General features: G+C 42.2%; 5 protein-coding genes across 6 annotated transcripts in view; 1 reads left to right on the top strand and 4 right to left on the bottom strand.

The window, feature by feature from the left end:
* The window catches only part of si:ch211-149e23.4 (uncharacterized), a 17,882-nt gene extending 2,177 nt beyond the window's left edge, over positions 1–15,705 (top strand). Inside the window, exons 2-15 of one of the 2 annotated variants that reach the window (XM_062553034.1) lie at positions 1,742–2,050; positions 2,213–2,521; positions 5,029–5,322; positions 5,576–5,711; positions 6,005–6,174; positions 6,684–6,971; positions 7,297–7,484; positions 7,908–8,052; positions 8,456–8,746; positions 9,892–10,045; positions 11,051–11,229; positions 11,697–11,772; positions 13,789–13,816; positions 13,920–15,705. In XM_062553034.1, coding sequence (XP_062409018.1) covers positions 1,742–2,050; positions 2,213–2,521; positions 5,029–5,322; positions 5,576–5,711; positions 6,005–6,174; positions 6,684–6,971; positions 7,297–7,484; positions 7,908–8,052; positions 8,456–8,746; positions 9,892–10,045; positions 11,051–11,229; positions 11,697–11,772; positions 13,789–13,816; positions 13,920–14,075 — 2,723 coding nt within the window. In that variant the 3' untranslated portion in view covers positions 14,076–15,705. Of the gene's footprint in view, positions 1–1,741; positions 2,051–2,212; positions 2,522–5,028; positions 5,323–5,575; positions 5,712–6,004; positions 6,175–6,683; positions 6,972–7,296; positions 7,497–7,907; positions 8,053–8,455; positions 8,747–9,891; positions 10,046–11,050; positions 11,230–11,696; positions 11,773–13,788; positions 13,817–13,919 lie in introns of both variants that reach the window. The other variant, XM_062553033.1, reaches the window with a different exon arrangement.
* Positions 15,706–30,850: 15,145 nt separating this feature from the next.
* On the bottom strand, positions 30,851–31,750 carry LOC134099192 (olfactory receptor 52L1-like). Its single transcript, XM_062551983.1, has one exon. The coding sequence runs from the start codon at positions 31,748–31,750 to the stop codon at positions 30,851–30,853; it is 900 nt and encodes a 299-aa protein (XP_062407967.1).
* Positions 31,751–32,014: 264 nt separating this feature from the next.
* On the bottom strand, positions 32,015–45,792 carry LOC134099191 (olfactory receptor 1D2-like). Its single transcript, XM_062551982.1, has 2 exons — positions 44,886–45,792; positions 32,015–32,097 (listed from the first exon to the last, which is right to left on the bottom strand). Exons 1-2 carry the CDS (start codon positions 45,790–45,792, stop codon positions 32,015–32,017), a joined length of 990 nt encoding a protein of 329 aa, XP_062407966.1.
* Positions 45,793–47,600: 1,808 nt separating this feature from the next.
* LOC134099189 (olfactory receptor 1D2-like) lies at positions 47,601–49,670 on the bottom strand. The gene is made up of 3 exons (XM_062551981.1): positions 49,249–49,670; positions 48,783–48,903; positions 47,601–47,627 (listed from the first exon to the last, which is right to left on the bottom strand). Exons 1-3 carry the CDS (start codon positions 49,668–49,670, stop codon positions 47,601–47,603), a joined length of 570 nt encoding a protein of 189 aa, XP_062407965.1.
* Positions 49,671–67,861: 18,191 nt separating this feature from the next.
* LOC134099188 (uncharacterized) lies at positions 67,862–69,762 on the bottom strand. The gene is made up of 2 exons (XM_062551980.1): positions 69,629–69,762; positions 67,862–69,137 (listed from the first exon to the last, which is right to left on the bottom strand). The coding sequence occupies exons 1-2, from the start codon at positions 69,760–69,762 to the stop codon at positions 67,862–67,864; spliced, it is 1,410 nt and encodes a 469-aa protein (XP_062407964.1).
* Between the last annotated feature and the right edge of the window lie 1,992 nt (positions 69,763–71,754).

Genomic DNA, 71,754 nt, shown 5'->3' with positions numbered 1-71,754 from the left:
TAAAATCCATATGACAAAGTGTGACACAACCCTTGCCCATTGTTTTTCTTTCTTTCTCTCTCTCTCTCTCTCTCTCTCTCTCTTTCTTGGTCTCCTGGTTTGATTGTTTATTGTCAGTCACATTTTATCTTTAGAATAATTTTTTCATTAACAATGTAAACAAGTGGCACCTTTCCTCAGGACTCTGCTGGTGATACTTAGAATTAGATTAATTGGGTCAAAAAATGAGTTAGCACAAACAAGGAATTTGGTTCTGGTCAGTGTTCAGTCTTTCTTGCAGTAAGACAGTATACAGCACACAGACCAAAGCTGGCAGGAAAGGTGGTACCATACTGAATTTGACAGGATATTCACACTAAATAGGCTCAGAGTCATCAAAACTGTTACCCACAATGTGACTTAAATGCAATTCTGGGGAATGGGGTTGGGGTTTGTGTGTTTTATGTGTTATTACACGTCAGCAAAAAGTCACAGACCTCATTAGTGTGAGGATATAAAGTCAGGATGTTTGCATGTCAACAAACATCAGCAGGAAGGAGGTAGCCATTTTGAGTCACCTTCATTTCATCACTGTCATTAGGCTAATGGAGGCATTCACTAAATCTTCGTGGGCCGGAGCGGGCCAGTGTTTGTCAGGTGTCATGGAGAGAGCAGACATTTTTCAACAGCTATTCTTAGCTCTGCATTTCACTCAGCTGCCCTGCAGTTCAAAGCTAGCTGCTCACTTAGCACAAGCATCAGTTGGCACGGACCTGAGGTCAGATTTAACATGGACATGGCATTGATCTCTGCACAGGTGTAACACTGCATATCTGCGTATGGCATGGTGTGATGCGTCTCTGCATTTTACGTTAGGGTGGAACCTCACTAACCAGCCCCGATGTGTAGCACTCACCTGGGTGAAGCACATCATGCATCAGAATAATGCTCACCACACACCAGCTTCAAGTAGAGAGTGAGGGATACACCCGCTTCACTGTCGGCAGGTGTCAGGGGTAAGCCTACGCAGCAATAACACGCTAATCGGGTTTCCAAGGCAATACATAGGTAAATAAAAGGTTGTAGCCAAAGCACTCTGCTGCACAAAGTTTGAAATTCAATAAAGACCGGAGGATTAAGGCAATGCTATCCTGCGTACAAAGGCTTAATGCAGCCATAGAGGCCTGTTGATCAGCCCTCCTCTGACCTTAAATGGTTCCAAATGGAAGGGTTTTGTTGTCTGGCCAAACAGCTTGCTAGTAATTGCTTAGAGGGCTTATGGTCAGCGCAAGTGATCCAGGGGAAGTTTTGGGGGGGCCTCCAAAGACCATTGGATGGACAGCCGAACGGGACCATTCTCGTCTGAAATATGACAATGCAACAGTTCAAAGGCAGACTGAATAGTTTCACTCAACTTGCGCTTACACATGGTTGGAATAGACGCCAAAAATGCTTTTTGTTCAAAATTGTACCAATGCTGGTCCACAATAAAGTCAAATTTTATCTTGCACCAATAAACTACAATCATTCGTTGCTATAATTGCTTAATATACGCAGTGGCCATATGTATTTGATACAGAAATAGCATGTATTCTCATAACCTGGTAAAGTGATGTTTTCTCTCCTTCCAACTGTTGAAGAAAGCTCAAGCAGTTACATTTGGGTTGGCTACAGTACACATGGCCTTTTGTAATAGGCTATGAAGCATCAATAATTCACATGAAATATCTAAAACAAAATCTTTCTTTATGGTCAAATGCAGATGGAGACCGCATAATCTTCGAGAGTAGCGTGACTGGCATCTTGGGCGAGGATGTGTACCTGCGTTGCCTCTACACAGGCAATGAATCTCTGCTGAACTCATTCTGGAAACGCCTCGGCGGCTCTAAGAAGCTGGCAGGTTACAACGGCGTGAGGTCGATGAATAGAGAAGGCTTTTCTGCACCAGCATCGGCTTCTAATCTGACGGTGAAGTTGCACGTGGACAGTCTGAATGCAGAGGGCGTGTACACCTGTGAGTTTAGCACTTATGAAGATCAACTGGAAAGCCACGTCTCTCTCACTGTCTTGGGTAAGTGGGAACATATGCATGATGACACATGATCAGTTAAGCCTATTCTTGTCTTTACAGGACAACAACATTTCAGTAGTCAATCCCATGCATACTCTATAATCTTAATAACAAATCTCTGAATGGAATGAATGAATCACAGTCAGCACATGTGTCTTGTAGTCAGGCCAGATGTCAATGTTGAAACGAAGGAGGAGACTGTGGATGGCACTCAGTACCAGTCTGTGAGTTGCACTGCCACCAACGCCAAGCCAGCGCCACACATCAGCTGGGAGATCAACGGCAATGCCCCCAGCGCCGATGTCTTCTCTGTCCAGACGGAGAGTGCCAATCATGCCAACGGTACCCTCTCTCTTGCCAGCGTCCTGCGCTTCCCCACCCAGCTGAACGACGAGAGCAGCGTAGACTGTCTGGTGCAGCACCCAGCCCTATCTGAGCCACAGAGGACGACCGCTCAGGTGCAAACCTTCGGTGAGCTGCAAGCTGCTTCCTGTGTTTGAGTGTGTGTCTGTCTGTCTGTCTGTCTGTCTGTGTGCGTGTTTGTGTGTGTGTGTGTGTGTGTGTGTGTGTGTGTGTGTGTGTGTGTGTGTGTGTGTGTGTGTGTGTGTGTCTGTGTGTCTGTGTGTCTGTGTGTCTGTGTGTCTCTCTCTCTGTGTGGGTGTGGGTGTGTGTCAATGTGTTTAGCATTGTTTTGTTTTGTTTTCCTTTGAGGTTTGATTTGTATGTGTTTGTTTTTTCCGTTCCTGTCTCTGTTGCGGTGTTCCCGTGTCTCTTCGGTCTTTCTTTCCCACCACTTCATTCTCATCAGGTTCTCCAAATCTGACACGCATGCAGACTCATTAAAATATGCTCTGAGGCATTAGTTCTCTCTCTCTCTCTCACTCTCTTTCTCTCTCTCCCTCCCTCGCTTTCCCTCTCTCTCTCTCTCTCTCTCTCTCTCTCTCTCACACACACACACACACACACACACACACACACACACACACACACACACAGACACACACACTGTTAGTTTCTCTCTCTCTCTTTCTCTCTCTTGCTCCTGTATCTCCCCTCCTCTCTGTCTTTCACTCTCTCTTCCTCTCACACTATCTCTCTCTCTCTCTCTCTCTCTCTCTCTCTCTCTCTGCTGTGTGTGCATAGTTGTACAGATGACTGCCTTTGTGGAAGCGAACCAGGTGTTCGCTGAGTTTGAGCTGCTTGGTTTTCCTGTGGGTATATTAGCTCCTGCAGTCGTCTGTCTGGCCATAGAGAAACCTCATTCATCACTTCTCTCTCTCTCTCCCTCTCTCTCTCTCCCTCTCTCTCTCTCTCTCTCTTTCTCCCTCTCCCTCTCTCTGTGGCCATGATGAGATCAGACCGACTCCCTTCCCATCACCACACTGGTGCCTAAACAGCCGGCTCTCATTCTGTATCTGCGCTTCTGCCCAAAATAATAACAGCAAATAAATAAATAAATGTGATCTTGGATGTATTGCTTGCTTAATCTGTTCTATTGCGTACGCCCAAGGGGATCTTTGCGGTGACCTTTCTCTTGTAATGAGATTTGGCAGAAAAAAAGGTGCCTTAACTCTCCCTTCATACTCACATTGACAGTCATTACCAGAGCATCTGCTAAAGCCCAGCACACATACGTGTTATCAGTATGAGAATGGTGTGAATTATGGAGGGGTAAAGACTTCGACCCTCTCAAGGAAGGTAAAAAGTTATAGTTTCGGGGAAGGGTTGAAGCTTGTGCATATTTAGCATTTTTTCCATTTTGTCTTAAATGTGGAGCACACCCTGAAGACAACAATTGTCCTCCCACACACACACACACACACACACACACACACATTATTATAACATACCGGTAATTCACATTCAGAGTTATCACTGTGTGTGTGTGTGTGTGTGTGTGTGTGTGTGTGTGTGTGTGTGTGTGTGTGTGTGTGTGTGTGTGTGTGTGTGTGTGTGATCCTCGGGTCTTGAACCCATGACTTTGGCTCTGTTAGCACCTTGCTCTCCGCGTTGGAGCTGAAAGCAGCTGTTATTGCCATCTGGTCTCAGCTGCACCTCCGTCCAGCTGCTGGAGCAGGTGAAGGATTGGAGCTGTGCCTCCACAACCCCGGAGGTCCAGCTCTGTCTAGACTCAAGAAGGGTCTCACTCTAAAAGAACCGGCACAGGTTTGTCTGGACTCAGGAAGGGTCTCTCTCACCCTCAGTCCAGCCGAACCGGCGTGGTGCTGATGTTAATGTCCTCTCTTACACACCTATTTTAAAGATGCTCTGCAGTGGATACTCAGGTTGTCACATTTAGTGATACTAATTGCATGCAGCATTAGAGCAGGCATTTCCATGTAAACCAATTCAGGAATTAGAATGTGTGTTATAATGTCAAACCTTTCTGTAGTAGTTCAAAGGAAGTAATGAGATTTCCTGTGTTTGTGGGTCCTTAGCAGTACTGAAAAAAGTCTGACACAGAATTCAGCGCTCTCTCTCTCTCTCTCTCTCTCTCTCTCTCTCTCTCCCCCCCTCTGTCTATCTACATTATCTGTCTATTTTAGGCTAGTCCGTATGTGTGAGTGGTTGAGTGGTATGGTGTTTGTGTGAGTAGTACTGATGACAAGCACATGGTGGTAAGGCATGCTGGGTTGCCAGAGGTGTGTCAGACAGGCTGTGGCTTTATACCGTCATCGCAATACAACATGGCGAGACCATTTTCTATTCGGAGGAGAAGTTCAAAAACATTTTTTCGAGAGGGAAAAAGTGATCCCAGGGCAGCTGATTCAACGTTTTAACAGCTCTCTGAGGTCACCAGCGAACTAGGTGTGTGCCCGTAAAAATGTTTCTGTGTGTGGTCAAAGTCCGGGGGAATGTGGAAACCATTCGATATCCAGACTTCTTTGCACAGTCGTTGCAAATTGAGTGAGTAATGTGACCACCCAAAACATCAATAAGATCAAAAATACAAACATACTGTCTTTGTTGACGCACAGTTGCTCCGAAAGTAACCATGGAGACGGGCCTGGATCCTGGGACTGGAGGAGGGAGAGCATTGCGGGTTGTCAACTGCACCGCGCTGGGAGGGAGACCTCAACCCAAAATTGCATGGATACTGTCTGGGGGAGAAAACACACTCTCGGCCCGGGAGCGGAGCGATGATGATCACACACTCATCAGTTCGGTCTCGTTCCCCGTTGGGAGTCACGAGGGGGAAGATGTCACCTGTGTCGTCACCCACCCAAAGCTCACCAGCCCTATCGAGATTACCCAGACGCTGCCCACCTACAGTGAGTGCCTGTGCTTCGAGTGTTACAGTTTTTGTTTTGGTCATTATTCATCGGGAGATGAGAACAGCTGTTTGTGGTAAAGGATTGAATGGGGAATTGTCCTGTAGTGCTGAATCGAGTAAATGACTGCACGTGCGATGCATGTGTCTGTGTGGATACAATTTGCAGGGCATGTTTCTGTGCGTGTGCTCAAATTGCATCCACACACACTCACACACGCACAGTGACACAGCCATCTCTTGTTTGTCCACAGTTCTCTCATCTGTTCAGCTGGTTTACCCCAATGGCACTGCCCTGGATGAACTTCCCCTGGACGAGGGAGAGCCTGGCATGACCTTGGCACTGAAGGTGCAGGGAGATGTGCCAAGCTATCAGACTGAGTGCACCAAGTAAGTGATGGCATTCTCCTCATCTTTAATATCACTCTCAGAACTTTGCTTCCTATTACTTTACTTTAAGCTTCTGTCAAGGCTTCTCCACTTGAATGCCTTTTGTTTTGAAGCTGGTTTAAGGTAACAGATTTCTCTTCTGGTTGAAGACACAACAACACCCGGGGTATTAGGCTGTTTGCAGGTATAGGTTTTTGATCACTGTCAATGAGTATATATTCACTCTATTCCCTTTCTCTCTCTCTCTCTCTCTCTCTCTCTCTCTCTCTCTCTCTCTCTCTCTCTCTCTTTAGAGATGACTCTTCTCTTCCAGATGGTGTGGAGTTGGAAGGTGATGAGCTCACCTTCAGAGGCCCAATAGCTCAGCGCTATGCTGGGCAATACCAGTGCCAGGCCTCCTTCTCCAAACACAAAGCATCTACTCAGCTGGACGTCAGTGTTAAACCAGGGGTTCAGGCACCCAGTAAGTCCATCTTTATAGATTATTGCAGAGGTGGATAACGTTGGCTCAGAAAGTCCTCCAAGGTATTTGTTTCATCCATTCACTAAACCAGATGATTCTTATTAGTGCCGCTCACTGTGCGTTCACTGTGTGTTCACCATCACATTGGTGCCGATATGAGTGAGGCGAACTACGTTTTCAGCGTTCGTTTAACCTTAGATTTACATTGTTTTCAGTGCAACTCCCCACGCCATCAGATTCTGCCGCTGCTGCTGTGTAGGCCTAGATTACGATTCAGTTATATTCCACCAGCGCCAATACTTGCCAGTCAAAAATTTTGCCGTGGATTGCGGCGGCTTTCAGTCAGGATCAGTTGACTAGTGACTCTCCACCTCTGGATTATTCCCATCACACATATTGAATATTACAGATGGTTCCACAGTTATTAAACACAGTGAATTCTCTGGCCTAAAGTTGTGGTCTTGTTATTGTTTTGTTGTCATGCTCTGAATCACAACTCTTCTCTTCAGCTCCTGTAGCTCCAATCATAAGTGTGAAAACCTGGAGAGAGCTGGACAGCGTCACCGTCGAGTGCTCGGCCTCGGACGCAGTCCCTGCCCCGAACGTCTCCTGGTCCCTGCCCCCAGGGTTGACTGCGGCGGAGGCACTAAACACGACTTCTTTAAACGGATCAGACAGCGCCACGGCCACCTTAACCCTGCCTCCCTGTATGCCTGAAGAGTACAGGGTGCAGTGCCTGGTAGAGCATCAGCTGTTTAAAGACCCAGAGAGGAGGGAGATAGAGCTGTCTGCATGTGGTACGTCCAAGAACGACATCAGAGAGATGTTTGCTAATGCTGTTACTGTACTAGCTATACAATGTTAAATACGACATGAACACACTTTTAAAACATTATAACAACATGCATTGATCCAAGCAAGCAATGGGTTTGTCTCACGCCACAAAATTTAAGAAATGAAGCTTTATTTTTCCCAACTTGGACCCAACATAGCTGAATGTTACCAGTTATAAGATCTTTGCCAAGACGACAGTCTTTCATACTTGTAGAATCACATACGCATGGTATCTCCAGATATGAACATTACATCTTTACCATGCTTCCCATGCTTACCTGTTTCCAGCTCATCCTAACATAACGGTGCAGCTCAGCGTTGTGTGGAGGCAGGGCTCGGCCTACTCAGAGGCAGAGTGCAGAGTGGAGAGCGTGAGACCCAGAGCCAACATCTCCTGGCATCTCCTTGGGGACAACACCAAACTTGGCCATGGGGCAGATGGTGGTGTGGAGCTGCTGGGAAGCGAGGAACAAGATGTGGGTGTGGAGGTGGGGCTGCTCGATTATGCCGAAAATCATAACTGATTATGTACATCAAGATCAGAGGTGTAAAAGTCCAGCTTCAGAGAGTATAACTCCTGCTATATTGTTGGTTCCAACCATTCACTTAATCAGCTGATTCTAATAACTGTGATTCACAGTTGTTATTTTTTTTTTTAATTAAATAGAATTCAACAAACACATATTAAAATGCATGCAAAATAAAGAAAATGCATGATACAACAGTTACAACTGTAAAACAAAGGGGTACACTGGATTCATAACTCAACAAAAAAACAAGAGCATTGTTGTACAACAGAATGCAGCCTAGTTGCAATCGTTACATTTTAATTATGTTGTTTTTATAATCATTGGAGGACATAATTGACAGTTAATTGATTAATTGGATTAATTGCACAGCCCTCTATGGAGGAGCAAGTGGTGGCGGTCAGCAGTGTGCTGCAACTGCCCTTGGCGGAGCATCAGGGGAAGACTGTGGTCTGTGTGGTGAGTCACCAGAGTCTGCTGGAGCCCGAGAGGAGAGAGATCCAGCTTCAGGCTCCAGGTGAATGTAGACATCTGTCAATACACCAATTAAGGTGTTAAATTAATTACTTTGATTGTGTTAAATGAAATAGTTTAATTTGATTTCATTAATTTGTCTCCTTCTAGTTTAATTAAGTGTCACCTTCTAGTGCTCTGGTGTGGCTAGGGGACACCAGTAATGGATAACTGTGAAGTTGGATATCCTTATTAAAGGGCATATATCTAAGTAATAGATAATGCCACCTCAGTGCTCTCAAGGGCACACACATCACTTTTGCCATCCCTTGCTACAAAATGTACAAATTGAGAAATTAGATTGTATTTACTAATGAATTCATCATCAACGACATACAGAAATACGAGCATTTGAAGTAAATTAGAGCTAACTTGGCATTTTCTCATTATCCAACCCTCTGTTTCAGATCCTCCAGAGATCCAGGCCCTCCTGGTGAGCGAGCGTGGCTACTCCCCTCTTGTACGTGCCGTGTGTGCGTACTCCAGTGAGTCAGGCGGCGCCAACATCACCTGGCTCCTCCCTGACAACAACACCGTAGCAAGTGTGGTGTCATCCTCAGCTCGTGAGGGGTCAAAGTTCAAAGCCAACGCCTCATACGAGTTCCGCCTGCCACTTCACCAGGGCAGTGCCCTGACCTGCCTCATACACCAGAAGTACGGCAACATGGAGAGGAGGGTAGTGACCGTCCCTTGGTACTGTGAGTACACACTCCAGACAAGAGCACATCAAACCAGGACACACAGCCCATCCTCACAATATCAACCAATTATCTACATGCTTTTAAGATAATAACAATTATGCTTCAAACCATTGTAGTTAGTAGTGGACTATAGTAAATGTCTAAATGGCAAAAATCTATATCTCTGAAAGGTTCTTGGGTTTCTGTCAAGAGTGAGAGAGGGGCACTGGAAGAGAGGAGACAGAAGAGAACATATTGAGTAGCTTTATTATTGTTGGGGGCCCCAATATATTATATTCCATCATAAGGCCCAAAATGTCAGTGGCCCTGGCTGGACTCCTGTATACCGCCCTCCGCTGCTCCTCTGCACCAAACGCATTGGCAGGTCTCCCCACTTTCCACTTTACCTTGGATGGCAGATTAAGAAATGAACGAAAAAAAAAAAACAACTCTGTGCATAGTTGGCATTGTGCTACTTAGTTCCTGTACCTGGCCAGTTCTTTCCTGTCCCAGATGGAACGTTAGGTGTCAGTAATTTCCTGTCGCTCTTTTCTGGTTCTTCTCCGGCTCATGTTCCCTAACGTGCTGACAAGAGAGAGGACAGGATATTACAGCTTCAGGGGTGGGTGAGGACACTGGACTGTGGATGTGGCCTTCACCTTTCTGGATGACTGCATCATTCTCACACATTTAGTTACAGTAACTTTATGATGGTGATCACTGAATCAGTACACTTATGGTGACACTTTTTGACTTTTTTTTTTTTAACAAAGTTGGATGCAATAAAAAAAAAAATCTTATTGCAGTAATACATCATTTCTTAGGGGGATATGCCAAAAAAAACAACCTAACTTTGCATTGAGTGATGAGGGGAAGGCTCAGGGGTAGGGTTCTGCATGCACAACCACACCACCGCAGCTGTGGTTGAGAAATGACACTAAGCCGCGGAAATTTGTAAAGAAGTAGGAAGGAATAGCCTATTGTATTTTATTGCAGTAATACGCTGAAAGCCTAGCACATTGCAGAGAACCACTCATAGATGGTACTCAAACCAACCTGTCATATCTGTTTGCCTGCCAAGTCTATGCTTGTGTCAGTGTGTCTGTTTCTTCCTTTTATCTTCTCTGCTGATCTGTTTGTGGTCCTGTCATCTTCTCATGCAGATATCTCCTCTCTGAGCGTGATGAACAAAACCACTTGTGCCTCTGGAGATGGGGTAGTTGTGTACAGAGTTGCTCTGCAGGAGCATCTCGCCCACCAGAAGATTCTTCTCCAAGTCAAAGGAAACGTGCCCTACAGCCAGATTGTCTGTTCCAGGTAACGCTCCGCTCTCAAGAGCCTCGGCAAGCTATAGCCGTTTGTTTTGCCAGAAACATAAACCACTTCCCGGTGGTTTGGTCTTATCATGCCATGTCAGTGGGCCATTAGAGCACAGCACTGATGACGAGATGTGATACTTGATTTCTCACAGATTCATGAGACCGGCATGTTCTCATGTTGACTCACCCTATCACTATCAGCATGATCAAAACGACGTTGCATGGGTTTTGCATGTAATCATACTCATTCTAACGTGAGTAAAATGTCACAATAGGTTTCATAATGCCATTCAGCTCTTTCAATCTCACGTGAACTCAAAGTGAGCCACCTCAAGATGAGCCTGAGTGTGAAGCCACAACGTTGAGTTTAAACAAGTCAGAAATGAAGTGTGGGAACTGCGCACCGGCAGGCCTGGACTCCGATGGAAGATGTTCCCCGTTGGTGGTGTTTTGTCGATGCTCAGCTAATATTTGGGGCTTTATAGGGGGGTCATAAATTGCAGCTCATTGTTCCCCCTCTGAGGGAGCTTTCACTCTTGTTGTTTTATGGCGGTGTTTTACAAAAGAGCGCCGTCGTAAAACTGTCATAAAGTGTAATTAAGACATCATGAGGCGCGTCGGTGTGGTGAGGGAGGGGTTGCGTCCCACTCGAGCCACGGGAGCAGTGGCACTTAAAAGCTCGTAAGTCTGAAAATGAGAAAAGCATGAAGCTGTACTTCTTTATTTCAATATATCTCCATGTCGGACATTTTAAGAGCCCAAGACAGCGAGAGTCACTCCATTTCATTCATGGATGAATTTTATGGACTTCACTTATGCTTTGGATGAAGAGCTGCATCTACTCACTTCTAACTGCCTACATGATGTTTTTTTCCATAAACAACTAAGTAGTATGGCATAACGAGGTATAGATGCAACATTGAAATGCTCACAATGCCTTGCAACTTTTTCTTGCAAACTCCTACTGTATATCTCCAACTTTATCCTGTGTCTCCTAATTCAGCAAAGACGGTGGAGCTGCACTGCAAGTGAGAGAGACGTCTGCACTGACCAGCGTTCTGGAGTTCCCCATGGCTGTGTCTAAGCGCGATGCTGGACAGTATGTCTGCACGGCATCCTTCCACCACCTCAGCACCAACCTCTACATCCTGGTGGAGGTGACTGACAACGCAGTGCAGCACGGTGAGTACAAAATGGGCCTCATAGAGTTTGTTTGAGGTGCTCGTTAGATGAGACTTTAGCGTTTAGATCATCAGCACTTTTGTTTCTTTTAATTAAAAGTAAAAGCCTTTATCATCGGGGCTTGGCCATTCTAAAACTTGTGAGCAGGTTCTTGGTGACACAATTCAGTGATCTGTGGATAGAAAAAGTCTACACAGCACTTTTGTTTAACTTTTGTCTTCTCTTGAAATTCAGTATCTAAAATAGTTTCAGCTTTAATCCTTCACAATTCATTTAAGATGGTTTGCATTGGATTGGAGCACAAATGCATCACATTTCATAAACAATTTCCTACTTTCTATTATTGGGCATGCATGGCACACCTTAATCAAGGATTATGAAGTTGACATGTCATTGCGTTAAATGGATGTTCTGCATGAGATGACTCTTCTTCTCCTCTTTTCTTCTTCTCTCTCTCTCACACACAGTGGCCCTCATCATCATCTGTTTCACCACTGCTCTGGCCATCACACTCTTCCTCGGCATCACCCTGTGTGTTTTCTGGTAAGGACACCTACAGTAGGGTTACCCAACATGCCTTGCAGTGTTCCATCTATACTGACTCCATAGAGGGATATCCCACAATCCTCTGTACTCCAAAAGGGTTTCCCTCAGACTTTATACGGACTCTATAGGTGGCTCCAGTGCGGTCTCTATGGGGTGTTCCCCGTACTGGTACTGTTTTTTTGGTCGGTTGACTGATATTTAGCAGACATTTTTAGCCGAATCGGCTCGGGTCGATCGATTGTCAGCCGGTGACCATACCACAGCTCCACCATGCCCGCATTAAGGAAGTGGCAAACTCCTCCGTGCACATCTTCGCGCGTCGAAGAAGTGCGTCATTGACATGCGGTCACATATGTTATGTTGGCAGGCACGTGATAGCCCCCTTAGTGCCACGTTAATGATGCAATTCTCGTCATGCGCCGCGTGCACGGGACATAGACGCAGGACTATATTTGGGTCCCCCCTCGCTGAGCTTCGGATAGTTCCCCAGTGTCCAGTCAGGGTTGACTCTGGGCGTGGAGCAGGCCAGTGCCAGCCGCTGGTAGTCTCTTGTGAAGCACGTACTGTAGGTAGGTGAGAGCAGAACACAAACAGGAAACCTGGCGGAGCTCACCTGATCTCCACTGTGGTCTTCGAGCAAACCAACAGCGATGCTCTGCTATTCACAAACAGGATGCTGTGGTCACAGCACACAGCTTCAGACAGTACCTCAACCACAGAGTGAGCATTTCCTCTGACAAAAACAGGCCTCTGTCTGTACATTTAGTGCCTATTACATTATTTAATGGCAGGCACAATGGATCATTTGGATTTATCTCATACTATAGGTGGTAGTATTGCACTTATATGTCCTTCTTGGTGTATAAGCCGAGGAGGTTGCTATTTGTCTGCATTCAGTTGTCCCTGGTGCATCCTGGACCTAATAATAGTCAGAGGCCTGTCATGAAAGACAGATATGCTCTATTTCTGTAAGGTGTGTTTGCTTGCAAGTCCAACAAATAATCTAACTTAACAAGCACACAGAATGGGGAGATCCCATGGAACACCTAGCAACTCAATCACTGTTAGGTTGTGCAGTGGACTGTCGCGACACCGGAATAAAGTAGAGTGTTTTTATTGGTCAAGGTGGCCTCAGTGTGCTGTTGTTTGTTCCTGATGTTGTTACAGTCAAGTCTGCTGGGAGGAGGCTCTCTCTCTCTCTACCTCTTTCTGTCTGTCTGTCTCTCTCTCTCTACCTCTACATCTATATCTCTCTCTCTACTTTTACCTCTCTCTCTGTCTGTCTCTGTCTGTCTGTCTGCCTCTCTCTCTCTCTCTCTCTCTCTCTCTCTCTCTCTCTCTCACTGTGCACAGCTCTGGAAGGTCAGTGGGACAGGGCCAGACAAAGGAAGCACAGGTTCTCCCATGGGTGTGTGTGTGTGTGTGTGTGTGTGTGTGTGTGTGTGTGTGTGTGTGTATTTGTTTTTTTGTTTTTTTTTTGGGGGGGGGGGGGGGGGGAACTCTATTTCGGGATCTGCGTCAGCTTCACCGTCACGGGCAGGTCTGGCCTGGCCAGACTTTGGCGGCGTGATGTTTGGCTCTTGCTTTGGGAGTGATCTCTACAAAACAAAGGTCGTGGTTAACGAGCTGGTGCTGTATGAATGAAGGCATAGAGAGTTCTCCGTTAGTAATCTGAGCTGGCGCGTCAGGCGCGGGACAGCAATCCCTGATGTGGACAATAGTACCCTCAAGAGGACATTTTTGGTTCTGCAAGTCTTAAAAAAATTTATCAGTGAATTATTTACTTATGTTCTTGCTGATGTCTATGCAAGTGCCCAAGTGTGTGTGTGTGTGTGTGTGTGTGTATGTATGTGTGTGTATGTGTGTGTGTGTGTGTGTGTGTGTGTGTGTGTACGTGTGTAGAGAAGATAATTAAGAGTGCATGGTCTAAACTGTCACATTCCACTCTGATCTTTGAACAAATCTGTATTGTTATTCTAACACATGACTTTTCCTCTCTCCCTCTTTCTGTAGCAAGAGACATGTCCCGCCTGTAGAAAAGGTATGTGTCTCTCACTTTCTCTAAAGGCCTGACTTTCTATGATGCACAAATTGATTATCATATAATAAATTGTTTAATAAATATGCTACAATATTGTTTCCAGGACCGCCGCAAGAAACGTGAGTCCCTTGCCACCCTGACATCTCTAATGCAAGACCCGCGCTCTCCAGAGCTGAAGAAAGCTGCACTTCCTGGGGTTAAAGGTCAACAGTATGCTGAGCTGGTCTCCATCGTCCTCGTGCAGAAGACCACGGTTTGAGAGTTTTTATGTAACATCACAAAAATGCAGCTGATTTTCTACTGAAACGTGTTAAAGACCAAAGCTTAAGGGTATTCCGTAACATCACAGAAGTGCAACTGGTTTTCACCTGAAGTGCGGCGGTTTAAAAGACCACGGTCTGAGAGTTTTGCATACCTTCACAGAAGTGCTGCCGATTTTCTGCAGAAGTACAGTAAGAGAGTAGACGTTTTGAGAGCGGTCATTTTAGAAAAAAATTAAAAATAAAACATTTTGTGAGATGTGACTGTTGACTACAGATTTGTCACAGTCAGGGTTATACATTTACTGTAAGTCCTTTTTTTTTTGTTTTGGAACGGTTTTCATTATCCTGAGGAAAAGTCCTCAATTTTAAAACAGGTGTTTCTGCGCTTTCACATGGCCACAGTGAGATTACTGAGTATAGGTTTACAATTTTGGGGTTTGAATGTGACCAACGTTGAAGTTGAGGGAACCAGAAACTTTCAGAAATAAGGGTCGGAGATCAGAGGTCAGGGGGTCACCAGTTACACTGGTCACATGATCATCCTAGTGGAGTATAGAATAGAATGGTTTGTACATATATATCACAGGACAACTAACTGATTCCCTACACCAGTGCATTAAAGAGGATAACAGTCTGAGACGTTTCATCACAGAAGTATTACTGATCTACTCCAAATTAATAATGAAGTTGACATGAATAATGTAAGTTCATTGTTTGGGAGAACGGAGGGATTTTTGCACACCATTTTGTTAACAACACATGTAGCAATATAGCAGCTTTATTTTCTTCAGTATTTTCCATGTTTCAGGCCCATCTTTACTAACCTTGAGAAGAAACCTGTGGTTTCAAGCAGGTGTTGAACATCGCAGAAGTACTAATGATTTTAACTCACAGTTAGCATGAACAAGTCCACAGTTAGAGTCCACAGTTATCAGTCGACCGTGACCGCACAAATGTGACTTTTGTTTTTGGCTGATCTTTATTATCCTTATAGAAAGGTTTCTGAACAGGTGTTGTTAATGTTTACATAGCATCACAAAGGTATTACAGATATATTGAATGTGAATGACACCAAAGTAGAGGGAACATTCTTCTGACAGTCTATAAACGATTTATTGTATGCACAAAATGTGATTTTGATGAGCATTTTGCCATTTGAACATCTATTTTTGTTGACATTTTTACATTATGAACGTCTATTTTTGTTGAACTTTTTACATTATGAACGTTTTTTTTTTTTGTTTAACTTTTTGCAACATGGACAGCTATTTCTGAATTCTTTTTTTGCAATGATTGCATCATGTAATAACCCTTACTGTGCCTGTATTGCTGTTTTGTGGGTTACACAGGTTCAGAAGATGTAGCTGTATTTGCGACTATGAAGCTTTTGTACGCTTTGCATACTGTAGCAACATATCTCAGGAATATTAGTGAAATTTAAACTTAATCTCTTCATTTAGGTTGATGACATGCTTTTTTTTATGTTTTATACGTGCAACTGTTTCCAAGGTACAGTATATAGGATAATGTTTTGTGCTGCTTGAATTACATCGTATTGGGTTTACTTTTCAATATGACTTATTTTTGTATTTCACCTTTCAATAGATATTCAATAAAGTATCATGATGTAAAGCACTTCTTCATTATTACACATGAGAACATGCATGAAGACACACACACACACACACACACACACACACACACGTGCGCACACACACACACACACACACACACACACACACACACACACACACACACAAGCTGTCTTTCTCTCACACACTCATACAGAGTTGTTGTTCCCAGCATACATATAAATCTGGAAACATTTATATAGATACAGTATACAGCTCAGTGAGATGTGTCTCTCTGTTGCCATCTAGTGGGGACCCTAAACTCTTTCTCTGTTGGTGAACTGACTAAGTCTTTCAAGCTAAACTTGTTAAGCTAAACCATCACTAGTCACAGAGAGAACATGTACTACACTTACACACCTGTCTTAAACAGAAGGCTTTCACAGAGGTCTGTCATAAAGAATTGACATGTGTAATCTCATGTTATTGAATATTCTCCAACATCATAATTAAATGTGATTAACCATCAGTTAGTTACCCATCATAGACAAGTGAACTAGTGGCACAATAAATATGTCACAACTATAAAGTAGTTAATGTATGAAAAATGAACTACATAATTAGATGAGGCCTACTGCTAATGCAGAAATGCAAAGTTTTAGATTCATATTTTTATCTCACTTAGCCTATTCAATCATCCATTTTTTTATTATTATTTCTTTAACAACAGGTTGGTTTATGTAGGCTATGTGGTTAGGAATAATTCTAGAGTGATGCCTTGCTATTGTAAACTAAAGTGATACAACCAACAGGTTTCTGGGTCACTATTTTTAGAAAAAATCTCTGTAGTGTCCCCTCAGTGGCAAATGACCATGTTTATGACACACCTTTTCCCTGGGGATGACGGAGAGCAACCCAGCGCAGGCTCTGACTATGCTTGATGATGTCCCTGTGGTCATGTACTGTAGTGTAAATGGTTCATCATGGTTCATTCTCTTCACATGGGATGTTGGTCATTTGGTCACTTGTTAATGGCCATTATTAGATTGATACAGTCATTGATTCTTATGTCCAAACTGAGAATATAGAAAAGTATAGATGGTACCTAGATAGCAATTTATGTCCTAGTATACTATGGTAACAGTCACATGGAACCGTTAAATTTTTTAACACTATACCCAATTTGCAGAATATCTTTGCTCTATATTTGTCATATCACAAACACATCATTAACTGTTTGTGATATGACAACAATATTAATTTAATTTAATCAGCTACTGATGCACTCAACACAAAACACATTTGACAAAACAGGTGTCCTAGGATATAGTGTATATCCTTGATTTTTTTCTTTCTAATTTTTTCTAAATAAAAATTGTTCATGTAGGATTACATGATAATGTGAAATGGAGTCACTTGTCTGTTTGTTTTACTCATAAGAAAATGAAATTGAAAAAAGATTCCTGAAACTCTCTTGAAATTGCTGCAGCAGTACAGTACATGATTAGTATCTGTGTTATTGTACATAACAGATCATTAATGAAGAGCAAGCTGATGCAATACAGTACGCCTGTTTACCAAGATGATGGTCACTGTGGGAGGGGTCATTAGGCCACTGTAAGGCATCAGTCCTAAGAGGGCAATTTAGACTCATTCCCTGAGGAGGAGTGATGGGAGCTCAGCAGTAGCAGACAGCACTTGCTGTGGTTAACCCTTAAGGGACCACAAACACACTCTGACTGCCTGTCCACAACAGAATGGAGTCACGAAGGCCTCTTTTCTCTGTCATCTGTAGCAGGGAATTTGGACAATGGAGGAGATACATCATTTACCATAATATTTGTATTTTGTTTGGAGAAGAACATTTGTAAGGTACTAGTCATTGCATTAGATGTGACATTTTGCAACCACCTATGTATCTGTTGTGGTCGAATACTGAAGGAGCACCTTTGATGAGCTCTGCCCTTTTTTTCATTTTTCTAAAGTCATCTGTTGCTGTTCTCACTCACTGGGTATTTTAGTGGTACAGTATGGTGGTTGCCAACTGTAGCAAGGACTGTTGCCAGACAGAAGAGTTTGCCATGCTCATCCTCCACACAAGTATAGGCTCATGTATCTGCAGAATTGCTCAGTTCTCTTTGCAGGCACTTTGTGGCCAAGGATTGTGAAGTGTTTCCTTCACAAACGAGCATTTTTCATTGAGTTAATGTCACTCTTCCTGCATCTTCTGTAGCACACAGTGTAGTCTTTCATTGTGTTCCTGCAATAGCACATCATCTGTGACATCCGTCTTTGAAAATAATCAGGCACAGATGCAATGGCAAAAGCCAAATAAAAGATTTCGTCAGATGTCGTGACTCTGGTGTCAAAGGAATTTGCTTTCACGTCTGTCATGATTATATAGTGTTTGGTCAACAGCAGGAAGGATGTGGCGTTCTATCTTCGCTGCTGCGTTCAGCAGAGTTTGTCTTTCATTCGTTTTGAAACAACTACAGAATACCATCCTGAAACACAAGATTGGCGACTCAGTCACTTTTGATATGACCCCCATATTTTCCCTTTCTCTAGCTCTTTACAAACTGCCTCTCAAAGGTAGAGGAACCTTTCAAGGTGTTTCAAGGTGTGTGGTCTCTGTGTACGTCACTTCATCAGCCCTGTGTGCTAGTCCAATTACCTCTATTGCTGCTATAGGCCCAAAAGAGATTGTGACAGACCTGCCATAATATGTACACATGTTGAATATCACCCTTTTGCTGTCATTTTGCTCTGGAAGCAGCCTTTTACAGTACATCCTGCAAATTGTGACCTGGTCCAAACAGTCTTTTGTGGTCTGCCTAGCTTACCGTCTCACTTTGGGTTGAAGACATCCCCTGGGTGTGGACATCTCATTTGCACTTGTGTCCATCTTGAAATTGATGGCGTCCACATTCAGATTAACTTTTCCATCCATGGCTTAGTGACTTGTGTATCCACTTCCCTAAGAATACATAGTCAAGTCATGAGTATCACAGTTTGATAGGACTTGTGTGACTGAATACTGCTTGACCAATGCAACAGGCCACCATATAGTATCCTTTTTGTGACACTTTCAGCCGTCTGTGTCTTTGGACGAGCAATACTTCTCTGCACAATATGCAATACACAAATTCAATCCGATGCCATCTGGCAGAAGCTACATGAGTATTCAGGCCTGCAGATACAAAGACAGTTTCTATCCACAAAACATCAGAATGCTCAACTTTACCCCCTCATATTGCACTTGTCACTCTCTTTTTTTCATTTTCATCTTTTGTATCTTCTTATCATTCTTGTACTCAATCCACTCTTCAGTCTTGTTTATTAGAAATTAATATATCTTCTCTTAATTCTACTATTTAATGTATTATTATTTAAAGTTGAGCTGGCTCTTGAGCACAAGAATTAGTAATTAAGAACAATAATTTAAGAACAAGAATTTCATTACTGATAATACATCTATGAGTACATGACAATAAAACTTGGGCTTCCATTCATGTTTATGTCCTACTGTACATTTGGTCACATTCCTTTTCACTTGGAGCATTGGACCTTTGGTCAGTATGTCTTTCATCATGTGTGCTGGACCTTTTTTCACCCTTTTTTCATCATCTTAATGGCCTCCACGTTTGTTTTGGGGTCACCTCCCACTGCACACTGCTGTGCAGTATCGTATGTTGTTTCTTAACATTCTCAGTCTGTCTCACATTTTGTATGGCTTTTGCTAGGGTCAATTCTTGATCCATTTGCAGCTGTTTCTAAGAATGCAAATTTCAATGTCTTTTATTCACTACAATTCGATCTCTTATGAGTTCATCTTTAAGCACTCCAAAGGTATACATTTCTGTCAGTTGATGTACCATCGTGATGAATGCTTCTGCAATCACCCCCACCGATGCTGACATCGCATATTAAACTGTTAATTCAAAAATGACACTGTGCTGTCCTACACAGTGTTGCTCCATTGCAGCTTCAACCTTGTCATAATTCTTTTAATCTTCATCAAGTCATTGGTGTGACGACCCTCTGCTCCCCTTGTTGTCTACAGTATGTAGAGTGCATTGACTGCGGGGAGACTAAGGAGTTCTTAGGACTGCTTGCACCTGGAGTGGGCATGGGCTACACAAGTCTGAAGATAAGCCTCACTTCGCTCTCTAACTCTCTTGGACACACGCAGACTCGTGCACTCACTCACTCACACACACACACACACACACACACACACACACACACACACACACACAGATGTTCATTCCCTCCTACATCCACACTCTTACCAACATCCACTCATAAGCACACATGGGTTCTATATATATCTATGGGTATTTTGACCAATCAGATTCGTCTTAGAATGTAACAACAAAGATTGAACTTAGTAACAAGATAGAATGTTTTGGATTATTATTATGGTCTGAGCGTTGCGTTACGCTTGCCGTTGGCTAATGTGATCCCCGCCTTATACTTACAACCAGAAGCCCTATCATATTCCCTACACACGCTTTCGCTTTTTCATGTTTGCTGCTCATTCGAGCCTGGGCCGTATAACAATTGGCAAAACATCCAAAATATCATCTGCTGAATTATCCATGACATAGAGGATGTATGCAATCTTCCATTTTAATATTCCATTATGTTTATATTTCTCAATCTCATTTAGTTAGGTAGGCTTATTAGTGTGCTTGCTGCAAGCAAAGCACACTATTGTTATCCGTGCGTTTCATATTATTAGTGTGCTTGCAAAAGCACACTATTGTTCTCCGTGCGTTTCATATACTACTTATTATTTATCTTAAGTCAAACTTTTGTCTCCCTATCTTGTCCTAGGGATTTAGAGCTAGAGACGCCGTTCCACCTCTCACGCGTCGGTCCTGATGCGAGGATGGTGGCTTGTATACAGCTTTTTGATACGCCTTGTCGTTCTCCCGTTATTCCAGTTTTTCCGGTCGATTTTTTCCCATAGGAATGAATGGAAAAGTGATTTTTGAGCGCTGATGCCCACACATTTGTCCACCTGTAGCCCAAACCGTAAGACATAAAGTCATGAAATTTGGTACGCTGATAGAGGAGACTACCCTGATTGACACCACCAGGTTTCATGCTCGCCACTCTCACGCTCTAGCGCCACCAACTGGTCAAAGTTGGAAAACGCGTTCATGCCCGTAACGTTTGATCCGTATGGCCGATTTTGATAAAACTTATACCGTTGGAATCCTCTGACTCAGCTGATTCCAACGCACTATGTGACGTCATTTTCCGCCATGATGGATTTTCCACCATTTTGAATTTTGTCCAAAGTCAAAGTAAAGCAACTCTGGCCGCATAGTTCCTCCGATCGTCATGAAACTTGGCACGCGTGATCTACAGACCAAGGCGGATCAACCGCCTTGATTTCGCCTTCATACGTCCAAGCGTTCGCCTGTGACAACCAATTAAATTCAGCGAGCGAAGCCGCCAAACAGGAAGTGTGCCTATCTTGGAAATACTGTGACGTATGAAAGCCATATTTGGTGGGATGACTTGAGACCCCATCCAAAGCACCCTCAATAAATTTGGTGTTATTCGGTCTGTCGATGGCTCTATAATTAGCAAAAACGTGTGTGTTGGCGAATGTATACTATTAAGCAGAATAGCTCATCTTAAATTGCTTAGGTCATGCAGAAATGACATTTCAGAGTGATTTAAGATACAATGTTGATATTTTAAAAAAAAATCAAATCGAGGCCATTCTTGTAAAACATACTGGTGTAATTCTCACAGCACTATGGAGTCATTCCATGTATTTTCATACCTTCATTATGGAATGGTAGTTGACTTCCACTATTCAATTGACCCTTCCAGAGCCACGCCCTAAAACCGCCACAGGCCAATCGTGGCTTAGCAACCCGTAACTAAGCAAGCAAGGCCTGGCAAGCTTTCGAGTTTTTGCCATGTTAACCTATGGAGACTGCATAGCCTGTGGGCCATTAAGGGCATTTATTTGGATGTGTGGTGCCCCCAAACACGTGAAATCACGGTGAAATAACATGTTGAACTATAAAGACATGATATAGTTTGAAATACGTATTTTTCTAACTTTAAATTTTGCATATTGCGTGATATTTCCATAACCGCGAGATACGTTTCACGATGGCGGCAAAAAGTTCTTAACAGACATTCAACGAGACGTATGTATAGCCCGTCAGCAATTCTGTCTAAAATAATACCTAGTTGAAGTACCAATCATGTTATGTTGTCAAATATTGACGTTATGGAAGTATAGCTTAAAACGTTATGCTAGTTTTGTCCCCCGCCCGTTTCATTCGTACTAGCCTGGAGGAACCATCGAAAACAACGCGTACCTTCGACTTTTGCTTAAATAACTCATGAACGGTTTTGTTCAGAGCTGAAAATGCAACTGTAGATGACAGAGGACAGATGTAGCTCGCTAGTGACCAAATATGAGCTTTCAGTGTGGTGCGATGTCTTTGTAAATTACATTTGTTTAAAAAATCCCGTGTCTCCTCCATTGTAATAGACGGGCAAGGTGCGAAAGTTTGACAGGCGTAGCAACAGTAACTATGGAGGGCGGGACTTCTGGAAGGGTCAATTGGTCATCGGATGACAAGGATTGTCCGCAACGGTACAATGTGGGTGTGATTCTAGGATGGTCCGCATCGGGGTGTCTCATCCTGAGACTGGTATATCTAAGCAATGCCATGGCCCCGAGGGGCAAGTACGGACTTACGCGCTGTTGGGTATTCTCTGTGTTCATTTGGTATATATACTCGACAATCACACGATGTTTCATACTGACGGTGTGTTTTGGATGATTTGTATTGACCTGAGCATTCTGGGTAAACTTCACTCCAAAATTCGCCCTGTCTGAGGATTTTAAGTTTCGTTTTCTGTTGTGATGATGAGCAGACGGCTGTGCACAAAAAACATAGATAATTAATTTACCCTTAGACAATTCCTGCAGTTATCCTGAGTAATCCAGCCCTTTACATTCAGAGATAAGATCATTGACAAAAAGTAAGTTTGATACATACATCGTTAATTCACACTGGTATGCAAGAGGTTTGCTAATACACTTAAACTTGCTCTTGACATGATTTCCATGAAGTAATATACTGTAAGTGTTCTCTGAAATTATAATACTTCATGTGTTTAGCTTAAGAATCTACTGTTTAGCGTTTCTACTGTAAGGACGTAGACTAGTCTTGCATCTCTGTACTCTTCTTCTGTTGAGGTGTTGTTGCCTAGTGACGCCCTCTCGTGCAGCCTCATGCTAGTTCATTAGAGACGTTATCTAGTAGTACACCACAGTGTTGGTGAAGTTCATGACGTTAGTTTTGAGTGAGTTTACTGCCAATTACCTTAAGTTGAAGTTGTGTGCGTGTATGACAACAAAAGTAAGTGACCGTAACCTTCGGTCATGTGTATTGGGAGTGGGATGTATCTTTCACGTTGATATGCAAGGACTTAGCATGCTAAACGGAGCATTAGCATTAAGGGTTTGAAATGAAGGAAGCCTGTGTTACTTGTGTGAGAAGTTGAGCTTATAGAATGAGAGATAGCGATACAGTTTATTTAGTGACCATATTAATGACAGTTTATTTGGTTCTTTACAGACCACTATACATTATAAGTTTATTCATGCTGTTGTATGGTGGAAGAAAACTCAATAAAGAAACTAAGGAGAAACTACTGCTTCACAACCAGTATTCTAACCAAAGATTCTAGCGCTGTATGATCTTTGGTTCTAACTGACGCCATCCAAGCAACACAATCAATCAATCCATACAGTCCTTTAGCCCCATAGACAGTAAAAGATAGCCCTCATTAACAATCTCCGACTGGAGGAAGTTTGTACCTGTGCTGTGCGAGTTAACGCTATTACACAGTACCGTTTACGCCGCTAGATGGCGTTATTGACCACATAATAACTGTAGTCACGAACAAAAAGGTTTCTTTTCTTTCTTGAAGGGGTTAGCGTTGCCATTGCTGTATGTGTGTCCTGGCTTACAATTCAGTTTAATGAGCTTAGTATTCAATGCATATCTGTATGCTGCAGATATATTATCTATAAATAGCCATCTACCTATATTTCTCTGTATGTATGGAATCCTGAATGTCTCTGCTGGAACAATACAAAGTTAAACCCCATCTCTTCTCCGTCCTATATTCTAACCGATATACCATCCAGTATAGTGCCACTACCCTACCTGAATCAGTGCAAACCTATAACCTTCCCAATAATAATAGTAATAATAATTAGGTAAAAATAATAGTTTCTGCTTTAGGGAGAAATCTCAGAATTCCCCTCCAGCTAAGGAAAGTGGGAGCTATGTTTTTAGACTCAGTAGGCAAGCTTATGTGTGGAGACTTAAACTGTGAAGTTTGGCCCACTTATTGTATAGCAGTTAACAATTCTAGGTTCAATGAATTACATCCAACACAAAGTGTTATAGAAAGTATTACTGTGTGTTTCATTTAACTATTGTTCATAGTAAACATTTAATTAATTTAGGCTATGGGTGGTATAGGTGAATTATTACCACACAGTTACTATCTAAAACTAGAAAATGTAATTCCATGGAAGGAATTACCATTGCATGTAAATGCAAAAAGGTTGCTAGCTGTGTAAAACATATTAGGCCTATAGTTAAAAAGACAACTAGGCTAAACTGAAGAATAGATAAATAACAATTACAATTCCAAGTTGGAAAGTCACATTTAAAAAGTGATTTATGAAAATGCATCAAAATTGTGGATATAGGCTATTTTGGAAAATAACTCTTCATTTATTAGAATTTAAAAGACTGAAATGAAGTTGCAAGAGCTGACTAAGTAGCCTACAGTGAAACGACTGGTAGGATAGCTTACATAGCCTTCATATCTACACTAATGCAGGTTAAAAGTAGGCCTAGGCTGACACCATTGGAATACTGTACGGAATACAATCTCAAACAACGCCAATCAACGATGATGCAGCAACAGGTAGGATATCTAGCAAATGTAACGTTAGCTTACTAGGATAATTTATGTAGACTACACATATTACAGGATGAGCTAGTATGTTCTTCGAAACCGTTTCCAGGTGTGTGAGTGTGATTGTCCTAATAGGAATAAGCGACTGTGAGAAGGCTTGAACCTAAATCAACTAGTAGGCCTGTCTATCAGGTTGGACTTCACTTAAAACGCTGCTCTGTAGAGATGGCTAAAAGCCCTTGTGTAAGCCCTGTTCGCCTTGCAGCCTACCCCGACGTTAAACGTTAGCCTGGAGCAAGTTTGGTTGTCGTTAACTAAATACAGTGTTTACGTTGACGTTAGGTTAGATTGTCTTTAGCTGTTGATAACGTTACCGAGAGCAAACCGGTTAGGCTACTGTAACGATATAAACAAATCAAGTAAGGAGTAGCCTAAGAGACAAGACGATAACGTCCTGGTTTACAGCAGCTGCAGCTGTTACAGCTTAATGAGTAGACGTAACGTAACATTCACGTAGCCTGGTTCAGCGCATCGGCGGTGGCATGGCTTTGGATCAGAGATCCTTGATTACTGACAGCTGCGCACTGACGTAACAATTAATCTTTGCCGCCAAAGGGTCTCAATGTAAACTCTATGGGAATTTTAATTTCTTTTATCGTAAATATCTCAAAAAGTATAAAGTTCACACATTTGAAAAATACATAGAACAAATCTCCGTTACAAGTCCTGTGTAGGAGTGCTTGAATGACGTCAAACGGCTCAGTGGTTTTAGAGCCTTTGATAGTTGATTTTGGTCGGAAGCAGAATAATAATTATAACGATAATAAGAAGAACAGGGATAACAGTACATTGCATTTACATGCAATGTAACTACGTAATCCTTAATTGAGATTTCATTGAAAGTGATAGGTTGAACTTTTAAAAAGGGGTTTTAAAAACTGTTTTTGTACTTTCATTTTATTATGTCATAGCCTACTGAACTGAATTCTAAGAGTTAAAAACAAAGGATAAAATAAATGTTTTGTGATGCTTGCATTGCATAGTATTTCATTTAGGATAAGCTATATTAAAGCAGTTAGAAGTAACAGTAGTCACTTGACATTTCTGAGGATTTGCATATTTCCACCAGGGCAGTGGTAAAGACATTCTTCAGTGGAGGCACCACACAGTTAATCACGCTATCAATCAACATCTTCTTACCTTTTCTTCTGTTATTACTATTCTTTAACTTTATGGTAGACAGTGAGTCCAGCAAATTGAGAACCTAGGATCCTGTTTATGTTTATGAATGTGACTATGTGTATAGTAGCCTATATGTTGAGACATAAGGGTGGAAAAATAGGTTACATTTATATAATGCAAATGATTAAGTTAACAATGTCATTGAATATGTTGTACAAACAAGAAGAGCGAAATGGTAAACTTTTAAGAAATCATCATCCACATCATAGTTTGATGCTGTGTGGGGTTATGGACTTGACAGTTTTGCATGGAATTGCTCATACAGTATATACATATATATATATGTATATGTGTGTGTGTGTGTGTGTGTGTGTGTGTGTGTGTCTGTGTGTGTGTGTGTGTGTGTGTGCCTTGTTGCCGGTGTACAGTATTTCTGAATCTGAATATGGACAGGAAATGGCATAGCTTTTATCACATGCAACCAATCCAAAATCGATTTCATATTAGGGATGTTAACCGGTGACTGTTTGACCGATGGTTGACCGTATCCACGTTAACCGACCAAAGTTGTCGCTAGTCGGTTAACAAAAAAAAAAGAGAGGCATCTTTAAATTAGCCTAAAGACAGTGGACTAAACGTTACTACAGCTAGCCATCTCATTCCAAGAAGATCTTTTTTTCGTGAAGTTAACAAATTATCCCTCACACTCAATTTTTCATAACTCGCCTGCTTGTAGGCTAGGCTACGTAATAATCCAATAAAAACATTTGGCACGAGGTCACAGCGGTGGCCGGTGCGTCTTTTGCAATCTGGAAGTGCGCTGTTTTATCCATTGGTTTTATCGTGTTGCAGTCTAGGCAACTTTCCGCATAAGATGGGCTTAGATTTGGAAAGACATTACATCTACATTTCAGGAAGGGTCATCAATGGTAACAGATAAGGTAATGATCATCTTTCGTTATTATTGTTAGCACTTCCTCAAACTAAACTGGCGCTGTAGGGGATTTAAAAAAGTGACGTGAGTGAAAGGGCGGCGCCGGGGCTGTGTGTAGCCTATGAGCGGGGGACAGAGAGATGAGAGTTGGGAAATTGCGTGGCTGTTATTTCAAATAGCATAATTTATTTTAAACGAACCGGTTAACCGGTTTCAACCGGCTAATGAGCCTCGGTGGTCGGTCAAGAAAATTTGTAGTTTTCGCCATCCCTATTTCATATTCAGACACGTTAACCAGTAACAGCCTGGTTGCTTTGACATATCAACACCAAATTTGATCCTATTACACCATTTGAACAGGTGAGTCGTCCTATTTATTCTACCATCAATTTGAGGCTATAACACATTGCAACTTACTCAACAGTGAGTAAACAGCAGATGTTCCCGCAATACTCCTAACATTACTCGTATTTGTTCTAGAAACATGCCTAGTTCCTTAGGCTCCTTCCTTCTTTCACTGGTTACGTGTTTCATGCTGGCTACACGTGAACAACTCATACATAATTCAACACAAGGTCTACAGACCTTAGAGGTGTACATTTCATTTCCATACATCAAAGCATTCGCCCATGGCAGCCAATCAAATTCGATGGCGAAGCCTCCAAACAGGAAGTGAGGTCAAATCTCGGAAACGCTTTGAGGTGTCAAGACCATATTTGGTGGGACGATTTTGGACACAATCCAAAGTAGCCTTAGTAAATTTGGTGTAATTTGGCCACTAGGGGGCGTCGCAATTAGCAAAAATGCATTTTGTCTCATATCTCTTTACATCTTTGGGATGACATCCACATTTTTACATTGTAGGTGCTCTGGGACATACCACTGATGAACCTAGGCAACCCGTCACGTCAGTGTAAGAATTTGGCAATCGAGGGTAACGCCACCAAACTCGAAGCAGCTTTGCGTCTTGGCCAAACTTTAGCGTTTTGACCTGAGGGCGAGCGGTCGCGTCTCCTGCCGGAGCGCTTTCGCGGCGCGTCGGAGCAAGCACACTTCGCACTTTCCCACCGGGAAATGCATTCTAGTTTATCTTAAGTCCAACTTTTGTCTCCCTATCTTGTCCTAGGGATTTGGAGCTAGAGACGCCGTTCCACCTCTCACGCGTGCGTCCTGATGCGAGGATGGTGGCTTGTATACAGCTTTTTGATACGCCTTGTCGTTCTCCCGTTATTCCAGTTTTTCCGGTCGATTTTTTCCCATAGGAATGAATGGAAAAGTGATTTTTGAGCGCTGATGCCCACACATTTTTCCACCTGTAGCCCAAACCGTAAGACATAAGGTCATGAAATTTGGTACGCTGATAGAGGAGACTACCCTGATTGACACCACCAGGTTTCATGCTCGCCACTCTCACGCTCTAGCGCCACCAACTGGTCAAAGTTGGAAAACGCGTTCATGCCCGTAACTTTTGATCCGTATGGCCGATTTTGATAACACTTATACCATTGGAATCCTCTGACTCAGCTGATTCCAACGCACTATATGACGTCATTTTCCGCCATGATGGATTTTCCTCCATTTTGAATTTTGTCCAAAGTCAAAGTAAAGCTACCCTGGCCGCATAGTTTATCCGATCGTCATGAAACTTGGCACGCGTGATCTACAGACCAAGGCGGATCAACTGCCTTGATTTCGCCTACATACGTCCAAGCGTTCGCCTGTGACAACCAATTAAATTCAGCGAGCGAAGCCGCCAAACAGGAAGTGTGCCTATCTTGGAAATGCTGTGACGTATGAAAGCCATATTTGGTGGGATGACTTGAGACCCCATCCAAAGCACCCTCAATAAATTTGGTGTTATTTGGTCTGTCGATGGCTCTATAATTAGCAAAAACGTGTGTGTTGGTGAATGTATACTATTATTCGGAATAGCTCATCTTAAATTGCTTAGGTCATGCAAAAATGACATTTCAGAGTGATTTAAGATACAATGTTGATATTTTTAAAAAAAAAATCAAATCAAGGCCATTCTTGTAAAACATATTGATGCAATTATCACAGCACTATGGAGTTATATCATGTATTTTCATACATTCATTATGGTATGACTGAAGACTCATACTGTCCAATCTTTCATTGGATGACAGAGATTGTCCGCAACATTACAATGTGGGTGATTGTCCAGGGTGCTCCGCAACGAGGTGTCTCATCCTGAGACTAGTTAAATCTTAGTAATGCCATGGCCCCAAGGGGCAAGTACGGACTTACACACTGTTAAATAATGTATGTGTTCATTTGGTATATAAACTAGACGATCACACGATGTTTCATACTGACGGTGTGTTTTGGATGATTTGTATTGACCTGAGCATTCTGGGTAAATCAATCCCAAAGCCGGCGAAATACCGGAAGTAGAGCGGTCGCCCTGTCTGCGGTGTGCGTGAGGCAAGGAGGATTTTAATTAGAATATAATCGCAGTTAGTAGTTTGTGGACAAGAGGCAGATGTAACGGACTGACGTTTCTGTTTGAAAGAGTTGTTTGTGTGTGTGTGTGTGTGTGTGTGTGTGTGTGTCTTTGTTGCCGGTGTACAGTATTTCTGAATATGAATGCTGTCTGGACAGGAAATGGCATAGCTTTTATCCCATGCAACCAATCCAAAATCGATTTCATATTCAGAAATGTTAACCAGTAACAGCCTGGTTGCTTTGACACTCCTAACATTACTCGTATTTGTTCTAGAAACATGCCTAGTTCCTTAGGCTCCCTCCTTCCTTCAGTGGTTACGTGTTTCATGCTAGCTACACGTGAACAACTCATACTTAATTCAACACAAGGTCTACAGACCTTAGAGGTGTACATTTCATTTTCATACATCAAAGCGTTCGCCCGTGACTGCCAATCAAATTCGATGGTGAAGCGTCCAAACAGGAAGTGAGGTCAAATCTCGGAAACGCTGTGAGGTATCGAGACCATATTTGGCGGGATGATTATGGACACCATCCAAAGTAGCCTCAGTAAATGTGTTGTAATTTGGCCACTAGGGGGCGTCGCAATTAGCAAAAATGCATTTTGGCTCATATCTCTTTACGTCTTTGGGATGACATCTACATTTTTACATTGGAGGTGCTCTGGGACATACCACTGATAAACCTAGGCAACTTGTCAGGTCAGTGTAAGAATTCGGCAATCGAGGGCAACGTCGCCAAACTCGAAGCAGCTTCGCGTCTTGGCCAAACTTTGGCGCTTTGACCTGAGGGCGAGCTGTCGCTTATCCTACCGGGGCGCTCTCGTGGCGCGTCGGAGCAAGCACACTTCGCACTTTCCCACCGGGAAATGCATTCTAGTTTTCCAAATGCTCTTCTTTATAACCTCTGTCAAGAATGTATGTGTGAAATGTTATGTATTAAAGGTGTTTTCTAAATAAAATGTCCAATATGTAGAAGTCACTTATCTCAACCTGCATGACACGGGAGTAGATTACAACAAAACCTGCCTTACACAGGAGTACTGTAGATATTACTAATAATATAATATTATATATATATACTGTATATATACTGTATATATAGTAGATAATATTAGTACAACAATGATATTGAATACAAGTAAATATTCACTCATTTTAATGCACCATTTTTCATTGCAAATTACAGCATATAGGCTAGGACAACAGCAAAGCAGGCACACACTCAGTTGGATGCTTAATAGCTATACGAAAATATCCCACAACAATCAACTGTTATCGCCCTTGCATAATAATTCCTTTCCACCTAATTTTAGTTTTGACAAAACATCATCAAACACACTGTCTGACCGTTGTGTCTGTGTAATTTGCCTGCTACAAGGAATTTCTGACACAAATTTCAGTTCAGCATAAGATACTATCTGAAGTTAAACGTTCTCCCTTAATGGTGTTTTCTTAAGTTGCCCATATGTGGACAAATATGTCTTTAATTCAGCAGAGGCTCTAATAAGCCTGGATTCAAGATTATTTGTCATAGGCCTATAGGCAGCTGCAATTTGTTACACAGCACAGACATAAACGTCACATTGAAAGAAAATACTGATGAATAGGTACATTCTAGGGCAAATGGACATTCAGACTTTGCGAAAAACAATTTTTCTCCAGGCTCTTGAGAACCTCTGTCTAATTTCCTGTGTTTTTATACCATATATGATTGGATGCAACAATGGTGGAAGAAGGATATAATTAATTGATGCGAGAATATTGACCTCTCCTGGTAAGTAAGCACTTAAGCGGTTATAAATGAGTGAGAACAGTGTTACCAGTGAGAAATTTATAAAAACAATAATGTGTGAAAAGCAGGTATCAAATGTTTTCTTTCTTGCATTCTTTGAAGCTTTTAAGGTAAACATTATAATTTTAACATATGACGATACAATAAGAACCATCGGCAAGGCTACAATAACTATAATGCAAACTATACCATACAGGTTGCTAATGCGATTTTTGATGGCACGACTACCACCGCACGATAAACTAGTTATGGATAAATTATCACAGTATAACTTATTTATTTTGTATCTGCATAAAGATAGTTGAGAAGATAGACATATTTGGAAAAGCACTAAGGCTGTAGGGCTGAAATTTGCAAGAAACAACAGCTGCTTTACTCTTTGTGGGGTCATGATGGTATGGTACTGCAAAGGCTTAAATATGGACACAAATCTGTCATAAGCCATCACTGTCAGCATAGAGAAGTTGCAAGATCCATAGGTTACAATGAAAAATGCTTGGATGAGACATCCTTCATATGAGATTAGAGGGCTGTTGGTCAATAATATATTCATAACCATTGGCCAAACAGCAGTACTTCCCATAAGTCCATTCAAGATTAAACTGAATAAAAATGTATACATAGGCTTGTGTAGAGATGTATCTAGAAAAATCAACAGCATGAGAGTAACATTGGCTAACACAGTGGCAAAGTATGTCAAGATAACAACAGCAAGTAATACATATCTGGGTGAGCCCATGCCCAAATAAACTGTGAAGGTTAAAGTATCTCTGATGGAGGATTCATTCATATCTGAATATGACACCTGAGAGACATTCAACACGCACCCATTTAAAAGTCCATTTTAGGCACACTGTTTGATATTAGGCATTATTGAAACTTGAATATAGCCATCCAGGAAATGCTTGTTATGATTTACATGTTGTGCTTAGATCATAATTTCACAATCTTCTCCTTCTGTGTGGTGATGTCTGCAATGGCCTCTCACTGAGAGCCTCACTGCTCAGTGCTCCTCCTTTATATTATATTTGGCCTTGTTTGTAGTGGAGGGGAAGCTCCCCTGCGTACAGAGCTGCTCCACACGATCTTGGAGAGAAAACCGTACATGTGTAAAGGGGTACAGTACATGTGTAATCAAATAATATTTTTTAATGGTGATCACTTGAAGGCATAATATGGAGATATGTTTTTCTGAGTATAGTGATGTAGTGTTTCTATCATCCAGAAGATCATTTTGATGGTGTAGGCATGTCATTCAGCAATTTATGTTAATGATTCCTGCCACACTGAAAGACCAGGCTATGCAAAACTTGGTGGGCATGTAGCCCCACAAGGATGACACGGAAGCATAGATTTCCGTTTTTTGATCTGTTGCACACACATCTGTTGCACCCCCCCCCCCCCAATAATATTGAATATTATACTGTTATAGCTGTTATCCGCTTCGCGTCGTGCCTAACAACGCCCCTTAGCTGTTCGATTATACAGTATAACCCACGGCCTCTCAGGGCGTATTGCTTAAATTTAAGTAGATGGCTGCATGCATCTGACACTTTTTCAGATTAAAATAATATAGGCCTATAGGTTCCCTAAGAATGGCATGTCTAACCATCAGCGACAGATGGAAAATATAATGCTAACTGAAATAACTTCTGAACGACAACTTTCCAAGACAACATCAAACTATTAGGTAAATATTAAATAGGCCTACCCCATCGCATTCAGTGCAGATTATTTTATTTTTGATTATTTTAACCTAACAATTTGCTGCTTCACATTGAGTCTATAGTCAGGGATACACTTTTGTGTAGCACGAGGCATGTGCTTTGTTAGCCAAGAATTTTCTTCTTTTCCTCATATCGCTGCTGCAGACAGGCCATGCGTGAAAGTGAAGGCCGGCGCCCACCGGACAGTGGAGTACAGTATACGCAACACGCCAAGAAAAGAAAATAGAACTCTATTGTTTCTAACAGAGCAAAGCCCACCAGAAATGTCTGCCGTTCCAAAATCCTGCGGGTCAAGCCCACACCGCTGAACGCGGTGTGTGGTGGACGCCATATAAAGCCTGCCCTCAGAAACAACTGACAGATACTGTAGGTCTGCAATAATAGCACTGATATGAGAGAGGCGAATCACGTGTTGAATTTCCATGACTTATAATGATGAATAGTACAAAATACCTACCAATGATTTCAGAGCACCCATAGCGTTCAAGAATCTTTTACTTTTTTTAGAGAGGAAGATGGATTCAATAGATTGAATAAACACAGCTGAGCTATTCAAGCAAGCAGTGAAGCTAATAGCCCGATGTACACCAATTCTTAAAGGAAATATTTGTATATATTTGTATTTGTATATGTATCTCTGTGTGCATGGGTGCGTTTTTGCATGCATGTGTGTGTTTTTCTTTATGTGTGTGTGTGTTTATGCATGGGTGTGTGTGTGTGTGTGTGTGTGGCTGAAACTTAGCTTGCATTCAAAGGGTGTCATAATGATCCTACACACATGCAAACAATAGTTACGTATGTGAGTTGTAGTCACAGTGAGTCAATGCCATTAATAAAGATACTTTTGAATTTAATTAAATTTAATTTAAAAATCAAGATATCCAAAGCAGTACATGGTTCATCATACAACAATCAATCATCAATTTCTTCTAAAGCCTACCTTACATTAACAGACTTTGCAAGGATTTGGAAAAGATTTTTGAAAGACTAGCCTACTGTCTCAGACCCTCTCACATCTAAAGACAATGTATTGAGTTTCTAGTCACAGTCTAGTCACAGGCCAGTCTCAGATTAGGATTTTGCAAAGACTGTGGGTCACTATTTACAAGACTGCTGCTAGATTCCTTCAAATTATTTCCACTGTGCACTAGGCTATATGTCATCATTAACAGGAACTCACATGATAGCCTACTCATATCAAAGTCATTTTTTCGCGTTTCTGCAGCATTGTTTCATGTGTGACATCCCTAACAGATATGTTCTGTCACGTAGAATAATTAGACTAACTAGAAATGCAATTCCAAGGAATTACCAGTGCATGAAAATGCAAAAATAGATAGATAATGTAGATATGGTTACTAAGGTGTAGCTAGGGTAAACATGGTGGTTGCATAGTTTACAGAGAGTTGATAGTGTGAAGGTAGACAGTTTAAAGATGAAACATTCCAGTTCTAACTTAACTAATGATTTCTATTCATGTTAAAATGTCGATTAGCTAACTTAGCTAATGATTTCTAGCAGTTACGCTAAAAATGCTTATTATGCTAGCAATGCTAACTTTACTAACAATGCTAACCAGGTTGATTAGCTAACTTAACCGATGATTTCTAGCAGTTATGCTAAAAATGCTAACTATGTTAACAATGCTAACTATGCTAACTAGCTAACTTGCTAGTGAGGACTTTTATTTTGAAACATTTGTTGCTAGGGTATCCATGGTGGCCACTATCAGGAAACAAGAAGTTACTGCAGTATAATCATGTTGGTTGCTATGGAAACGGTCATAAACGCTTAATTTTAATGGTTGCTATGTTGGTTGCTAGGTACATGGAGGTTTCATGTAGTTGACTGGAGGCATAGTGGATGATAACTGACAGTTGGAATGGTTGAACAGTTCAATAGTTGAGTAGTTTCAATGGTTAAATGATTTAATAGTGTATTATTGCAGTGAGGACCTTTATTTTGAAACAGTTGTGGACAGAGGAAGTAGTGAAACAGGATCTGTAGTCTTAATGAGATTGTATGCTTAAAGCCTGAGACAGAAGGTGCCTCTCATAGCGTTTACGCGTCCTCTCTCGCTCCTCACTGATCTACATAAAGAATGATGGAGCGGCAACAATGGGATAGTCTAGCCCTTCTTCTATCTTTCTTTATGTAGATCATTGAGGATCGAGGAGCGAGGGAGGACATATAAACGCTGCTTGAGAGGGACCCACAGTAAATACTTTAAAAGTTGTATGTAGATAGTCTAATTAATGTTGATAGATAGAATGTTTAATGGATGTTGATAGGCAGATTGTTTTATATTGATTGACAGTTTAATGGGTGGATGAGTGAATGGTCTGAAGAAGATGAATGGATAGAAGGTTGGATGGAATGTGCCTTATATTCTTGTTAAGAGAGACACTGATACAGCTCTCTGAGAGTAGTTGACACAGGTGTAATCAATTTAACTGGCTAGTCTTAAGAGAGCCAGAGTACTCTTAAAAAATGAGACAGAGTAAATAATTTAAAAGTTGAATGTAGATAGTCTAATTAATGTTGATAGACAGAGAGTTTAATGGATGTTGATAGACAGATTGTTTAATAGATGTTGATAGACAGTTTAATGGGTGGATGAGTGAATGGTCTGAAGAAGATGAATGGATAGAATGTTGGATGGAATGTGCCTTATATTCTTGTAGAATGGAGAGACACAGCTCTCTACTGAGAGTAGTGGATACAGATACAGGTGTAATCAATTTAACTGGCTAGTCTTAAGAGAGCCAGCCTGAGACAGAGTAGATTGTTTAAAAGTTCAATGTAGAGCGTCTAATTGATGTTGTTGATAGGCAGACTGTTTAGAATGGGTGGATGAGTGAATGGTTTGAAGAAGATGAATGGATATAAAGTTGGATGGAATTAGGAGGACTTATTTTGATACTGTTGTGCACAGAGGATACAGGGGAACAGAATATGTAGTCTTCAGAGAGGAGCCTGAGAGAAACTGACAGTTGGTGCCCAGGTGGCTGACCAGCTGGGGTAACATTCTAATTGCTGCCGTGATGTCATAATGAGCAATGTTAAGTCTATGGGGGAAATGGTGATAGTTTTTAACTAATAGTTTAAAAAGTATAAAAGTTACAAAGTTGAAAAATACAAAGCACATATGGCATAAGCAAGACCTACGCAACAAAGTTTGAATGAAGTTTCTACGTTAAACGGTTGAAGCTGAATTGCGAGCGTTAGAAGAAGAAGTTTAACTAGAAATGCAATTCCAAGGAATTACCAGTGCATGAAAATGCAGAAATAGATAGATAATGTAGATATGGTTACTAAGGTGTAGCTAGGGTAAACATGGTGGTTGCATAGTTTACAGAGAGTTGATAGTGTGAAGGTAGACGTTTTAAAGATGAGACGTTCCAGTTCTAACTTAACTAATGATTTCTATTCATGTTAAAATGTTGATTAGCTAACTTAGCTAATGATTTCTAGCAGTTATGCTAAAATGCTTATTATGCTAGCAATGCTAACTTTACTAACAATGCTAACCAGGTTGATTAGCTAACTTAACCGATGATTTCTAGCAGTATTGCTAAAAATGCTAACTATGCTAACCATGCTAAATTTGCTAACAATGCTAACCAGGTTGATTAGCTAACTTAGTTGATGATTTTTTGCAGTTATACTAAAAATGCTAACTATGCTAACAATGCTAACAATGCTAACTATGCTAACCATGCTAACTACCTAACTTGCTAGTGAGGACTTTTATTTTGAAACATTTGTTGCTAGGGTATCCATGGTGGCTATCAGGAAACAAGAAGTTACTGCAGTATAATCATGTTGGTTGCTATGGAAACGGTCATAAACACTTAATTTTAATGGTTTCTATGTTGGTTGCTAGGTACATGGAGGTTTCATGTAGTTGACTGGAGGCATAGTGGATGATAACTGACAGTTGGAATGGTTGAACAGTTCAATAGTTGAGTAGTTTCAATGGTTAAATGATTTAATAGTGTATTATTGCAGTGAGGACCTTTATTTTGAAACAGTTGTGGACAGAGGAAGTAGTGAAACAGGATCTGTAGTCTTAATGAGATTGTATGCTTAAAGCCTGAGACAGAAGGTGCCTCTCATATAGCGTTTACGCGTCCTCTCTCGCTCCTCACTGATCTACATAAAGAATGATGGAGCGGCAACAATGGGATAGTCTAGCCCTTCTTCTAGCTTTCTTTATGTAGATCATTGAGGATCAAGGAGCGAGGGAGGACATAAACGCTGCTTGAGAGGGACCCACAGTAAATACTTTAAAAGTTGTATGTAGATAGTCTAATCAATGTTGATAGACAGAATGTTTAATGGATGTTGATAGGCAGATTGTTTAATAGATATTGATTGACAGTTTAATGGGTGGATGAGTGAATGGTCTGAAGAAGATGAATGGATAGAAGGTTGGATGGAATGTGCCTTATATTCTTGTTAAGAGAGACACTGATACAGCTCGCTGAGAGTAGTTGACACAGGTGTAATCAATTTAACTGGCTAGTCTTAAGAGAGCCAGAGTATCTTAAAGCCTGAGACAGAGTAAATAATTTAAAAGTTGAATGTAGATAGTCTAATTAATGTTGATAGACAGAGAGTTTAATGGATGTTGATAGACAGATTGTTTAATAGATGTTGATAGACAGTTTAATGGGTGGATGAGTGAATGGTCTGAAGAAGATGAATGGATAGAATGTTGGATGGAATGTGCCTTATATTCTTGTAGAATGGAGAGACACAGCTCTCTACTGAGAGTAGTGGATACAGATACAGGTGTAATCAATTTAACTGGCTAGTCTTAAGAGAGCCAGCCTGAGACAGAGTAGATTGTTTAAAAGTTCAATGTAGAGCGTCTAATTGATGTTGTTGATAGGCAGACTGTTTAGAATGGGTGGATGAGTGAATGGTTTGAAGAAGATGAATGGATATAAAGTTGGATGGAATTAGGAGGACTTATTTTGATACTGTTGTGCACAGAGGATACAGGGGAACAGAATATGTAGTCTTCAGAGAGGAGCCTGAGAGAAACTGACAGTTGGTGCCCAGGTGGCTGACCAGCTGGGGTAACATTCTAATTGCTGCCGTGATGTCATAATGAGCAATGTTAAGTCTATGGGGGAAATGGTGATAGTTTTTAACTAATAGTTTAAAAAGTATAAAAGTTACAAAGTTGAAAAATACAAAGCACATATGGCATAAGCAAGACCTACGCAACAAAGTTTGAATGAAGTTTCTACGTTAAACGGTTGAAGCTGAATTGCGAGCGTTAGAAGAAGAAGTTTAACTAGAAATGCAATTCCAAGGAATTACCAGTGCATGAAAATGCAGAAATAGATAGATAATGTAGATATGGTTACTAAGGTGTAGCTAGGGTAAACATGGTGGTTGCATAGTTTACAGAGAGTTGATAGTGTGAAGGTAGACGTTTTAAAGATGAGACGTTCCAGTTCTAACTTAACTAATGATTTCTATTCATGTTAAAATGTTGATTAGCTAACTTAGCTAATGATTTCTAGCAGTTATGCTAAAATGCTTATTATGCTAGCAATGCTAACTTTACTAACAATGCTAACCAGGTTGATTAGCTAACTTAACCGATGATTTCTAGCAGTATTGCTAAAAATGCTAACTATGCTAACCATGCTAAATTTGCTAACAATGCTAACCAGGTTGATTAGCTAACTTAGTTGATGATTTTTTGCAGTTATACTAAAAATGCTAACTATGCTAACAATGCTAACAATGCTAACTATGCTAACCATGCTAACTACCTAACTTGCTAGTGAGGACTTTTATTTTGAAACATTTGTTGCTAGGGTATCCATGGTGGCTATCAGGAAACAAGAAGTTACTGCAGTATAATCATGTTGGTTGCTATGGAAACGGTCATAAACACTTAATTTTAATGGTTTCTATGTTGGTTGCTAGGTACATGGAGGTTTCATGTAGTTGACTGGAGGCATAGTGGATGATAACTGACAGTTGGAATGGTTGAACAGTTCAATAGTTGAGTAGTTTCAATGGTTAAATGATTTAATAGTGTATTATTGCAGTGAGGACCTTTATTTTGAAACAGTTGTGGACAGAGGAAGTAGTGAAACAGGATCTGTAGTCTTAATGAGATTGTATGCTTAAAGCCTGAGACAGAAGGTGCCTCTCATATAGCGTTTACGCGTCCTCTCTCGCTCCTCACTGATCTACATAAAGAATGATGGAGCGGCAACAATGGGATAGTCTAGCCCTTCTTCTAGCTTTCTTTATGTAGATCATTGAGGATCAAGGAGCGAGGGAGGACATAAACGCTGCTTGAGAGGGACCCACAGTAAATACTTTAAAAGTTGTATGTAGATAGTCTAATCAATGTTGATAGACAGAATGTTTAATGGATGTTGATAGGCAGATTGTTTAATAGATATTGATTGACAGTTTAATGGGTGGATGAGTGAATGGTCTGAAGAAGATGAATGGATAGAAGGTTGGATGGAATGTGCCTTATATTCTTGTTAAGAGAGACACTGATACAGCTCGCTGAGAGTAGTTGACACAGGTGTAATCAATTTAACTGGCTAGTCTTAAGAGAGCCAGAGTATCTTAAAGCCTGAGACAGAGTAAATAATTTAAAAGTTGAATGTAGATAGTCTAATTAATGTTGATAGACAGAGAGTTTAATGGATGTTGATAGACAGATTGTTTAATAGATGTTGATAGACAGTTTAATGGGTGGATGAGTGAATGGTCTGAAGAAGATGAATGGATAGAATGTTGGATGGAATGTGCCTTATATTCTTGTAGAATGGAGAGACACAGCTCTCTACTGAGAGTAGTGGATACAGATACAGGTGTAATCAATTTAACTGGCTAGTCTTAAGAGAGCCAGCCTGAGACAGAGTAGATTGTTTAAAAGTTCAATGTAGAGCGTCTAATTGATGTTGTTGATAGGCAGACTGTTTAGAATGGGTGGATGAGTGAATGGTTTGAAGAAGATGAATGGATATAAAGTTGGATGGAATTAGGAGGACTTATTTTGATACTGTTGTGCACAGAGGATACAGGGGAACAGAATATGTAGTCTTCAGAGAGGAGCCTGAGAGAAACTGACAGTTGGTGCCCAGGTGGCTGACCAGCTGGGGTAACATTCTAATTGCTGCCGTGATGTCATAATGAGCAATGTTAAGTCTATGGGGGAAATGGTGATAGTTTTTAACTAATAGTTTAAAAAGTATAAAAGTTACAAAGTTGAAAAATACAAAGCACATATGGCATAAGCAAGACCTACGCAACAAAGTTTGAATGAAGTTTCTACGTTAAACGGTTGAAGCTGAATTGCGAGCGTTAGAAGAAGAAGTTTAATAACTAGAAATGCAATTCCAAGGAATTACCAGTGCATGAAAATGCAAAAATAGATAGATAATGTAGATATGGTTACTAAGGTGTAGCTAGGGTAAACATGGTGGTTGCATAGTTTACAGAGAGTTGATAGTGTGAAGGTAGACAGTTTAAAGATGAAACATTCCAGTTCTAACTTAACTAATGATTTCTATTCATGTTAAAATGTTGATTAGCTAACTTAGCTAATGATTTCTAGCAGTTACGCTAAAAATGCTTATTATGCTAGCAATGCTAACTTTACTAACAATGCTAACCAGGTTGATTAGCTAACTTAACCGATGATTTCTAGCAGTTATGCTAAAAATGCTAACTATGTTAACAATGCTAACTATGCTAACTAGCTAACTTGCTAGTGAGGACTTTTATTTTGAAACATTTGTTGCTAGGGTATCCATGGTGGCCACTATCAGGAAACAAGAAGTTACTGCAGTATAATCATGTTGGTTGCTATGGAAACGGTCATAAACGCTTAATTTTAATGGTTGCTATGTTGGTTGCTAGGTACATGGAGGTTTCATGTAGTTGACTGGAGGCATAGTGGATGATAACTGACAGTTGGAATGGTTGAACAGTTCAATAGTTGAGTAGTTTCAATGGTTAAATGATTTAATAGTGTATTATTGCAGTGAGGACCTTTATTTTGAAACAGTTGTGGACAGAGGAAGTAGTGAAACAGGATCTGTAGTCTTAATGAGATTGTATGCTTAAAGCCTGAGACAGAAGGTGCCTCTCATAGCGTTTACGCGTCCTCTCTCGCTCCTCACTGATCTACATAAAGAATGATGGAGCGGCAACAATGGGATAGTCTAGCCCTTCTTCTATCTTTCTTTATGTAGATCATTGAGGATCGAGGAGCGAGGGAGGACATATAAACGCTGCTTGAGAGGGACCCACAGTAAATACTTTAAAAGTTGTATGTAGATAGTCTAATTAATGTTGATAGATAGAATGTTTAATGGATGTTGATAGGCAGATTGTTTTATATTGATTGACAGTTTAATGGGTGGATGAGTGAATGGTCTGAAGAAGATGAATGGATAGAAGGTTGGATGGAATGTGCCTTATATTCTTGTCAAGAGAGACACTGATACAGCTCTCTGAGAGTAGTTGACACAGGTGTAATCAATTTAACTGGCTAGTCTTAAGAGAGCCAGAGTACTCTTAAAGCCTGAGACAGAGTAAATAATTTAAAAGTTGAATGTAGATAGTCTAATTAATGTTGATAGACAGAGAGTTTAATGGATGTTGATAGACAGATTGTTTAATAGATGTTGATAGACAGTTTAATGGGTGGATGAGTGAATGGTCTGAAGAAGATGAATGGATAGAATGTTGGATGGAATGTGCCTTATATTCTTGTAGAATGGAGAGACACAGCTCTCTACTGAGAGTAGTGGATACAGATACAGGTGTAATCAATTTAACTGGCTAGTCTTAAGAGAGCCAGCCTGAGACAGAGTAGATTGTTTAAAAGTTCAATGTAGAGCGTCTAATTGATGTTGTTGATAGGCAGACTGTTTAGAATGGGTGGATGAGTGAATGGTTTGAAGAAGATGAATGGATATAAAGTTGGATGGAATTAGGAGGACTTATTTTGATACTGTTGTGCACAGAGGATACAGGGTAACAGAATATGTAGTCTTCAGAGAGGAGCCTGAGAGAAACTGACAGTTGGTGCCCAGGTGGCTGACCAGCTGGGGTAACATTCTAATTGCTGCCGTGATGTCATAATGAGCAATGTTAAGTCTATGGGGGAAATGGTGATAGTTTTTAACTAATAGTTTAAAAAGTATAAAAGTTACAAAGTTGAAAAATACAAAGCACATATGGCATAAGCAAGACCTACGCAACAAAGTTTGAATGAAGTTTCTACGTTAAACGGTTGAAGCTGAATTGCGAGCGTTAGAAGAAGAAGTTTAACTAGAAATGCAATTCCAAGGAATTACCAGTGCATGAAAATGCAAAAATAGATAGATAATGTTGATATGGTTACTAAGGTGTAGCTAGGGTAAACATGGTGGTTGCATAGTTTACAGAGAGTTGATGGTGTGAAGGTAGACAGTTTAAAGATGAAACGTTCCAGTTCTAACTTAACTAATGATTTCTATTCATGTTAAAATGTTGATTAGCTAACTTAGCTAATGATTTCTAGCAGTTGTGTTAAAAATGCTAATTATGTTAGCAATGCTAACTTTACTAACAATGCTAACCAGGTTGATTAGCTAACTTAACCGATGATTTCTAGCAGTAATGCTAAAAATGCTAACTATGCTAACAATGCTAGATTTGCTAACAATGCTAACCAGGTTGATTAGCTAACTTAGTTGATGATTTTTTGCAGTTATGCTAAAAATGCTAACTATGCTAACAATGCTAACTATGCTAACTAGCTAACTTGCTAGTGAGGACTTTTATTTTGAAACATTTGTTGCTAGGGTATCCATGGTGGCCACTATCAGGAAACAAGAAGTTACTGCAGTATAATCATGTTGGTTGCTATGGAAACGGTCATAAACACTTAATTTTAATGGTTGCTATGTTGGTTGCTAGGTACATGGAGGTTTCATGTAGTTGACTGGAGGCATAGTTGATGATAACTGACAGTTGGAATGGTTGAACAGTTAAATAGTTGAGTAGTTTCAATGGTCAAATGATTTAATAGTGTATTATTGCAGTGAGGACTTTTATTTTGAAACAGTTGTGGACAGAGGAAACAGTTAACAGGATCTGTAGTCTTAATGAGATTGTATGCTTAAAGCCTGAGACAGAAGGTGCCTCTCATATAGCGTTTACGCGTCCTCTCTCGCTCCTCACTGATCTACATAAAGAATGATGGAGCGGCAACAATGGGATAGTCTAGCCCTTCTTCTATCTTTCTTTATGTAGATCATTGAGGATCGAGGAGCGAGGGAGGACATATAAACGCTGCTTGAGAGGGACCCACAGTAAATACTTTAAAAGTTGTATGTAGATAGTCTAATTAATGTTGATAGACAGAATGTTTAGTGGATGTTGATAGGCAGATTGTATAATAGATATTGATTGACAGTTTAATGGTGGATGAGTGAATGGTCTGAAGAAGATGAATGGATAGAAGGTTGGATGGAATGTGCCTTATATTCTTGTTAAGAGAGACACTGATACAGCTCTCTGAGAGTAGTTGACACAGGTGTAATCAATTTAACTGGCTAGTCTTAAGAGAGCCAGAGTGTACTCTTAAAGCCTGAGACAGAGTAAATAATTAAAAAGTTGAATGTAGATAGTCTAATTAATGTTGATAGACAGAGAGTTTAATGGATGTTGATAGACAGATTGTTTAATAGATGTTGATAGACAGTTTAATGGGTGGATGAGTGAATGGTCTGAAGAAGATGAATGGATAGAATGTTGAATGGAATGTGCCTTATATTCTTGTAGAATGGAGAGACACAGCTCTCTACTGAGAGTAGTGGATACAGATACAGGTGTAATCAATTTAACTGGCTAGTCTTAAGAGAGCCAGCCTGAGACAGAGTAGATTGTTTAAAAGTTGAATGTAGAACGTCTAATTGATGTTGATAGGCAGACTGTTTAGAATGGGTGGATGAGTGAATGGTCTGAAGAAGATGAATGGATATAATGTTGAATGGAATGTGCCTTATATTCTTGTAGAATGGAGAGACACAGCTCTCTACTGAGAGTAGATACAGATACAGGTGTAATCAATTTAACTGGCTAGTCTTAAGAGAGCCAGCCTGAGACAGAGTAGATTGTTTAAAAGTTGAATGTAGAACGTCTAATTGATGTTGATAGGCAGACTGTTTAGAATGGGTGGATGAGTGAATGGTTTGAAGAAGATGAATGGATATAAAGTTGGATGGAATTAGGAGGACTTATTTTGATACTGTTGTGCACAGAGGATACAGGGGAACAGAATATGTAGTCCTCAGAGAGATTGCCTGAGAGAAACTGACAGTTGGTGCCCAGGTGGCTGACCAGCTGGAGTAAGATTCTAATTGCTGCCGTGATGTCATAATGAGCAATGTTAAGTCTATGGGGGAAATTGTAATAGTTTTTAACTAATAGTTTAAAAAGTATAAAAGTTACAAAGTTGAAAAATACTTTGCCCACATCGCGTAAGTAAGACCTACGCGACATAGTTTGAATGGAGTTTCTACGTGAAGCGGTTGAAGCTGAATTGCGTGCGTTAGAAGAAGAATAATAAGAAGTTGAAGAAGACTAGGAAGAACAGTACAGTGCATTTTCATGCACTGTAATAATAAGAAGCCTAGGAAGAACAGTACAGTGCATTTTCATGCACTGTAATAATAAGAAGCCTAGGAAGAACAGTACAGTGCATTTTCATGCACTGTAATAATTTATAAGAAATGAAATAACAAAAAATCATAGAAGCTACAGCTGTTGCCTATTTTGCCCCTTCCTAGTTCGTGTAGGAGCGAGGTCACTATTGGTCTTTAATGTTCACGTCACTATTTGCCTGAGCCACGACTGAAAAGACTTCCGATAATATCAATATTGTCGTAACGGAAGACCTAGAAAAAGACTGCCTCTGACGGACTTAAAACCGCTTTGGCACCTTGCACTAAACGATTTAGTTGACAGGAGCACGCCGCGATTCCACTACAACTCCCATGATTTCCTCCCGATTTTGGAAATTTAGTCGCCGACTGTTAAAACAGACCAAAATCGTACAATGTAAGCCAGCCTTAAGATGACATGTCATTTTGTGTTTACAACTTTGTCCGCGTAGTACCTTTCGAATCTGTGGAAGTTGGAGGCCATAGATCAATGGGTCCAACAGTGGAGGAAGAATCAGAAATTGTATAGCCAATGCATTACGCACACCAATTGGAAGATTTACTGAACCATCCCAGCTGTAAAATACATCAAACAATGAAGTCATAATATAAATGACCAAAATCACAATATGAGGAACACACGTTTTACTGAACTTTGTTCTACTCTCATTAGATGATATACAAACATGGACAATATGGGCATAAGAAATTAAAATGAAGACTAACTGTGAAAGATAAATGGCAACTGCGACCATACTCAATACCTGGTTGGCTATGGCTCGATAACATCCCAACATTATTATTGAAGGATTGTCACAGAATAATTTATGGATATAAGTTCCACAAATAGGTATTCTAGAAGTAAACAGGATAACTATTGCTCCTGACAAGAGTGGATAAGTCCAGGCTAATACAAGCAACTTTAACACAGCACGTGGAGTCACAATGCTGTGGTATTGCAGTGGTCTGCAAATAGCCACATAACGATCATAAGACATCACTGTTAAAACTGAAATTTCACACAGTGCAGAGCTGTAAATGACATACGTTTGAATCATGCACCATCTGTAGCTTATCATGTGAACATCAGATTGCAAGTCCAGTAAAAGTTTAGGGTAAAAGCCAACAGTTCCGTAGAGTCCATTTGCACAGAGATTACAGATGAAAATGTACATGGGCTCATGGAGGCTTTTATCCACTGTCACAATAATGATCAAAGTTACGTTGCCTATAATTATGAGAATGTAAAGGACAAACACCAAAAAGAAGTACAAATGTTTGTAAACTCCTGAGTCCTGCAGCCCAGAAAGAATAAAGAACTTAAAAGTAGAGTTGTTTCCCATTATTTCAGGAATATTTCACATGTACTGTAACGCTACAGCAAATTGAAACATCATGAAGCACCATTTAAACACATCGACCCACAAATAAATACCAAATCAAATATCACATTTAGTATTACATAAAGTGTTAAGTGAATTAAAAGTATATTATTGTTTGAAACTGAATCTTCATACTCTGTCTATCTTTTGTTGTACTGGGAACACAAGCACTAGTAGCTCATTTATACCTTAACTTCCACCTTAGGGACCTCTATGATGTTTTGATTTCCATGGATGAACGCAGGGAAATGCTACAGTACAGTAATGAGATATCTAAACTGCCCTCACAGAGTAGTAGAATCAGTGACATTTCAACACCACAGAGCTCATTCTCATAGTCATGACAAGCTGCAAACACTTACAGCTGGGCTGCAATGGAAGTTCACAGTGTCTCAACAACAGCAGATCAATAATAATAATAATAATAATAATAATAATGAAATAAATAAATAAATAACGATCTAAAAAAAAAAGTCTGTAACGTTGTCCCGAGGAGAGAAGCTGGAAAAAGTGATGGTTTGGGTGAGAGGGATCTTTTATGATTCTGGTCCAAAGTGACAAAGAAATAAAAGCAATACAATAATTCATTTAACAATGAACAGTTTAAAACACTGGTCAGACTACATTATGACAAAAGCAAATATAAACAATGTCCATAAGGCTACATTAAGGAGAATGGCAATAAGAAATAACAATGACGATGTGGTTTAAGGTGCGTTCCGAGTACAGAGCGTGAACTGCAGGGAGGTCACACCCAGTTATGTGTGAGGCCTTGCTGACAACTCGCTCTATTTGCTTTTAGTGTGACTGTCAGAACTCCCATACCAGACTGTTTTTGCGTCTTAGAAACATTATTGATATCAGAAATCGAGGGCTGAGAACCAAAGGGGCGTAAGAGACATTTTGGTCAAAATTGAGTTATACATATCACCTGAAAGCTCTTGATGAGCTCTTTCCAACTGACAAAATTATAGAAGCAAAATATTCATAAATATAACATTATTGAACAAAAACCAAAGGTCTTTAACTGTGAACATATAGAAGCAGTTAGATAAAAGTTAGATAAAAAAAAAAGCAACAATATCTCACACAACCCCCCACCCCAGCCTGTCGGTAACACCATTACACCATACCCCCACCCAACTACACCATAGGCCTACCACCACCCCACTACACCATACCACCACCCCACTACACTATACCTCTATTATGCATCCAATAATGAATATTGAATATTATTATATTGTATTTTAATAAACATGCAGTAAGCAGAATTTAAGAAGCCTATGGCTGCATCTGACACTTTTACAGATTAAAATAATATATGCCTATAGGTTCCCTGAGAATGTCATGTCTAACCATCAGCGACAGATGGAAAATACAATGCTAACTGAAATGACTTCTGAACGACAACTTTCCAAGACAACATCAAACTATTAGGCAAATATAAATACCCCATCGCATTCAGTGCAGATTATTTAATTTTTGATTATTTTAACCTAACAATTTGCTGCTTCACATTGAGTCTATAGTCAGGGATACACATTTGTGTAGCACGAGGCATGTGCTTTGTTAGCCAAGAATTTTCTTCTTTTCCTCATATCGCTGCTGCAGACAGGCCATGCGTGAAAGTGAAGGCCGGCGCCCACCGGACAGTACAGTACAGTATACACAACACGCCACAAAAAAAAAAAAAAAAAAACAGAACTCTATCGCTTTTAGCAGAGCAAAGCCCACCAGAAATGTCTGCCGTTCCAAAATCCTGCGGGTCAAGCCCACACCGCTGAACGCAGTGTCTGGTGGACGCCAGTCTTAAAGGGTCACTGCACCCTAAAATAGGTTTTTTGAGCTGTTGATTGATTGAAAATACTCATAAGTGGTGAACTGTACTATTACCAGGGTTAATATTGACAAAAATCGTGTTTCTCGACAAAAGTAACATTTCGTCTGATTTTGTATTGGAGATATTGCTCTCTCGCGCATACTACCGTTTGAAAACATGCCATGGCATGTTGGTCCAAAATACTATTGGAATGCTGAAGTTGTCCTGCACTTCTAGTCCGACACTACGTCACTGGGTCGTTACAAATTAGGACTGAAACGCCCCAACACCAGCTGCCCTGATTAGCCTACCTGTGATAAGCCATGTCTGCAGCACTCATTTCCAGATTGACACGAAATCACCATGGTTGATTGGTTGCAGCAGTGCTGCACTCTCTCTCCAAATTTCAGAACGTCTCGCCCATTTTGAAAGCCGTTTTCAGAAATGTGAAGTGGGTGGAGTTATGGGGTGAAGTGACTCTTTAAGCGAGATAAAGCCTGCCCTCAGAAACAACTGACAGATACTGTACTGTAGGTCTGCAATAATAGCACTGATATGAGAGAGGCGAATCACGTGTTGAATTTCCATGACTTAAAATATAATGAGTAGTACAATACCTACCAATGATTTCAGAGCACCCATCTAGCGCTCAAGAATCTTTTACTTTTTTTAGAGAGGGAGATGAATAAATAGACATGGAATAAACACAGCTGAGCTATTGAAGCAAGCAGTGAAGCTAATAACCCGATATACCAATTCTTAAAGGAAATATTTGTATATTATATAATATATATTATATATATATGTGTGTGTGTGTGTGTGTGTGTATCTCTGTGTGCATGGGTGTGTGTGTGTGTGTGTGTGTGGCTGAAACTTAGCTTGCATTCAAAGGGTGTCATAATGATCCTACACACATGCAAACAACAGTTATATATATATAAACAGTATATGAGTTGTGGTCACAGTGAGTCAATGCCATTAATAAAGATGCTTTTGAATTTATTTTAATTTAATTTAATTTAAGATCAAGATATCCAAAGCAGTACATGGTTCATCATACAACAATCAATCATCAATTTCTTCTAAGATGACATGTCATTTTGTGTTTACAACTTTGACCGCGTAGTACCTTTCGAATCTGTGGAAGTTGGAGGCCATAGATCAATGGGTCCAACAGTGGAGGAAAAATCAGAAATTGTACAGCCAATGCATTACGCACACCTATTGGAAGATTTACTGAACCATCCCAGCTGTAAAATACATCAAACATTGAAGTCATAATATAAATGACCAAAATCACAATATGAGGAACACACGTTTTACTGAACTTTGTTCTACTCTCATTAGATGATATACAAACATGGACAATATGGGCATAAGAAATTAAAATGAAGACTAACTGTGAAAGATAAATGGCAACTGCCGTCATACTCCATACCTGGTTGGCTATGGCTCGATAACATCCCAACATTATTATTGAAGGATTGTCACAGAATAATTTATGGATATAAGTTCCACAAATAGGTATTCTAGAAGTAAGCAGAATAACTATTGCTCCTGACAAGAGTGGATAAGTCCAGGCTAATACAAGCAACTTTAACACAGCACGTGGAGTCACAATGCTGTGGTATTGCAGTGGTCTGCAAATAGCCACATAACGATCATAAGACATCACTGTTAAAACTGAAATTTCACACATCGCAGAGCTGTAAATGACATAAGTTTGAATCATGCACCAATTGTAGCTTATCATGTGAACATCAGATTGCAAGTCCAGTAAAAGTTTAGGGTAAAAGCCAACAGTTCCGTAGAGTCCATTTGCACAAAGATTACAGATGAAAATGTACATGGGCTCATGGAGGCTTTTATCCACTGTCACAATAATGATCAAAGTTACGTTGCCTATAATTATGAGAACGTAAAGAACAAACACCAAAAAGAAGTACAAATGTTTGTAAATTCCTGAGTCCTGCAGCCCAGAAAGAATAAAGAACTTAAAAGTAGAGATATTTCCCATTATTTAAGGAATATTTCACATGTACTGTAATGCTACAGCAAATTGAAACATCATGAAGCACCATTTAAACACATCGACCCACAAATATATACCAAATCAAATATCACATTTAGTATTACATAAAGCGTTAAGTGAATTAAAAGTATATTATTGTTTGAAACTGAATCTTCATACTCTGTCTATCTTTTGTTGTACTGGGAACACAAGCACTAGATAGCTCATTTATACCTTAACTTCCACCTTAGGGACCTCTATGATGTTTTGATTTCCATGGATGAACGCAGGGAAATGCTACAGTACACTAATGAGATATCTAAACTGCCCTCACAGAGTAGTAGAATCAGTGACATTTCAACACCACAGAGCTCATTCTCATAGTCATGACAAGCTGCAAACACTTACAGCTGGGCTGCAATGGAAGTTCACAGTGTCTCAACAACAGCAGCTCAATAATAATAATAATAATAATAATAATAATAATAACTAGAAATGCAATTCCAAGGAATTACCAGTGCATGACAATGCAAAAAAGATAGATAATGTAGATATGGTTACTAAGGTGTAGCTAGGATAAACATGGTGGTTGCATAGTTTACAGAGAGTTGATAGTGTGAGGGTAGACAGTTTAAAGCTGAAACATTCCAGTTCTAACTTAACTAATGATTTCTATTCATGTTAAAATGTTGATTAGCTAACTTAGCTAATGATTTCTAGCAGTTGTGCTAAAAATGTTAATTATACTAGCAATGCTAATTTTACTAACAATGCTAACCAGGTTGATTAGCTAACTTAACCGATGATTTCTAACAGTAACGCTAAAAATGCTAACTATGCTAACAATGCTAGATTTGCTAATAATGCTAACCAGGTTGATTAGCTAACTTAGTTGATGATTTTTTGCAGTTATGCTAAAAATGCTAGCTATGCTAACAATGCTAACCATGCTAACTAGATAACTTGCTAGTGAGGACTTTTATTTTGAAACATTTGTTGCTAGGGTATCCATGGTGGCCACTATCAGGAAACAAGAAGTTACTGCAGTATAATCATGTTGGTTGCTATGGAAACGGTCATAAACGCTTAATTTTAATGGTTGCTATGTTGGTTGCTAGGTACATGGAGGTTTCATGTAGTTGACTGGAGGCATAGTTGATGATAACTGACAGTTGGAATGGTTGAACAGTTCAATAGTTGAGTAGTTTCAATGGTTAAATGATTTAATGGTGTATTATTGCACTGAGGACTTTTATTTTGAAACAGTTGTGGACAGAGGAAACAGTGAACAGGATATGTGTAGTCTTCAGAGAGATTGTATGCTTAAAGCCAGAGAAACTGACAGTTGGTGCCCAGGTGGCCGGCCACCTGGCGTAAGATTCTAATTGCTGCCGTGATGTCATAATGAGCAATGTTAAGTCTATGGGGGGAATTGTAATAGTTTTTAACTAATAGTTTAAAAAGTATAAAAGTTACAAAGTTGAAAAGTCATAGCACACCTGTCCTAAGTAAGACCTACGTAACGCAGTTTGAATGAAGTTTCTACGTTAAACGGTTCTAGCTGATTTGCGTGCGTTAGAAGAAGAACTAGAAATGCAATTCCAAGGAATTACCAGTGCATGAAAATGCAAAAATAGATAGATAATGTAGATATGGTTACTAAGGTGTAGCTAGGGTAAACATGGTGGTTGCATAGTTTACAGAGAGTTGATAGTGTGAAGGTAGACAGTCTAAAGATGAAACATTCCAGCTCTAACGTAACTAATGATTTCTATTCATGTTAAAATGTTGATTAGCTAACTTAGGTAATGATTTCTAGCAGTTACGCTAAAAATGCTTATTATGCTAGCAATGCTAACTTTACTAACAATGCTAACCAGGTTGATTAGCTAACTTAACCGATGATTTCTAGCAGTAATGCTAAAAATGCTAACTATGCTAAATTTGCTAACAATGCTAACCAGGTTGATTAGCTAACTTAGTTGATGATTTTTTGCAGTTATGCTAAAAATGCTAACTATGCTAACAATGCTAACCATGCTAACTTGCTAGTGAGGACTTTTATTTTGAAACATTTGTTGCTAGGGTATCCATGGTGGCCACTATCAGGAAACAAGAAGTTACTGCAGTATAATCATGTTGGTTGCTATGGAAACGGCCATAAACACTTAATTTTAATGGTTGCTATGTTGGTTGCTAGGCACATGGAGGTTTCATGTAGTTGACTGGAGGCATAGTGGATGATAACTGACAGTTGGAATGGTTGAACAGTTCAATAGTTGAGTAGTTTCAGTGGTTAAATGATTTAATAATGTATTATTGCAGTGAGGACCTTTATTTTGAAACAGTTGTGGACAGAGGAAGTAGTGAAACAGGATCTGTAGTCTTAATGAGATTGTATGCTTAAAGTTGATAGACAGAATGTTTAATGGATGTTGATAGGCAGATTGTTTAATAGATATTGATTGTCAGTTTAATGGGTGGATGAGTGAATGGCCTGAAGAAGATGAATGGATAGAAGGTTGGATGGAATGTGCCTTATATTCTTGTTAAGAGAGACACTGATACAGCTCTCTGAGAGTAGTTGATACAGGTGTAATCAATTTAACTGGCTAGTCTGAGACAGAGTAAATAATTTAAAAGTTGAATGTAGATAGTCGAATTAATGTTGATAGACAGAGAGTTTAATGGATGTTGATAGACAGATTGTTTAATAGATGTTGATAGACAGTTTAATGGGTGGATGAGTGAATGGTCTGAAGAAGATGAATGGATAGAATGTTGGATGGAATGTGCCTTATATTCTTGTAGAATGGAGAGACACAGCTTTCTACTGAGAGTAGTGGATACAGATACAGGTGTAATCAATTTAACTGGCTAGTCTTAAGAGAGCCAGCCTGAGACAGAGTAGATTGTTTAAAAGTTGAATGTAGAGCGTCTTATTGATGTTGATAGGCAGACTGTTTAGAATGGGTGGATGAGTGAATGGTTTGAAGAAGATGAATGGATATAAAGTTGGATGGAATTAGGAGAACTTATTTTGATACTGTTGTGCGCAGAGGATACAGGGGAACAGAATATGTAGTCTTCAGAGAGATTGTATGGTTAAAGCCAGAGAAACTGACAGTTGGTGCCCAGGTGGCCGGCCACCTGGCCTAAGATTCTAATTGCTGCCGTGATGTCACAATGAGCAATGTTAAGTCTATGGGGAAATAGCTCAATGTTAAATCTATGGGGAAATCGTTTTTTAATTCATAGTTTAAAAAGTATAAAAGTTACAAAGTTGAAAAATACAAAGCACACATGGCATAAGCGAGACCTACGCAACAAAGTTTGAATGAAGTTTCTATGTTAAACGGTTCAAGCTGAATTGCGTGCGTTAGAAGAAGATTAATAACTAGAAATGCAATTCCAAGGAATTACCAGTGCATGAAAATGCAAAAAAAGATAGATAATGTAGATATGGTTACTAAGGTGTAGCTAGGGTAAACATGGTGGTTGCGTAGTTTACAGAGAGTTGATAGTGTGAAGGTAGACAGTTTAAAGCTGAAACATTCCAGTTCTAACTTAACTAATGATTTCTATTCATGTTAAAATGTTGATTAGCTAACTTAGCTAATGATTTCTAGCAGTTACGCTAAAAATGCTAATTATGCTAGCAATGCTAACTTTACTAACAATGCTAACCAGGTTGATTAGCTAACTTACCCGATGATTTCTAGCAGTAATGCTAAAAATGCTAACTATGCTAACAATGCTAAATTTGCTAACAATGCTAACCAGGTTGATTAGCTAACTTAGTTGATGATTTTTTGCAGTTATGCTAAAAATGCTAACTATGCTAACAATGCTAACCATGCTAACTAGCTAACTTGCTAGTGAGGACTTTTATTTTGAAACATTTGTTGCTAGGGTATCCATGGTGGCCACTATCAAGAAACAAGAAGTTACTGAAGTATAATCATGTTGGTTGCTATGGAAACGGTCATAAACACTTAATTTTAATGGTTGCTATGTTGGTTGCTAGGTACATGGAGGTTTCATGTAGTTGACTGGAGGCATAGTGGATGATAACTGACAGTTGGAATGGTTGAACAGTTCAATAGTTGAGTAGTTTCAATGGTTAAATGATTTAATAGTGTATTATTGCATTGAGGACTTTTATTTTGAAACAGTTGTGGACAGAGGAAACAGTTTAACAGGATATGTGTAGTCTTCTGAGAGACTGTATGCTTAAAGGGATAGTTCGGATTTTAAGACACGAAGTTGTATGGGTTCCCTGTCAGCAACGTAGTGCATCAGCACTGACTTACCCCCGACAGCGTCCTGTGAGCCGAGATCCAGCCGGTTTTAGATCGTTTTTGATGCTGAAGAAAGTAGTCCGGCAAGTTTCTGGGGTCACGAAAGTAAAGTGTTTTTCTTCTCAAAACCATATGCGTTCAACAGAGTGATATATTTGCACCACAAAAACGTTGTCCAGGAAAAATTCAAACCTCGTTATCACTTACTTATTTTTCGCGATTCCTATCACTGCGCGCTACTGACAGCTGGACAACGTTTTTGTGGTGCAAATATATCACTCTGTTGAACGCATATGGTTTTGAGAAGAAAAACACTTTACTTTCGTGACCCCAGAAACTTGCTGAAGAAAATAGTCCGGCATCAAAAACGATCAAAAACCGGCTGGATCTCGGCTCACAGGACGCTGTCGGGGGTAAGTCAGTGCTGATGCACTACGTTGCTGACAGGGAACCCATACAACTTCGTGTCTTAAAATCCGAACTATCCCTTTAAAGCCAGAGAAACTGACAGTTGGTGCCCAGGTGGCCGGCCACCTGGCGTAAGATTCTAATTGCTGCCGTGATGTCATAATGAGCAATGTTAAGTCTATGGGGGAAATTGTAATCGTTTTTAACTAATAGTTTAAAAAGTATAAAAGTTACAAAGTTGAAAAATACAAAGCCCACATCGCGTAAGTAAGACCTACGCGACATAGTTTGAATGGAGTTTCTACGTTAAGCGGTTGAAGCTGATTTGCGTGCGTTAGAAGAAGAATAATAATAATAAGAAGAAGAAGAAGACCGAGGAAGAACAGTACAGTGCATTTTCATGCACTGTAATAAGAAGAAAAGGAAGAACAGTACAGTGCATTTTCATGCACTGTAATAATAATAATAATAACTAGAAAATGTAATTCCATGGAAGGAATTACCATTGCATGTAAATGCAAAAAGGTTGCTGACTGTGTAAAACATTCCTATTAGGTCTATAGTTAAAAAGACAACTAGGCTACACAGATAAAAAATAACCCAATTACATTTCCACTGAAATTACTTGGAAAGTCACATTTAAAAAGTGATTTATGAAAATGCATCAAAATTGTGGATATAGACTATTATGGAAAATAACTCATCATTTATTAGAATGTAAGACTGAAATGAAGTTGGCAACTTCAAACGAGTTGCAAGAGCTGACACTTTAGTAGCCTACAGTGAAACGACTGGTAGGATAGCTTATATAGCCTTCATATCTACACTAATGCAGGTTAAAAGTAGGCCATAGACTTAGACACCATTGGAATACGGAATACAATTTCAAACAACGCCAATCAACTATGATGCAGCAACAGGTATGATATCTATAGCAAATGTAACGTTAGCTTAGCTTACAGTAGGATATTTGTACAGGATGAGCTAGTATGTTCTTCGAAGTGTCTCCAGGTGTGTGATTGTCCTAATAGGAATGTACAAGCTGTTAACAAAGGTTTTTAATTTGTGAATGATACCGAAAAACCTAGCCTGGAGCAAGTTTGGTTGTCGTTAGCTAAATACAGTGTGATTTACGTTGACGTTAGGTTAGATTGTCTTTAGCTGTTGATAACGTTACCGAGAGCAAACCGGTTACTGTAACGATAGGCTATAAACAAATCAAGTTAGGAGTAGCCTAACAGGAGACAAGACGATAACGTCCTGGTTTACAGCAGCTACAGTATGGCATGGTAGAATGTTTTCATAGCTGTTAGTACTCAGCACGCAGCTACAGTTTAATGAGTAGACAAAACATTCAGGTTGCAGCGGTGGCATGGCTTTAGTTTGGATCAAAGATCCTTGATTACTGACAGCTGAGCACTGACGTAACAATTAGTCTTTGCCGCCAAAGGGTCTCAATGTAAACTCTATGGGAATTTCAAACTCTTTTATCGTAAATATCTCAAAAAGTATGAAGTTCACAAATGTCAAAAATACAATCGTCAAATCTCCGTTACAAGATCTTTGTAGGAGTGCTTGAATGACGTCAAACGGTTAAGTGGTTTTAGCGTTATAAATCGTTGATTTTGGTCGGAGGAAGAATAATTATCCCGATAATAAAAAGAACAGGGATAACAGTACATTGCATTTACATGCAATGTAATAATGAAATAAATAAATAAATAACGATCTAAAAAAAAAAGTCTGTAACGTTGTCCCGAGGAGAGAAGCTGGAAAAAGTGATGGTTTGGGTGAGAGGGATCTTTTATGATTCTGGTCCAAAGTGACAAAGAAATAAAAGCAATACAATAATTCATTTAACAATGAACAGTTTAAAACACTGGTCAGACTACATTATGACAATAGCAAATATAAACAATGTCCATAAGGCTACATTAAGGAGAATGGCAATAAGAAATAACAATGTCGATGTGGTTTAAGGTGCGTTCCGAGTACAGAGCGTGAACTGCAGGGAGGTCACACCCAGTTATGTGTGAGGCCTTGGTGGCAACTCGCTCTATTTGCTTTTAGTGTGACTGTCAGAACTCCCATACCAGACTGTTTTTGCGTCTTAGAAACATTATTGATATCAGAAATCGAGGGCTGAGAACCAAAGGGGCGTAAGAGACATTTTGGTCAAAATTGAGTTATACATATCACCTGAAAGCTCTTGATGAGCTCTTTCCAACTGACAAAATTATAGAAGCAAAATATTCATAAATATAACATTATTGAACAAAAACCAAAGGTCTTTAACTGTGAACATATAGAAGCAGTTAGATAAAAGTTAGATAAAAAAAAAAGCAACAATATCTCACACAACCCCCCACCCCAGTCTGTCGGTAACACCATTACACCATACCCCCACCCAACTACACCATACCACCACCCCACTACACTATACCTCTATTATGCATCCAATAATGAATATTGAATATTATTATATTGTATTTTAATAAACATGCAGTAAGCAGAATTTAAGTAGCCTATGGCTGCATCTGACACTTTTACAGATTAAAATAATATATGCCTATAGGTTCCCTGAGAATGTCATGTCTAACCATCAGCGACAGATGGAAAATACAATGCTAACTGAAATGACTTCTGAACGACAACTTTCCAAGACAACATCAAACTATTAGGCAAATAGTAAATACCCCATCGCATTCAGTGCAGATTATTTTATTTTTGATTATTTTAACCTAACAATTTGCTGCTTCACATTGAGTCTATAGTCAGGGATACACATTTGTGTAGCACGAGGCATGTGCTTTGTTAGCCAAGAATTTTCTTCTTTTCCTCATATCGCTGCTGCAGACAGGCCATGCGTGAAAGTGAAGGCCGGCGCCCACCGGACAGTACAGTACAGTATACACAACACGCCACAAAAAAAAAATAAATAAAAACAGAACTCTATCGCTTTTAGCAGAGCAAAGCCCACCAGAAATGTCTGCCGTTCCAAAATCCTGCGGGTCAAGCCCACACCGCTGAACGCAGTGTCTGGTGGACGCCAGTCTTAAAGGGTCACTGCACCCTAGAATAGGTTTTTTTGAGCTGTTGATTGATTGAAAATACTCATAAGTGGTGAACTGTACTATTACCAGGGTTAATATTGACAAAAATCGTGTTTCTCGACAAAAGTAACATTTCGTCTGATTTTGTATTGGAGATATTGCTCTCTCGCGCATACTACCGTTTGAAAACATGCCATGGCATGTTGGTCCAAAATACTATTGGAATGCTGACGTTGTCCTGCACTTCTAGTCCGACACTACGTCACTGGCTCGTTACAAATTAGGACTGAAACGCCCCAACACCAGCTGCCCTGATTAGCCTACCTGTGATAAGCCATGTCTGCAGCACTCATTTCCAGATTGACACGAAATCACCATGGTTGATTGGTTGCAGCAGTGCTGCACTCTCTCTCCAAATTTCAGAACGTCTCGCCCATTTTGAAAGCCGTTTTCAGAAATGTGAAGTGGGTGGAGTTATGGGGTGAAGTGACTCTTTAAGCGAGATAAAGCCTGCCCTCAGAAACAACTGACAGATACTGTACTGTAGGTCTGCAATAATAGCACTGATATGAGAGAGGCGAATCACGTGTTGAATTTCCATGACTTAAAATATAATGAGTAGTACAATACCTACCAATGATTTCAGAGCACCCATCTAGCGCTCAAGAATCTTTTACTTTTTTTAGAGAGGGAGATGAATAAATAGACATGGAATAAACACAGCTGAGCTATTCAAGCAAGCAGTGAAGCTAATAACCCGATATACCAATTCTTAAAGGAAATATTTGCATATTATATAATATATTATATATATATATGTGTGTGTGTGTGTGTGTGTGTGTGTATGTATCTCTGTGTGCATGGGTGTGTGTGTGTGTGTGTGTGTGGCTGAAACTTAGCTTGCATTCAAAGGGTGTCATAATGATCCTACACACATGCAAACAACAGTTATATATATATAAACAGTATATGAGTTGTGGTCACAGTGAGTCAATGCCATTAATAAAGATGCTTTTGAATTTATTTTAATTTAATTTAATTTAAGATCAAGATATCCAAAGCAGTACATGGTTCATCATACAACAATCAATCATCAATTTCTTCTAAGATGACATGTCATTTTGTGTTTACAACTTTGACCGCGTAGTACCTTTCGAATCTGTGGAAGTTGGAGGCCATAGATCAATGGGTCCAACAGTGGAGGAAAAATCAGAAATTGTACAGCCAATGCATTACGCACACCTATTGGAAGATTTACTGAACCACCCCAGCTGTAAAATACATCAAACATTGAAGTCATAATATAAATGACCAAAATCACAATATGAGGAACACACGTTTTACTGAACTTTGTTCTACTCTCATTAGATGATATACAAACATGGACAATATGGGCATAAGAAATTAAAATGAAGACTAACTGTGAAAGATAAATGGCAACTGCCGTCATACTCCATACCTGGTTGGCTATGGCTCGATAACATCCCAACATTATTATTGAAGGATTGTCACAGAATAATTTATGGATATAAGTTCCACAAATAGGTATTCTAGAAGTAAGCAGAATAACTATTGCTCCTGACAAGAGTGGATAAGTCCAGGCTAATACAAGCAACTTTAACACAGCACGTGGAGTCACAATGCTGTGGTATTGCAGTGGTCTGCAAATAGCCACATAACGATCATAAGACATCACTGTTAAAACTGAAATTTCACACATCGCAGAGCTGTAAATGACATAAGTTTGAATCATGCACCAATTGTAGCTTATCATGTGAACATCAGATTGCAAGTCCAGTAAAAGTTTAGGGTAAAAGCCAACAGTTCCGTAGAGTCCATTTGCACAAAGATTACAGATGAAAATGTACATGGGCTCATGGAGGCTTTTATCCACTGTCACAATAATGATCAAAGTTACGTTGCCTATAATTATGAGAACGTAAAGAACAAACACCAAAAAGAAGTACAAATGTTTGTAAATTCCTGAGTCCTGCAGCCCAGAAAGAATAAAGAACTTAAAAGTAGAGATATTTCCCATTATTTAAGGAATATTTCACATGTACTGTAATGCTACAGCAAATTGAAACATCATGAAGCACCATTTAAACACATCGACCCACAAATATATACCAAATCAAATATCACATTTAGTATTACATAAAGCGTTAAGTGAATTAAAAGTATATTATTGTTTGAAACTGAATCTTCATACTCTGTCTATCTTTTGTTGTACTGGGAACACAAGCACTAGATAGCTCATTTATACCTTAACTTCCACCTTAGGGACCTCTATGATGTTTTGATTTCCATGGATGAACGCAGGGAAATGCTACAGTACACTAATGAGATATCTAAACTGCCCTCACAGAGTAGTAGAATCAGTGACATTTCAACACCACAGAGCTCATTCTCATAGTCATGACAAGCTGCAAACACTTACAGCTGGGCTGCAATGGAAGTTCACAGTGTCTCAACAATTGGCTTCCACTATAATTAATGGAACTGGGTACACCTGACGTGATAGCAGCACACATTTTTGAAAAAATTCGACCAGACAATTAGACTGTTTTTAAGCGCACAATGCTTCAGTTGTTCACCCAGTGCAAAAAGCAAGAGCAAATCAGCATGTGAGTTCAAAGATATGAAGTTCAAGACAGACAGACAGACAGACAGGTAGTTATCTATAATTGTATTGCCACACAACAATGTTGGTGTTTTTTTTTTGTTACAGCATATAGCTAAATAATAATAATAATAATAATGAAATAAATAAATAAATACCGATCTAAAAAAAAGTCTGAAACGTTGTCCTGAGGAGAGAAGCTGGAAAAAGTGATGGTTTGGGTGAGAGGGATCTTTTATGATTCTGGTCCAAAGTGACAAAGAAATAAAAGCAATACAATAATTCATTTAACAATGAACAGTTTAAAACACTGGTCAGACTACATTATGAGAATAGAAAATATAAACAATGTCCATAAGGCTACATTAAGGACAAGGGCAATTAGAAATAACAATGTCAAAGTGGTTTAAGGTGCGTTCAGAGTACAGAGCGTGAACTGCAGGGAGGTCACACCCAGTTATGTGTGAGGCCTTGGTGACAACTCGCTCTATTTGCTTATAGTGTGACTGTCAGAACTCCCACACCAGACAGTTTTTGTGTCTTAGAAACATGATATCAGAAATCGAGGGCTGAGAACCAAAGGGGCGTAAGAGACATTTTGGTCAAAATTGAGTGATACATATCACCTGAAAGCTCTTGATGAGCTCTTTCTAACTGACAAAATTATAGAAGTGAAATTTTTATAAATGAATCGCCGGCCTGCAATGGCTTCACACTGCTGCAGGATCTGCAGCGCCTCCATGAGTGCCAGTGATGGGCAGAGGGAGTGCCCAATGTGTCTTGGGGCCGCACACGTCCTGGAGGACGTCGACAACCCCTGCAGCGCTGCCTGCGACCTCTCCAGGGGTGAGAGACAACGCCGGGCCGCCCTGATATGCGGCCACGTGCATGAGGGCCGACGAGAGAGGCGACGTTCCCCTGTCCAGCCACTCCCTTTCAGCGGGCATGGCCGTAAGCAGAGTCACAAGCGGGACCGACAGCGTGGGTCCCCCCACAGGCCGGCCCAGAGAGCTGCACCCACTCCAGCTAAGCGTCCGGCTGAGCGTCCTGCTGAGCCTCTGGCGACAGCTGCAGTGACCGAGGGTGGTAGCGCGGAGTCGCTCCAGATCCTCTCTGCTCTCCAGGCTCTGGCACAGAAGATGGACAGGCTGGTAGATCGCCAGGCCTCTTCTCAAGATACCCTGCCCCTTGGCCAGGAGGGCACCCTCTCATCCAGGCCTGAGAGCCATGGTGAGGAGGAGGAACAGGGCGATGCGGATGTGCTATCCCTCTATGCTCCCCGAACGGAGTCAGACCACACAGGAGACGACCTCATGGGCGATCTGCAGACGGGCTCTGCAGTGCTGGGTGACAGCTCTGTGGGGGCGGGAGAGGTCCCCGTCAGCTCCCTGATGTCACGGGTGCTGAGCGCTGTGAACATCCTGGGCCTTGAGGCGCCCACACCTGCTCCGGCTCCCACCGGGGGTATCTGGGAGGGCATCCCTTGTGCTACCCCACCACCCCCCGTGCCGGTGCCGCCTGACTACACGGCAATGCTGAGGTCGTCATGGGGTAAGTTGACGCAGCGCCCGCAGTTCAATGCAGGCTGCCGCCAGCTAGCTACAACTACGTACCCTGTGGAGACTCGGGGACATGCCACCGGTCGAGCCGCCAGTGGCCGCATTGACATCTCTGGGCCTTACAGGTGTGTCACCCAACCCACGCTGCCCCCGTAAGGAGTGCGCGAAGACGGACCGCCTGGCCACTCGTACTTTTAATGCAGCGGCACGAGCGGCCCGGATGGGTAATGCTCTGGCCATTACACTGGCGTCGCACAGACCTCCTGGGAGGGGATTGTCCCAGACCCTTGGGTCGTAGCCACGGTGGCTCGTGGCTACCGATTGCAATTTCGACGGCGGCCCCTTATGTTTTCAGGGGTCAAGGTAACGTCTGTACAAGACCCGGTTTGAATGTCCGCACTTGCCAAAGAGGTTCAAGAGTTACTTCTGAAAGGGGCCATCTCAGAAGTACCGCCCAGCGCACAGCTCGCTGGGTTCTACAGCAAGTATTTTATCGTCCCAAAGAAAGATGGTGGTCTTCGGCCCGTTCTCGACCTCAGGCCCTTGAATCGGTATCTCAAGGTGCTGCCCTTCGAGATGGTCCACACAAGGGTGGTGATGCAGTCCATCCGGCAGGGGGAGTGGTTCACATCTTTGGACTTAAAGGACGCCTACTTCCACGTTCCGATTTGCCCGGAACACAGGCCCTTTCTGCGCTTTGCCTTCCAGGGCAGGGCGTTCCATTTCCAGGTCCTACCTTTTGGCATTTCACTCTCCCCATGAGTTTTTACTCGCGTGGTGTCAGCCGCGCTGTCCCCCCTTCAGGCTTGCGGTCTCAAAATACTGCCGTATTTGGACTCGTTTGCGCCCCCTCCCGAGAACAGGTAGTGCGCGACATGGAGACTGTTCTGGCCCACATTCAATTCTTAGGCTTCACGGTCAACCACAAAAAGAGCAACCTGCAACCCCGCCAACAGGCAGAGTTCCTCGGTGTCTTCCTCGACTCGGTCGGCATGATGGCGTCTCTCACTCCACGGAGAGCAGACAGCCGGCTCGTCATGCTGGGTCATTTCCGCTTGGGTGGTCTCGTGACTGCTCACAGAGTCCAGAAGCTGCTGGGTTTGATGTCTGCAGCAGCAGCGGTAGTTCCTCTTGGCCTGCTGAGGGCACACCCCCTGCAGTGCTGGTTCAATGCCTTCGGTCTTCACCCGAAGAGCGACAGGCATGTGAGGCTGCGTGTGTCCCGGGCTTGCATCCGAGCCCTGCGCCCTTGGAGGGACCGGGAGTTCTTACTCCGAGGTGTCCCACTGGGGGGCCTTCCACACAGGAGACAGGTCCTTTCGATGGACACGTCCCTGACAGGCTGGGGAGCTGTCTGGGAAGGACGGATGGCGAGGGGCATGTGGCAACCCCCATGGACGTTGGAGCACATAAACGTCCTCGAACTGAAGGCCATCCATCTTGCCTTGCAGAGATTTCTGCCGGTGTTACAACACCGACACGTTCTCGTGAGGACAGACAGTACTGTGGCGGTGTACTACGTCAATCACCGAGGGGGAACGAGGTCCCAGCGGTGCCTCAAGGTGGTGGAGGGCTTACTGACTTGGGCATGGCCGCGGCTGTCTTCACTGAGGGCGGTGCACATCCCGAGTGTGGAGAACAGGGCGGCCGACATTCTCTCCAGGACGGGGCCACTCCCGGGAGAATGGAGATTGAGCGCGGAGGTCGTAAGCCAGATCTGGATGCGGTACGGGATCGCACAAGTCGATCTCTTTGCATCGGCGGAGACAACGCACTGCCTGGAGTGGTACTCCCTCACAGGGCAGGGGGGCAGTTCGGGCCTGGATGCTCTGTCACAAGAATGGCCGACAGGCTTGTTGTATGCTTTTCCTCCACTCCCGCTCATAGCGCAGGTTCTCCACTCAGTCTTGCTGGTGGCTCCACGGTGGCCAGCGAGGCCTTGGTTCCTGGACCTGCTCCAGCTGCTGCAGGGTCATCCATGGCAGCTGCCATGCAGAGCGGATCTTTTGTCATAAGCAGAGGGGCGGGTCTGGCATCCGAACCCAGGGACCCTCTGTCTGTGGGTCTGGCCCCTGCAGGGCCCGTCGTTGAGCAGGTAGATGTGTCTGTTCAGGACATGCTGAATAACGACATCCACTAGAGCTTGCTACGCACTCAGGTGGGGGATCTTTTCAGATTGGTGTGAGTGTGAGCCCCGTGCCACAAGTTTTGCATTTCTTGCAGTCCGAATTGGATCAAGGCAAGGCGGCCAGTACCGTGAAGGTCTATACTTCAGCAGGGTGTGGACAATGGTCCCCTTGGTAGGCATCCCTTGGTTTGCCAGTTCTTGAAGGGAGCCCGTCGGTTGAGTCCAGGTCACACTTTGTGGGCACCGGGCTGGGACCTGCCCACAGTTTTAACGTCGCTTACTGTAGGCCTGTATGAGCCTATTTTAGATGCAGATTTGCGTTCCTTGTCACTTAAGACTGCCTTTCTCTTGGCGCCCTGTTCTGCGAAACGTGTCAGTGGGCTGTGTGCCTTAGGTGGCAGGCAGAAGGTGCTAGCGTGTCACTTTGGCCGAATCCAGCTTTCCTGCCAAAGGTTCTTAACCCGCAGTCCATTAACCAGGTTCTGGAGGTGGCTCAATTTCTTTTTTTTTTTAATTACTTTTTTTAAGTAAATTTTTTGGGCTTTTATGCCTTTAATGATAGGACAGTTGAGAGAGACAGGAAGAGAGTGGGAGAGAGCGTTGGGGCGGGAATCGAACCCGGGTCGCCGGCGTGCGGTGCAGGTGCCCCAGCCAGTCGCACCACGGCTGGGGCCAGAGGTGGCTCAATTTCAGCCTTCTTCCACCTTACAGGCAGAGCAAGACAAGTTGCTGACCCTGTGCCCAGTCAGGGCCTTGAGGGCCTATCTGGCCCATACGCAGTCCTTGCGGAAAGCACACTCTCAGCTTTTTATCTGTTATGGGGCAGCAAAGCAGGGGCTTCCACTCTCCAAGCAGAGACTCTCGCATTGGCTGGTGGAGGTTATTTCCCAAGCTTACAGGGCGCAGGGAATACCGGTTCCTTCTGGTACGAGGGCTCACTCTACCAGGAGTATGGCTACGTCTTGGGCTGCCCTTAGGGGTGTAGCAGCAGACGATATCTGTGCAGCGGCTTCATGGTCGAAGCCATGCACTTTTACCCGTTTTTACAGGGTGGATGTAACTCGCCCGCCTCCAGTCGGCGATGCCGCCCTCATGTCCGTGACTGAGCGAGGTTTTAATAATTGATTCTGGGTTCCTCTCGACCCTTTTGGTATGTGTCATCCCTTTTTAGACCGTGGTGACGGTCAGAGTGAGGTCGAAACAGATCGTAGGTTACGAATGTAACTATGGATCTGTGAGACCGAGGGATGACCGTCACTATCCTTGTCGCTCGGACCATTCTGAGGCGTTCAGGGATAGGAGACTGACCCGGGAGCATTCTCTGCTATTTATTAACGCAAGTCGTTCTGCTTCCGGAGGTCATGGACATGACTATTTTGACATATGGTCTCGGTGATTGGCAGAACGAAGGTGATCATTCCTTTTTAGACCGTAGTGACGGTCATCCCTCGGTCTCACAGATCCATAGTTACATTCGTAACCTACGTTCTCAGCCCTCGAAATGTTGACAGGACTAAAGACCTTCATATGCACGAATTTACCTAGAAGTCTGCATTGTGAAGCGGCAAATTACCGTTGTTTCACCGGGTGCGTGGGAGACAGCAGGAGAATCAAACAGGGCCGGGCCGTGTGTCCCAAAAAGCTCTCGATAACATCGGCTTATCACATTCATCCCCAACACCCCAGGAGCCACGGGCGAAATAAGAGTACCTACTGGATCCCTCACTACTAAAATTCCACAGCATTGTATATAGTCTTACCACAATGATATGAAGGAGCAGCCGTGATATTGATATTGGGGCAGCCGTGGCCTACTGGTTAGGGCTTGGGACTTGTAACTGGAGGGTTGCCGGTTCGATCCCCGACCAGTCCACGGCTGAAGTGCCCTTGAGCAAGGCACCTAACCCCTCACTGCTCCCCGAGCGCCGCTGGTTGGGCAGGCAGCTCACTGCTCTGGGTAAGTGTTTGATTCACCTCACTGTGTGTACACTGTGCTGTGTGTGTTCACTAATTGAGGTTAAATGCAGAGAAATGAATTTCCCTCACGGAATCAAAAAAATATATATTCTATTCTATTCTATTCTTCACAAAGAGTGACCTCCAGCTCCAGATAACCCACATAGGGGATTGTAAGGCCGTTAGCGGCCTGAAGCTGTAGCCAGTGGCACGACTGAAGGCGAAGCTCCCCTGCGTACAGAGCTGCTCCACACGATCTTGGAGAGAAAACCGTACTTGTGTAAAGGGGTACAGTACATGTGTAATCAAAGAGTATTTTTTACTGCTGATCACTTAAAGGTATATTGTGGAGATATGTTTTTCTGAGTATAGTGATGTAGTGTTGTTAAAAGAAAGAAAGATGCTTTAGGGCGCCCTACAACCAATTGGCGCCCTAGGCGGTCGCCTTGGTGGCCTGTAGGAAGAATCGGCCCTGCCATACCCCCACCCCATTACACCATACCCCCACCCCATTACACCCTACCCCCACCCAACTACACCATACCACCACCCCACTACACTATACCCCCATTATGCATCCAATAATGAATATTGAATATTATTATATTGTATTTCAATAAACATGCAGTAAGCAGAATTTAAGTAGCCTATGGCTGCATGCATCTGACACTTTTACAGATTAAAATAATATAGGCCTATACTGTAGGTTCCCTGAGAATGTCATGTCTAACCATCAGCGACAGATGGAAAATACAATGCTAACTGAAATGACTTCTGAACGACAACTTTCCAAGACAACATCAAACTATTAGGCAAATAGTAAATACCCCATCGCATTCAGTGCAGATTATTTTATTTTTGATTATTTTAACCTAACAATTTGCTGCTTCACATTGAGTCTATAGTCAGGGATACACTTTTGTGTAGCAGGAGGCATGTGCTTTGTTAGCCAAGAATTTTCTTCTTTTCCTCATATCGCTGCTGCAGACAGGCCATGCGTGAAAGTGAAGGCCGGCGCCCACCGGACAGTACAGTACAGTATACGCAACACGCCAAGAAAAGAAAAATAGAACTCTATTGTTTCTAACAGAGCAAAGCCCACCAGAAATGTCTGCCGTTCCAAAATCCTGCGGGTCAAGCCCACACCGCTGAATGCAGTGTCTGGTGGATGCCAGTCTTAAGCGAGATAAAGCCTGCCCTCAGAAACAACTGACAGATAGGTCTGCAATAATAGCACTGAGAGAGGCGAATCACATGTTGAATTTCCATGACTTACAATATAATGAATAGTACAAAATACCTACCAATGATTTCAGAGCACCCATCTAGCGTTCAAGAATCTTTTACTTTGTTTAGAGAGGGAGATGGATAAATAGACATGGAATAAACACAGCTGAGCTCTTCAAGCAAGCAGTGAAGCTAATATACACCAATTCTTAAAGGAAATATTTGTAAGTTATATAATATATATAATATATGTGTATGTGTGTGTGTGTGTGTGTGTGTGTGTGTGTGTGTGTGTGTGTGTACGTGTATGTATCTCTGTGTGCATGGGTGCATTTTTGCATGCATGTGTGTATTTTTCTTTATGTGTGTATGTTTATGCATGGGTGTGTGTGTGTGTGTGTGTGTGTGTGTGTGGCTGAAACTTAGCTTGCATTCAAAGGGTGTCATAATGGTTATGGTTATGGTTATGGTTATGGTTATTTAGCAGACGCCTTTGTCCAAAGCGACATACAAATAAATAACAATACAAATTAAATAACGTTAGGCTATTTCATAGCCACGGTTCTCTGAGGGAGATGAGTGAGACACAGACCGTGACTCTATGGGATAGCGCCCTCGCGCGACCGCTCTTGAAGCCTTTTTAAACACGCCTATTGGCGGAGAGAGCTGTCACTCACAGGTAGCCCCGCCTACCTATTATAAATTACAGTGACGCTCGCTCCTCTTCACATTGACCAGCTTCTTCAAGACGAGCATGCAGAAGGGGCATCGTTGGTCTGTGTCTCACTCATCTCCCTCAGAGAACCGTGGCTATGAAATAGCCTAACGTTCTCTTTCGGTCGACTCGTTCGACACAGACCGTGACTCTATGGGAGCCTTAAAAACGCCCCTGATGCCCAGCCGGTACAACATGACTATAACCGGAGCCAACTGAGTCCTGCACTAAGCAGTGTCCGTAAGCCCCGGCCCACTCACCCCGAGTACAGCGTGCGCAACAGCCGGCGCCGTAACATCAAGGCGGTAATGCTTAACAAAAGTATGTGAGGAAGCCCAGCCAGCGGCCGCACATACAGTCTGAATAGGCACACCTCGAAAGGCAGCCCAGGACGCAGCCACACCCCTAGTGGAGTGCGCTCTGACCGCACCAGGGGAATCCTTACCCTTGGCCCGATAGGCCATAGATATAGCCTCCACAATCCAATGGGACAGTCTCTGTGTAGAGAGTGCGCGTCCCTTAGCCCCAGTTGCGAAGCACACAAACAGTTGCTCACTGCGTCGGAAAGATTCGGTCCTTTCCAAATACACGCGTAATGCACGGACAGGGCACAGCGCATGAAGTCTCTCCTGCACCTCCGAAGAAAACGGAGGGGGGCAAAAGGAAGAGAGCCGCAGATCAGAGCAGCCATAAGACATAGGCACTTTAGGCATGAACGCAATGTTAGGTCGTAATGTAACACTGTCGCCACCTGCACCGAACTCCAAACATGATGGATGTGTGGAGAGGGCTTGAATCTCGCTCACTCTTTTGGTGGAAACGAGTGCGAGCAAGAGCGCTGTCTTATAGGAAACAACCTTTATGTCCGCTTGCTGCAAGGGCTCGAATGGTGCATCGCAAAGAGCGTCCAGCACCATGGCCAGGTCCCAAGTCGGAAAATTATGTCTGGCCGCCGGACGGAGGCGGCGGACGCCCTTAAGGAACCTGCTCGCAAGAGGGTGTGCTCCAGGGGAGACGCCGTCATAGCCTACATGACAGGCTGAAATGGCTGACAAGTAGACTTTAAGCGTCGAGTGAGCTTTGCCTTGTTCAAACAGTTCTTGAAGGAACGTAAGCACTGTCGCGATCGAGCACTGGAAAGCGACAATGCCTCTATGGTCACACCACTTTTCGAATGCTGACCATTTTAAGTCATATAGAGACCTCGTAGAGGAGGCTCTGGCACTCTGAATGGTTGCGATAACATTCTGCGGCAGCCCTGCGGAGCTCAGCGCTTCCCGCTCACGAGGAAGGCGTACAGGTTCCAAATGCACGGGTTCGGATGGAGGAGCTCTCCTCCCATCTGAGACAGGAGGTCCGTGTGGTTGGGGAGGCGCCAAGGCACTCCGACCAAGAGCTGGAAGATTTCCGCCAGCCATGGCCTGTTCGTCCACCACGGGGCGATCAATATCAAGGTGAAGCCCCCGTCCCTCACCCTCGTCAGCACGTTCGGGACCAGGTGAACTGGGGGGAATGCATAGAGAAGGACATTCGGCCACGTATGCGCCAGCGCATCCGTGCCCAACAGTGCGTCCCAGTCCAGGATGGAGAAGAACAGTTCGCAGTGCGTGTTCTCCTTCGACGCAAACAAGTCGATCTCCGCCCGTCCGAACCGAGCCCATATTAGGTGTTCTATTACTGATGGATGAACCCTCCATTCCTGGTTGGAAAGGGAGGCTCTCGACAGTCTGTCTGCCCTTATGTTCAATCGTCCCGGGACAGGAGTGGCCCTGAGCGATTTCAAATGAGCGTTTGACCACGTCAAAACGGCATAGGCAAGACGGTGAAGGCGAAGTGACCGTAGCCCCCCTTGACGATTTATGTATGATACAGCTGTATTGTCGGTGTTGATCAATACATGTTGTCGTGATAGAATTGGGAGAAAATGTTTTAGAGACAGAAACACTGCCAACAGTTCCAAAACATTTATATGAAGCTGGCTCTGCAGAGCTGACCATGAGCCGCCCACAGCCCAGTTCTCTAGAGTGGCGCCCCAGCCGGTCAACGACGCATCCGTGGTTAACACTTTGCGCATAGCTATCAGGCCCATTGAAGCACCCCGCGACAGCACCGAGGGGTCTCGCCACATTCACAGTGCTTGCATGCACGATGTCGGGACGGATATCATTTTGTTCATGTGTGCGCCCCGCTCCGCACACAAGCCCAGGGAGAACACCCATCTTTGCATATCCCTCATAAACAGTTGGCCCAGTGGCACTACTGCTATCATTGATGCCATCAAGCCTAAGAGGCGAAGGCAAGTGCGAAGCGGGGCGGTAATCTGAAAGTCGGTCGAATATCTCGACTGTCCCAAGTGACTTAAGGCTACGGGATTCATTACAGAGCAACCGTGTGGGTGCGCTGATTTTATTCTCACCACAGACAGGGATTTTGTGTTTGTGGGGTGACAAGTATGTGTTTGATCTAAACCCAGAGGAGTAACCGTGGGACTTAGATAATCTGAGTGAGGGGACACTTGTGGGCATGAAGCCTTTATTTTTGTCACGTACAAGGGACATGTGCTTGTGTGACACGATGAACTCCCCCAGAGCTGAGCGTGGGGGGGTTATGCATGAGTGTCGGGCAAGGCGTGATATAGCCGGCCCGACACCTCGCATGTATGTGCGGGGCTCGCACTCCCGCTACGCCGGTTTCTTTTTCTTAGCCATTGGGCCACGGCGTGGCGGACGGCCAGTGTCGGCGTCGAGCTGGATCGACGGACGTCGTGCCCAGGCGCCCTGCACCACCGCGGGGGATGGTTGTGGCTGTGGCTGGGACTGGCGGGGTGTCGTCGACTGAAAACGCTTGCTCGGCCACTGGCGTGCGGGCTCAGCAGGCTGTGGCGAGTGAGAGCGTTGTGCAGCAGCCGAAGTCGAGGTCGACGGGGCAAGTCTGCGGGGGAGGAGGTAGCTGAAAGCCTCGTTCTCCTTCTTCTTAGACTCACAGCGGGTCTGCATGGCCTGGACCGCCGAACCGAACAATCCGCTGGGGTCCACAGGGGCGTCCAGGAAGGCGTGCCTATCCTTGTCAGGGACCTTAGACAGATTGAGCCAGAGATGTCGCTGGGCTACCACTGTCAGCCCCATAGCCCTCCCGACAGCCTGGTTGGAACAGCGCGTGGACCTCATGACGAAGTCCATCGCGGTGCGGATTTCAGTCCACAAGTCTTTCAACGGTTTGCCTTCTTCGAGGGCTACACCCATCTCAGCCTGCAACTCAGCCACATAGGCGAGGAGCAGCGACACGGTGTTTTGAGCTCGGGCTGCCTGACCAAGAGCTTTGTAGTTCTTCTCCAGTAGCTGGGAGGTGAATTTAGGCTGCTTGTGCGGCAGTTGGGAGGACGCGGTCAAGCCCATGTTGGTGTCCGGAGCCAGGTAGGACGCCAGTGACTGTTCAGCCTTGGGACAATCCAGCAGCCCCCTCTCAGCGGCGCCCTCCATCTCCGTTAGAGAGCCGAAACCACCGATGACCACCCGGTTAGAAAACGGCTTGCCCCGGGTCTTCGCCACGTCGTCCAGACAGTCCTGGAACGGGGGGACCGAAGGCTTGGGAGCAGGTGATGGAGGGGGGAGGAAATTCCCATCTAGCCTGTTGATCACAGGCGTCGGCGGTGGACGCGGCCACTTGACGCCAAGCCGGCTAGCAGCGCGTTGGCACGTGGCAAGGAACAGCTTGCCCGCTGTGGTGTGAGACTCCGCCGTAGCAGACTCCCCCATAACCGACGCAGCAGTCGAGGCCGGTGCGGGCTGAGAGGGGGGGAAAAGCAGTTCGCCGTCCACACACTCCTCCATTGCTACGTCCTCCTCAGAAGAGTACTCCAGCGCTTCCAGAGCGGGGAGTGGCATCGGCGATGGACGCGCCGTGGAGGAGGCTCCTTGCGACCCAGACAGGTTGAGGAGCTGAGCCTCGTCCTCCTCGCTCATTACGAGTTCGGAGAGCAGGGGGTCCGAACTGTCCTGAGTCGGGAGATTGAGTCCAAAATCGTCAAACCGGCGCTGTAGTGTTCTGAGCCCGAAGCGAGAACAGGCAGCGCATCCCTGCGGGTTGTCCAAGGCCTCTCGGGCATGTTGGAGCCCCAAGC

The sequence above is a fragment of the Sardina pilchardus genome, chromosome 13 (assembly GCF_963854185.1).
Source record: "Sardina pilchardus chromosome 13, fSarPil1.1, whole genome shotgun sequence".
In the NCBI taxonomy this organism is placed as follows: Eukaryota; Metazoa; Chordata; class Actinopteri; order Clupeiformes; family Clupeidae; genus Sardina; species Sardina pilchardus.
The sequence above is the reverse complement of the archived record's forward strand: the minus strand, read 5'-3'. Positions and strand labels throughout refer to the sequence as shown.

Coding starts and splice junctions, on each gene's coding strand:
- LOC134099191 (XM_062551982.1), bottom strand. CDS start 45,792: ATGGGAAACAACTCTACTTTTAAGTTCTTTATTCTTTCTGGGCTGCAG. Junction 32,098..44,885: donor GGTACTACGCGGACAAAGTT/GTAAACACAAAA, acceptor TTTCTCTCCAAG/ATCGTGTGGAGCAGCTCTGT.
- LOC134099189 (XM_062551981.1), bottom strand. CDS start 49,670: ATGGGAAATATCTCTACTTTTAAGTTCTTTATTCTTTCTGGGCTGCAG. Junction 48,904..49,248: donor ACTCCACGTGCTGTGTTAAA/GTTGCTTGTATT, acceptor TGTATTTTACAG/CTGGGATGGTTCAGTAAATC. Junction 47,628..48,782: donor AACTTCCACAGATTCGAAAG/GTACTACGCGGT, acceptor GGCGTCCACCAG/ACACTGCGTTCAGCGGTGTG.
- LOC134099188 (XM_062551980.1), bottom strand. CDS start 69,762: ATGTGGCGAGACCCCTCGGTGCTGTCGCGGGGTGCTTCAATGGGCCTG. Junction 69,138..69,628: donor TGGGCTGTGGGCGGCTCATG/GTCAGCTCTGCA, acceptor CATTCCCCCCAG/TTCACCTGGTCCCGAACGTG.
- LOC134099192 (XM_062551983.1), bottom strand. CDS start 31,750: ATGGGCTCACCCAGATATGTATTACTTGCTGTTGTTATCTTGACATAC.